This window comes from Mytilus trossulus, chromosome 4 (genome assembly GCF_036588685.1).
Source record: "Mytilus trossulus isolate FHL-02 chromosome 4, PNRI_Mtr1.1.1.hap1, whole genome shotgun sequence".
Lineage (NCBI taxonomy): Eukaryota > Metazoa > Mollusca > Bivalvia > Mytilida > Mytilidae > Mytilus > Mytilus trossulus.
This window is the reverse complement of record NC_086376.1, coordinates 55,140,632-55,197,576: the sequence shown is the minus strand read 5'-3', so window position 1 is coordinate 55,197,576 and position 56,945 is coordinate 55,140,632. Positions and strand designations below refer to the sequence as shown.

Below are 56,945 nucleotides of genomic sequence, written 5' to 3'. Positions count from 1 at the left end.
ATCAGATCTTATGCTGAAATAATGATTATCTCTACTTAGGAAGAAAATTCATACAAAGACAACATCTCAATGTAAGACAGTTACTTTTACCGATTTGGATACATTTGACGCTGAAAGCAGATCTAGAACACCAGTTGATTTGTTTCTGGTAAAACAGAATTGACTTGATGATACATAGTACTACAAAATATACATTATTCGACACAGATATTATATCTGACATTTCATCATTTTATTTTATTTAGTTTTCTATATTTGTACTTATAAAATTTGCTGGTTGTTTGTTTTCTTGAAACTCATATTTGTTTCTATAATGTTGTTAATATTTTTTATACTTTTGCTCAAACCTAATTTTACCCAAAATTTACGAAATACATGTTTTTGTATGATTGATGTTTAGTTATTGTTTGTTTACCACATCATCAATACTTTCAGCATTTGGCTTTCTATTGAGTTTTCATAAATAACTTTTAATTTCTTTTTTTACAACAAAAATCTACAATCCAGTACATCAAGCAACAAAACACAGCTGCTAATAAAACAATTCATGTATATACCAGGTACGAAAAATGCACATAAACATATGCATGGCCGGATGGGATAACTTCTAATAGTTTGATATTTGGTGTTAGAGTTATATAAATATATGTTTTGTGTGCTTAATGTCGAGAAGACCGCGGGACCGGCAACGTATCGGAAGTCACATTGTATCTAAAGTCGACGTCACACGGTGACGTCTCCTTATATTTGGTTAGTAACTAGTAAACGTCAAACTACAAAGCTGTTGTGTATTTTATCAGAGTTATATTATAAGATATCGTCCTCACATTTATATCATGTTTATAATTGATTTGATATTATTGTTGTAGCAGTATCAGACACACATCATGGTTATGTAATGTATGTTAATTTATATGTAGTTCTGTTCTTTCAAAATTTTCAATGTTTCAATTATTTTGATTTGATTTTGATTTTCCTTATTCCCTTTTTGGTGCTGAATGCGGCCAATATCAGACACATATTAATCGGTTATATACTGTACTTTAATATATATGTAGTTCAGTTCTTTCAAAATTTTCAATGTCTTAACTTTTTTGATTTTATTTTGATTTTCTTTATTCACTCTCTGGTCATGAAATTGGCTTTATCTTTACTATATTTGAAAAATTACGAGGACGTAACATTATGAGTTTTCAGCATAACCTATTTTTACCTTGAATTATGGTGATCAGGTTTTCACTGTAGTTAAATACCCAGGTTTCTTTTCTCAGTCCCTCACGTGTCTATGATCTCCAAGACATTCACATCTAGTTATGCTATATAATTATATCTGAATATCTGCTACGACCATGACAATTAATATCAGATTATGGCTGCATTAGCAATGAATCCATTTGATTTAGCGTATTATATTTATATTGACCCGACAGTTACCAAAAGTATATGAATTATTGTAATTTCGTTTAAGTTATCATATCAAAACTTAAAAATTTCGATTGAGATGTGTGTTTTTTTTTTATAACAAAATGAAAGAAGTCATCTGCAAACTTCAATGTATTTATGAGCAAAATAAAATCAAATCAAAATAACATCCTACAATTAATTTAAACAACGAAACTCAAGACTACACAATCGTATTTACTACAAATAGATAGTATAAGTAAACCAAAAGCAATAATTCAAGAGAAAAATAGATATCTTAACAGTTCGTTTCTCTCTAAAACCTTATTAAGCTCTGCGATTTTGAACAAGGGTAGCAGTATTTACATAAATGCTATCCATGCAATGTAACATTTAATAATATCTTCAAATCTACATTGTCAGAAATTCGCTGTATACCATCAAGGCAGTCATCTTTACAGAAAAATCCTCAATTCATTACATAGAAACTCTAATAAAGAGCACCTGTCGCTCACCTAGGTCTATAAGTATCTTTAATAATCCACACTCATACTTTGTAGATTAGAATAGAATAGAATTGATGACAATAATATTAATTTTTTTTTTTTTTTCTATTGCAAATATTTTTTTCTGTTGACAATTTATCTTGTTTAGTGGGTTTTTTTTCATTTCAGCAAAATTTTACTTGTTTGTAGATAAAAAAAAATCAATGGACATCAATTTAGACGTGTAAAAAATTCTATATATTTGAAAACTATTTTATTCTTAAAGAAGTACAATTAAGAATGAATCAAAAATGGCATGGAAGAATAATCTACTATGCCATGGTAGGCATACATAAAATGCAAAGTCGTAGAACCTTTACAAAAGATAACCGAATTGACAAACCAACAAACATAATAAATTAAGTGGTAGTGATCATATCAAATAAAGGCAACAGTAGCATACCGCTGTTCGAAACTCATAAAGCGATTGAGAAAAAAAACCAAATCCGGGTTACAAACTAAAACTGAGGGAAACACATCAAGCAATAAGTGGAGAACTACGACACAACAGAGACAAAACATTAAAATTTAACACACACAAAAACGAACGTTAATATACCTATGACCATCTTCCATCTTCCTGACTTGGATATTTTAAGAAAAGAAAATGGTGGGTTGAACCTGGTTTTGTGGCATGCAAAACCTCCCGCTTTTACGGCAATGTTAAATATAACATTAAAATGACAACATTACATGACAGGACCACAATTCAAATACAGGGAAGAACATATAGGACAGAGAAACACACGAATAATAACTAACAAAAGGTACCAGGTTTAAAATTTAATACGCCAGATGCGCATTTTGTCCACAAAAGAATACGTCAATCAAATAAAAAGTATACAAATCCAATCCAACAGGTTATTTACAAAGACTAGTCGTCACAAGCTAGAACAGGTCCTGAAAGAGAAAATGCCTATTCATTTGGATAAAATTCCCCTAGGTGTAAACATAAACATGAATTATGAATACAAAAATCAGGTATATGATAAAAAAAAATATTTGCTAGCAACCTGTGGATGACAAATGACCAGGTATAGAGCACAACAGGTGCCACATCTAAAAAAGGACATGCTTCCCCTTAATCTTAACCACCAATTTTTGATGCGTTCGTGTCTCTCAGTTTTTAGTTGTTCTATGTTGTGTTTTGTATACTGTTGTTGATCTATAAATTTGGTCCTTTTCTTTCATTTTTTTACCATGGCATTATCAGATTAATTTTCTACTTTTATGAGTTGGACGTCTCTTTTGGAATCTTTCGTTTCTCTTTTAGTACTGCAACTGACATCGAAAAAGACGCTTAGTTAACGAGTTTAATGGTCCGGAATAACACACGACTGCAAATTGTTTTAAATGATAGAATCATATCTATATTTTAATTTCCGTCGGGTCGTAAAAAGTTTCTATGCATGTCACATTTTTGTATTTTATCCCTTTAATGGGGTATCCCTCAATCTACGGTTTTGGGTAGTTACCTTCAATTTATAAAATATAATTTTTGGTTAAATTTCCCGCTATTTTCGTAAATATTTTCTATGCACATATCATCAATGATCATCGGGTTGATGAAGACATAAATATAATACCATTTCCAAGTAAAACTTTCAAACTTCAAGTTGGCTGTTTTTTTCAATAGAAATGTAATGCTTTTTTCTTTGAAAGCGAGAAAACATATGATTCAAAAACAGTATTTGACATTTGAGAGGACAAAACATAATATTATTGCGATACTGCATGCAAATTTTGTTGGACAAATTCCAAACAATGTTGTCAAAAAACTCAAAAAAACAAAACATCATTTGTACCTTTTTTAAATACGGAAATTTCCTATACGTCAATCAGCTCTACCATTTATTTTTTCCTTCACAATCAATTTGATAGTTTCGGTGTGATTATGTAGATTTTGTAGGAGAAGTTAATTTAGTTTTGAGTGATTTGAATATACATAGTAGTTGTTTCGTGTATTTTCTGTAAATAAGTTATATTTTTGTCAATAAAATTTTGACTTTTCATAAAAGTGAACTAAATCCTGCGCATATGAGGTTTTTCCGGAAATGACTATAGTTGATATTGTGTGAAAATACATTGTATGTCAATGTTTAACCTCAGAGCAATTAATATACATACAAGTGGTCGGGGAAAAGTACTATTGAAGTTTCGCAGAGATTTGGTGAGTGACAAGGTGATGCTAAAACCAACTTCTCTTGATATTCTGCTTTCCTTGGGCGAATCATCAGTGATGTTATGAGACTTGCACCAGAAAGCAAAATTGGTGCGTCTTTAAATTAGATTGATTGATTGATTGTTGGTTGCTTAACTTCCAGTGGCAAATATTCCATGCATCTTCAGGACAAGAACAAGTTAACAATACAAACAAAAGGTAGGTTTTGTCATAATAGAGGTCATTCGGGATCGATGATGGTCGGAAAAATTTAGACTGCCACTGGAAAATGATGGTATATTGGATTGGGACAGAATTTGCCATTGCAACAGGCCACCAACGGACCCCTCAAAGAGTTGTTGCAAGGGGTTTTTACGTGCAAAGAACGTGGCACTTCCTTTACACGAGACATCGGATTTAACGTCCCCATTCTGACTGGACGTGACTGCGAACTTAATACGTCCCGCACAGCCAAACGGACGTCCCACTTCGTTTTACTGCCGGTCGGGAGAAGACAGAGTGACCATATTTCGTTTTCCCTAGTCACCTTTTGGGAACTTTAAATTTAAACAACAGAAATCCATATATGTGATCAAACTGATCGACATGCATCTTCACAACCTGACACTTTTATACGATCTCGCGCTCAGTTTCTTCCTTGTAGTTTGGATATGAAAACAGGGTTTTTTGTGTAAGAGAAAAACCTTTACAAAAAACAGAAAACTACACAAAACTGAGTCCTCTAAACGTGTTGACAGTCTTTTAAGTTGTGCTTATTAATGTGAGTAATCATTTATCCATGCATAAGCAAGTACTTATTGAAGTCAACACCCGTGCAATTAAGTAAAACAGTTACTGAAAAATTAGAATTTGAACTTGCTGTCACTTCATTTATAACAATTGTTAGTAATGTGATTTGTTTTTCCATAAGAAAAAGCCATTCTCGTGTAGCACGACTTAATACATATACCGATCACTTTTACCCAAGATTGCACCTGATGCTTGCTAAACTACCAAACTCCAGAACTAACTAGATATTGTGACACCTGACAATTCAGACACAGTAAGGCCAAGGGATATGAAATATAGAGTTTAGCTCTGAACTCAATATAGGGGATGCCATATCTGCTGCAGGAAAATCAAAGTCTATTTTAAGACTTTCAGAATTACTACAAGGTGTGTCTGAAAATATCAAGGATACATTAAAAGAAGAACAACGACTTCAACCTGTCACCAGTGCTATTATAAGCTATGTCCTCGTTTTGGTATTTCTATAGAAACTATGCCCGCATAGCTTCTTAATATGATACAACACACCTATCAAGTCACAATTTATAAAAGTAAACCATTATAGGTCACGGTCCAGTTTTCAACACGGAGTCTATGCTCAAAAGTTCATTTGTTAGTTAATTGATGAAAAATAACACAACGGCGCTTCTGAACCGTATACGTCCCTTAAGATTGTCTGTACATTTGGGATTGGCAGTGCAGATATATCATGCAAATGTGTGTTTTGTGTTTCCTATTCAAAAGTTAGACTATATCTGACTAGTTTGACAGAATCATGACGGTATTTACGCTCCAGATAGCATTTGTACTCAAAAACTGTGTTTGCTTTGAACAAAATCTGCATGTCCTGCGCCGAACTTGTTCTTATAAGAAAAAGGAAGTGTCTTGTAATGATAATACGCGTACTGAATCCGCATATGATGACTAAGAGATTTATTCATGTCCCTATTCAATAAATACCTGAGCTATTGTGTGTCGCTTTTAAAAGTTATATAAGGATCATGACTGATTTTGAGTTACAACATTAGAAAATTGGCATTGCATTGTATGATTTTTCATCCTTCCCTTAACAAATTAATGAGTTAACTTTTTTTACCAGGATTAACCCACTAAAAAATGTTCATGCACCAAACTGATTTTGTTTACACTCATTTTTTTTTATAAACCTCGCATTCGCCTCGGGTGGCTTTAGTATATTTTGTGTTATAACTGCTCTGTTTTGACTTTGCAAATACACAATATGTATATAAGTAGATACTATTTTTTTTACAAAATACACAACCTTTAAGATGCAAAATTAAAAACACTGTTTTAGCGCTTGAATTTTGTTTTTTTCAAAGATAGAAAAAATATTGAAATAATTTGATAAACTGGTGTTTTATAGTTTAGAAAATAATTATGTAATATACTTTAGTGAAACACTATACACAATATGAAAGTTTATGGATGTGAAAAGGACAAGGCGACTTCTTCTTGTGCTATGTCTTAAATGGATAAAAATCAGAAGGTTCCAAATCAACGCTATTTTGTAATGGCAGCTCTTCATATAAGTAGTCAAATTTGTCGTTTTAACATCGTTTATAGCATATGCTTATGATTGAATTGTTTTTGTAGCATTCTATTGAATAAATATCAGAATATTTCTCTTGTTTGGCCTTGTAGTTGAAATATTGATATTTTTAGCTTTGACCTTTGACCTCAATTTCACAAAAATGTGACCACTCTGGATTCTTACGACCCAACTTTTCTTATTGTACACGTTTTCCTCTTTCCATCGATATATAATTTAGGTGTGTGTTCTTCCGGACCATTAAAGTCTTAAAAAATGACCTCTGGTTGCAGTACTATTTGTCATCGTTATAACTCACTTGCTTAATGACACAAGTTGATTTTTCATGAATGAGTAGTGACAAATTCAACCTGCAATGAAAAGCAAACTAAATGTACAGACAAATATCACGAGAATATCATATCAATTTTGAAATTATAAATTATTGACCTCGATCAAATTTAAACAGGTAGAGTAAACCCGACGACAAATAAAAGAGGCGCATGACATTTGCGCCGATTTTTAAAAAAATCATTTTTTCATTTGCGCCGATTTCATTTTATTATTTGCGCCGTTTTTATATTTGCTCCTAGTTAGATTTACAGGTGAGTTAATACTTGCAAATGTAATATACCATTAGTAAAATCTGGTTATAAAATTTGTTCACTAAGGTTTAAAAAATAAATTATTTTTGATTTCACACTAAAACGAGCCGTGAAGTCAATTCTTTAATCAAACACGGTCATACATATCGAACGGTCAGTATCGTGAAACATAAAAAAAACATATCTTACTGATGTACCATAAAATCGTGTAAAGCTAGAGTCACCACGGATTCAGCTGATGGTCTGACTACTGTCAAACAACAGAACAAGCATAACCATATGGCAGATGATCGAAAGACAGAGGCTAAAGAACTACGGGTACGGTCAAGGAAAAAGTCTTGAGATGTATCTAGTAGGCCTTCTACCACCTCCCCGTGGTGAGCAGGGGACAACAGTTATATACATGTTATGATTGACAATTCATAATATTTGTACAACTGACTAACGGAAGAGGTCTATAATGATAAATGAAAAATAACATGACTTGGATATTGAGTTGTCTCATTAGCACTCATAACACATCTTCTTATATCTATTAACCTGTAATTTACCTGTAAAAATATAGGCGCAAATGAAAGAAAAATTCGGCGCAAATGAAATGCAGATCGGCGCGAATACAAAACGCCTAAAAAGAGGAATGTTTTGGTTAGACACGACCGATTTCCTATACTGTGGATTATTCTTCATTCAACTAGGATATCAATTTTCGTGTAGAACCACATAATTAAATTTTCAACGAATGACAAATGTTCTGACAAAGGTTTGTATGCCGAGTTGGGCAAAACAACAAAATTAAATATCCACGAACATGTAAGTTTTCCGTAATCCACGAAAATAAACGAACCTACAGCATTCAGGTATGATATGTGTATATGTGTTGTCATAATAGTTATCATAGATTGCTTAAAAATTTTAAGATTTTATTTGGAATAGTGAATTTATTTAATATTTAATATGGAAAGAAAATTTGCGTAATATTTCACGAGGGTATCACCAGCCAAGTAGCATCTGACACGAATTATCATTGATATGTTCATATGTATGAATTAACTGTTTACAAAACTTTGAATTATTGAAATACTAAGGCTTTTCTACCTCAGGAATAGCTGTTTTTGGCAAAACATTTAGGAATTTTGGTCCTTAATGCTCTTAAACTTCGTACTTTATTTGTCCTTTGTAACTATTTGGTATTCGAGCGTCACTGATAAGTATTTTGTAGACTAAACGCGCGTATGACGTTCGTACACAATTTAAATCCTGGTATCTATGATGAGTTTATTCACTACACAAATAAGGGTCAAAAGGCGTACGTCTTTCCTAGGAAAATATGATGCTTGTTCAAACGTAAGCTCCACTATTTATATATATTAGTCTTAATCTCTTTGTACGAGAGTGTCCTCGTGACTGTAAGGGATGTATAATTTACACAGCAGTAATTAACATCGGAATGAAGACATCAAATCCGAATTCCCGTCAAGAGAGAGCGACACTCTTGCATTTGCAAGAATGCTTGTCAAAACTCTTTTTAAAAGGGATCCGTATGTGGCATATTGAAAGGCAAAATGTCTGCCCTTCTCCTAAATACCTTCAGTGAACAGTTGCAGTCCAAATTTCTCGGCTCTTATCCAGGTAAAAAATCTTTGTAAAACATATCTATTGTACTGAATTTTAATTTTCTCGTTCTGAAAATGCGTGCTTGAAATATTTGCCGTTGAGCAAGCAACAATCAATTCTATTGCAATTTGTTTTAACGGTAATTTTCATTGGACGTTGACAACTATTTTAAAGGGGAAAATTCACGATCTTTCAGTCCCTAACTAAGAAAACCACCATTTTGAATTCCAATTTATTTGGAGTATGTAATTTCTCATATAATAAACATAAAAGTCACATTTTGAGCATCTTAATGTTCTTTTTGTCAACGTTAAAACATATTCTGAAGCGTACGAAAGGGATATACAGTCTAAAGTTTTATATTTGATAAATCAAACCAAATCAAATATTTTATTGTCATAGAAACTTTACAGTTTGTGACCAACATATATTCACACAATAAACATATATACATTCATATCAAACGTACACAATAAAAACAGCATCAAAATTTATAACAACAAACAAGCTGTTAAGAGTCTCCTTCCCTCAGTTCTAATGACCTTTTCAAGAAGGCCGGATCCTAATTTATTTGTTTGTAAAGGCGTTGATGGATTTAGTAAATATTTTTTTTTCCTTCTTCAGTAAAATAATTAAAGTGATTATTTTCAGTACATATACATGTGTTGAAAAAAGGCATTTCTTTGAGTTAAAATAGCATGCAATAGCTTCGCGGACATTTATGTCATTTTACACCAAAATATTTGTTAAATGGAATTCATTTTAATATACTGCATAAGAATGGAGATATTTGTATTGTTTTTTGAGCTGGGCCTTCGTAAAACTTGATTTTAATGTCGCAATTAAACGTTTACATGTACCTTTCACCTCTATGCGTTGCTAGGTAAACTCAATTTGCGACAGTAAAAATTGACGATTAAGCTTAAAATACAATACAGTTATTTACCATAGTATAGTAATTGTTATACTAATTATCTGCGTTCCATGTTCTCGGTGAAACATATTCTCGAACTACGCTGTGAGACTACGCTTTGATCAATGATCCTGGCATGTAAACGAATTTTGATGCAATCAATGTAAGCATCCTGAGAGAACTTTGATTTGAATTTCAATCTTGAACATTGTACTCTTTGTAATTAACAGAAGAAAACCAGCATAGTCAACATCACAGGGGACCTAATCTTATAGAGGAAGGCTTCATTTGATTTTTTTATTGAGAAATGTTCTATTTATATGTTAATGAATACAATCTGTAAAATGTTTTCTTCTGTATCTGTTCTTAGAAATTGATATCGATGAATTTAAACAGAACCAGAAGGAATATTTACTTTGTTAATTCTAAGTTTAAATAGCATAGGAACTGGAAACAAAAGTTGTGTTTTGTTATTCTTTTTGGAAAATTGTTTTCTGTATTGTGAAGGCATCAAGTTAAATACGTACATGTTATAAATGAGTATTTAATTGTATTACTAGTAACTGTTTTACACTCATCTGAATGGTCTTTATACCAAATTACTATGAGTCATTTATCATATCCATTTTTATTTCAAAATCTTGAGAACTTGAAAGGTGAAATCAATTTAAAGCAAATAATCGACCAATGATAACTCGATATCAAAAATTATAACTTAATTCTAAGTCACTGTTGTCCGTTAAAAGAATTTACTATTATTGCAAGATGGTTAAACATTCAGGACGTTAGATAGTACTTTCAAAAAAACAAACTTGTTAACTGATTTTCAATCTGCATACTTACCAGATTTCTTATATATATACATATATACAACTCGTCTTAACATCAAGCCAACAATGTTAGATCTGTAAATTTGCTTTCGCAAATATTTGGTTCTTCCCTCGCCGGGATTCGAACCCATGCTACTGTGATATCGTGACACCGAATCGCCTGCACTGCAGCCGTCCTGCTAGACCACACGACCACCTGGGCTCTACAAAAATAAAGCTTTCAGTAGCCGTGTGTTACCTTTCCTCGTCAGTTTTAATCTAGCGGCGTACTATATATATAGACAAATGTATTTTGATTAGATATTCAACAGGGGGAATAATTGCATAATATTGAAGTGTGAGTTTTGTCTCTTGCTTGTTATAAGTGTCAAAATTGTTTTGTTTTGTATATGTTTCATATGTGTAAATGTGTTTCAGCGATGATCCTTTTGTACTGGATTTTATACTGAATAAAATTAGTTAGTTAGTTACTTACTTAAACATGTGAAATAAAACATATTGCAATATTCGTCACATCAACATTTCACGAAACGCGTCTGGCGTATAGAATTATAATCCTGGTATCTTTGATCAGTTTTTTTTCAAAACGGCAGGTGTCCTTGTGTTTTATTCCCCAGGAACATATGTTTTTTTTTATACGATTTCCTAGATTATCTGTTTGCTGTTTGCAATTTTTAACATGGTTTGAATGCATTTCATACTCTTGACATTTTAGTTAATTGCTAATGCCTATAACAGACGTACAGTCATGTAATATATTCATTAATCCTCGTCTGTATCTACACTAGTACAATTCAGAATAAAATGTATGAATACAATCATTCATGACTTATTTTCTGTCCTCCCGTCCTGACTACTGTATTATGTTTAGTTATCATTGTTTACTTATTTGTGTAACAACTACTATCTTTGACGCTAAGCATTTCGATCAAATGAATTTGAATAAAAAAATGGACGATCACGATCCTTCATAAACAGATATATTCCATTATATCATCGATATAATATAGAACTTAACCATGGCGTTGTCATTTTTTTTTTCGAGTTATGAGATTGAATGTCCCTTACATCGATCGTTGTCAATATAATGGAATTTAATCAATGCGAGTCCACTGTTATACAAGTAGCTATCTATAAAACCAGGTGTTATCCACCATGTTCTACATAAGAAATTACCTGTACCAAGTCAGGAATAGGACAGTTGTTATCAATTCGATTGATGTGTTTGAGCTTTGATTTTGCCATTTGATTATGGACTTTTCGTTTTGAATTTTCCTCAGAATTCGGTACTTTTGTTATTTTACTTTTTGATATCTTTCACCTCTCTATTTTTGTTGACGTTATAATCAATGAAATACGTTGTCAACTTAGCATTTGTCCTGTGTCAATAAGATATCAGATTCTTTATCACATCAAGTGGCAAATATATCATGCATATTCAGGATGAAAACAGGAATAACAAAACATCCAGGATTTAGGTTCTTTTTAGTGGGTTCGAAATTTCGAATGCTACTAGAAAATGAAGGTATGTTGAATAGGGCCAGGCATTTAGTCTTACAATACGCCACCATCCGTCAATGTGTTGTTAGAAGGTTATTTTAACGTGGAAAGAGAACGGCACTTTCCCTACTTGAGTCATCGGATTTAACATCCCCTATCAAAATACAAACAAGACGTGACTGCGTATTTATTAATCCCCAGTCACACTATCACGTTTCAAGAGCTACGTATTACTACGCTTTGAAAGCGAAACGAAACAGGGTATACGCAATGGAGCGTATCAAAACGCAGTAGAAACGTTAAAAAACGTAGTAATCCATTGTTTAACAAGTGAAACTGCGAGCTACTGCTCACTGCTGATACCCCCGCCGCAAGTGGATAATATTAATAGTGTAAAAATATGCAAGTGTTCGGTAAACAGGAAGTTGTCGAGTGATGAATCTGAAAACGCATCACACGGTATAGCTGACTTATATAAATCCTGAAACCAAATTTCAGAAATACTTGTATTTCCTGAGAAAATGTGACGAAAATTTTCAACTTGGCTATCATGTGTAAAATCATACAAGTGTTCGGTAAACAGGAAGTTGTCAAGTGATCAATCTGAAAACGCATCACACGGTATAACTGACTTAGATAAACCCCGGCTGAAACCAAATCTCAGAAATCCTTGTATTGTAGTTCCTGAGAAAAATGCGACGAAAAATATTCATGGGACGGACGGACTGACTGACGGACTGACGGACTGACGGACTGACGGACTGACGGACTGACGGAAGGACAGACAGAGGTAAAACAGTATACCCCTCTTTAAAAAAAAACCTTTTTTTAAAGCGGGGGTACAAAAGAAACATGCCCCGTATGTTTTGAAAATTTCACCTCAAACGTAGCAAAAAATTGAAACGGAATCGAAACCTAGTAAATACGTATCAAAGCTTAGCGGATCGTAACAAAACGTGCATACTACGTATCGAAACGTATCAATACGTGGTGGAAACGTGGGTCTACACGTACTTATACGTAGCGAAATGTGGATAGGAACGTAGCACAAACCTTGTAAAACCTAGCTTTCAAAATAACGGGACAATTTTCTTAAAAACATAGTTTAAACATACATGTAGCATTTTAAAGCGTAGTAAAACGTGACAGTGTGACTGAGGCTCAATTAAGGATGTCAACTCGGTGAATATTTACTAATCGATTACTCGTTGGATTTACCGAGCGATATTCGAGTACTCGCTCGGTGAAAAATTTACAAAATGGAGACACAATATTATACCCATTTTATGTATATTTGGACGTTGTCTTATGATTGTTAAACCCTCAAACATTATGATTACATGTAGTACCTAGGTCTAGATGAGAGTCCAAGGAAATGTATACCATAGTTAACAGGGGCGGATCCAGGAATTTATTAGGGGGTGGTCACCGTTTGAAATCTTAAATTAAAATTCATTTTTTTTATTGGTATCATGAAAATAGTTACAACGATAGAAGACAAAAGTTACACATTATTTATAAAATTGATTCCAATTTCATTTTTCTTGGATGCCTGCGTGCAAATATTTAAACTATAACATCAAGTTCGGTTTGCTTTTATACGTTCATTCATTGCTTTATCAATTCAGTATGACTTTTTTTGCATGATTTCTCATCATGGCCGAAATGCTAGTTAAGTCTTGTACTTGCATGTGCCATATCTGTTAATGGTTTGCATGATAATGTTCCCAAACTATCAACCTCAAACAGAGCACAGTATATTCAGTAAGCTCTTTCTTGTGAAGGTGAGTACACTAGCCCATCATAGCGGTTTAGCCAATTCAGCTAAAACAGTTTGTTCTTTCCTGCATATTTTTTATAGGAAAGTTATAGTTTATTCCAGGTTGGAAATGATTTCTTATTAAATTAAATGTCTCTTTGTTTGTTAATTCACGTGTTGATTGTTTTACAAAATCAATGTCGTTTGTACTTATATGTAAGTTGGGGGTTGTTTCTTTTATATGATCACTTTTATTCGTATCAATGCTAGGTCCATTTCAAGTCGTTTGTACTTCAAAGGGGGCTAATTTGTGGCGTGTCCTGAAGGAAAGAGGTATAAGTTACTAAAAAAGTGGAATGAACGAAACTTTTAGACAAACAGATGATGGAACGGGTGTATTCATTCAATATAGAATATTTAAGTGACTTTAAAACTTTAAAATTATTTTTGAATTTTGGCATCACAGTAAAAAAAATATCATTGGTCGAGAAAAGTTATTATACAAACTTTAAAAATTCAGATAAACGTAATGTAAAAAAAAAAGTATAAATTACCTGCTAAAAACATTTAAGATTGTGGACTGTCTTCATTTTTAAACCTTAACATCAAAGAAATCGACCATGTAACTAGCGATTGTTGATTACATGTTCATTGTTCATACATCCAAAAAGACATCAAATACCACATCAACAACAACAATTCAAGCAACAGGTTCAACAAGGTTCAAATGATCCATTAGTTCACTCTTACATGATCAAAAATCTCATCTTTGAAGTTCTTAAAAACGTAAAACCTCATTGACGTAATTTACAAATTTCTGCGGGAGACACGTTTCTGTTATAATCTGTAGTAAGAATCTCCAGACCAACAATTGTTTGAACAGGCAAAAAAAAAGAACCCGCCTGATTTGATGAAAATCCTAGTTATACTATCTGCTTTAATTCATCTGTATCCACACCAGAATATAACAATGATACATGTATGTGATTGCATATCGGAACAGAAAAAATCGTCAAATAGGACGAAAACAGGGATATTGACGTTGCGCACGATATTGGTGTCACTTTGGAAATATGGGTTAGATGGCGGGTTATTCAAATTCAAGCTCTTATCCTATACAATAAATAGCCATGTTATGCATATCATTCGAAAGGAAATAACACATAGTAATCAATAGCATAGATGAATTTGTGTTTTGTCTATTTTTTGATGAAACAAATTGCTCATTTCGATGTCTATAACGTCATTTTAAGGGTGTCCCGCTGTTACAATTTTGTTTTATGTGCGTCCTTGAAATCCCAGTGCGGTCTCATTAGTAAGTAGAATGGTTTAAAATTTTACAACTACATTGTATACATTTGACGCTAAATGAAGTAATAGACGTTTTTCACTGTAAGAGTAGGAAGATCGTCAGAAAAGTTTAAATAAAAAAGAGAAAAAATGTCCCAATTTGCTGCTCAACCCGTAAAAAAACTTTCTGTCTTCAATTTCATAATATATATAACATACGAAAATGGATTTCAATAATATCAGAAAAATTATACATGTAAGAAACTATCTGAAGACATCATTATGTAACTGCGGTCTTATTTTAAAAACATCGTAATTTTTCCCGTGTCCAATAAAATGTCCCGATGGACAAAATAACACAAAAAATAATTCAGAGGCTTTTTATCAAACGAAATTCTACTATATCTCAAATTTTTATCACCTGGTAACTGATATGAATGGAAAATACATTTAATTTCCTTTAAAATGATATGATATGTACTTTAGTTTGAGTTGCAGGTGGAAAATCCGAACCGATCTAAGATGTCCAATGAAATGTCCCCGTAACCGTAATTTGACGTTCGCGTTATAAAAACGTTAAACTGTATACGACTTTTTCTTGCATATTTGACATAACATAATTTCATGAAATGGTTTATAAAATAAAGTTCTCGTTTAATATGCCTTAAAATGTAGATCTACATTGTTTCAAGGATATAAGATGTCGAAATATTTAACTTGGATACTCCAAAAAGACAATGCTCCGGAGCTATAACAAAGAGAAATAAAGGCAACAGTAGTATACCGCTGTTCAAAACTCATAAATCCATGGACAAAAAACAAAATCGGGGCAACAAACCAAAACCGAGGGAAACGCATTAAATATAAGAAGAGAACAACGACACAACACCGAAACGCAACAGCACACAGAAACGGACCAAGCAACAGACAATACACCACGAGAATAACAAATATAACATCAAAACCAAATACATGAAAAACTTACTATTGACCGCACCCCCACTTTATAAAAGCAAGATACATTGAAAAAGGAAATGCAAACAAAAGTGAGATCTTCTTTATTATCCTCCTCAGCCAAAAAAAATAGGCAGTTAGTTTTCTCGTCTTAATTGTTTTACGTTGTCATTTCGGGGCCTTTTATAGCAGACTATGCGGTATGGGCTTTGCTTTTGAAGACCGTACAGTGACCTATATAGTTGTTAATTTCTGTGTCATTTTGGTCTCTTGTAGAAAGTTGTCTCAGTGGCAATCGTACCACATCTTTTTTTATATATATATTTCAATTATTTAACAAGACATCAAATTGTTATTTTGTGTAATTGTTGCATATATAATTCTTCGCAAAAATCAAAAATTGTTCAATGATATGTAATTAAAATTTTGTTCAAATTCAATGACATTTTGTATTTGCACCGGCTTGAAAAAATAAAACCATATACAGAAGCAACTTCGAAAATCTCTGTACTTTAAGCGGCATTTCACATGAGTAGAATATGAGGTCAACATTTGAAACTTTCCGTGGAACAACGTGAAAATCGTCGTTTTATTAGGAACGTCGTGTAACGCTAAGTGGCACCAAGACTGTGCGTAACGTCAGTACAAATTGTTATGTCATATATTTACGTTCAATAAATCTTCCATGTTGTTAATTAAAACACCTACGGATTATTTGTATTATCAAAAGTGCAAACGATTAAAATAACTAAACCTGAACATTCAAGAAATTGATATTTGAAATATTATGAAGTATTCAGATTGCAAAATAAACAAAAGCCACAACATATATTTTCCAGTGTCATAATTTCACAAATAACTCCTATGTAATATAATTTATTTTAGTGCACTACATTTGACGTGATGTGTGACACTGATAAAACAACATTACCTACTGTTTTGTCACGGTTCGGTAAAGCGAATCAATAGACAGGTAATGTTGATAAAAATTACATTACTTTTTCAACCGGAAGGAATATGTTCTAAGGTATACACGGAACTCCTTCCTGTTTTTCAAAAATTGACCGGTGTATCGGATGTAAATCTGTGATCTCTCTATGTTAAACTAATGCGGGTTATTATCAGTATATCGATCAACCTAAATTGCCTTCAGTCATTATAAAGACAGTAACGCTACCCAACACACATGGAATGAAATCGGCCATATTTTTCTATTATTGAAGAACAGTTATATTTATTAATGCTTGATAGGATGTAATTTTATGGATTTAAATGAATTCATATTTGTATCTTGGAATCTGACATTCATTAATATAATTATGTGGGTATTTAAAATGTTCTGATGTTTACCTAAAATGTCAACGTAGTTTATCTGGGTATTGGATATTGTGTTTATAAGGAAAATCAATATATAACAATTATGTAGTTGCATTCAAAAACAAAACAACTTTAATTCATGGATATGATTGTGGTCCGTGTAGTGATTACTTTACTTTTTACAGGTATGTATATGGTTACCGATGTTTGTGTATGTATCGACAAAGTACCCCCCTTTTTTTACGTAGTCGTCGAACTTCCTATAGTACATTTGTAGTATCAGATTGATGTATGAAATATTCGAACGTAGCACGTTCATGAAAATGTAATGCTGATTTTCTTATTAGAACAAACGTTATATAATTTTAGTTAACCTCAATTTATGATATCCTCTTTATATAAACTTCATTTTTATTTTTTTATTTACTGAAACTGGTAACGCTAGGCTAAGCTCTCAGCGCTAGCTGCCTTGGAACATGGAGACATTCCGTCGGATATGAAGTATGGATCCATAGTACTTTAATACGTACAATTACTCTTATCTTTTCTATCTTTGATTAGTGTAGTTGCATTTCTAAGCTACAATCGGTCACGAGAAATGCACGAAAGGTTAATCTATTTATACATCTTATACACATATCAACATGTGGGAAATCAGTGGTAAACTTCTTTTTACATTTTTTAGTGGGGTGCTAAGGGAGGAAATCCTAAATTTTCCATTACACCAAAAGTTTATCATCTCATCTTCACATTAGCAGCAGCAGCACCCCAGAATTGCGTTCCGATTAAACTGAAAAATATTTGGAAGCGTCGAGCCCCCCCCCCCCCCCCCCTAAAATATCTAATTTTCGCCCTAATACTCTTTTCACCAAAAACAATTAACTTAAAAGCATTTTGTGTTTGCCTTTTTTTATGTCTATGATTATAAATTGAATAAACACATCATAAAATATAATTCTTAACCAAACAAACTTGTTCCCCCATGAACAAGTTTTGAAATACGTACCTTCTTATATCGATTTTTCACGACTTATTAAATTTGAAGCAATTATTTTAAGTTGTCGAAAAAAATAAAAAGTTCATACTAGAGTGGTATGATAACTGAATTCGCGGAATTACTGCACCTTTTTGTATAATTTTTCACTTCCATAAAATGTTTAGGATTCTAGTATGACAATACCAACACTTATCAATCATTTATATTGATATAAATTGACCACAAAATTTGCAGTTTTTTTACAAATTTTCTGGGAACAAAACACCCGAGAGTATTATTATACGAGTAAAATAGTAAATTTTCATTAAGATGTCATCTTGTATCTACCTTTACAAGTTCAACACGTTATGTACAACTACCCTAGGCTAAATTATGACCAGCTTGCAAAGAAATTATGTATTGATATTTAAATACACGAAATAAAACAAGCAGTAAAACAAAATTATAATCCAACTATGAAGAATGTATTTCATGTATATTAAAAGTGATTAACAAAATCAGAAAAAAGCTTAAATTTTATAATCCGTTGTATTTTAAATTGGGATTTATTTTCATTAACCTTCTACCATGCATATGTGAATGGGTTATGGTTGCACATATAGACCATGTTCTAATCTTTAGCTGTACATTAGAGGTTGTACAGAGTTTATTCAAAGAAACAAATTTTATTCCACTGCATGCTTTTATTTGGAGGACTCTAGACATGTACTCAAAATCTAATTACGGTAACATTTGTGTCTCATGATGAAATGAAATACAAAAATCGTTTTTGGAAACCAGTTGTTGACATAACGTAGAATCTTGTGAATGTCAAGTATCTCCTCCAAAAAATATAATTAACCATGCATGTGTTGTGTATAAGCTGTATTTACTTTGTGTCATAACGGTAAATAATAAAACGCCCTCTTTTGCATAGTCTGAAAAAGTCTGTCAAACTTGAACACATTGAAACGTTCTCAGTTTAAGAGACGAATCTTTTTTGTACTTCGCTCTACGTTAACATAGACGGATCCAGGGGCCCCCTTTTGTTTAGGTGTAATACCACCATTGATTTTTCCCTATTAGTCTTTGTTAAATTTGCACTTTACAAAAAATTGTGCAGAATTTATCTTTGTTTCAAATAAAGAAATACTTGGCATGAGTAAAGTTTTATCCTGTTCAGTTCTATAGAAAAAGTTTCACATAACATTTCATTGCATATAAGAAAATAACCATCATTGGAAGTTAACCAATCAAATTTCTCCCCTTATTCTATCCGTGTACAAGGTTTAGTCACCATGTAACCTCAAGATTACAAAATTTTCTATAGAAATCACAAATAAAAAATAATATTGTTTTGAAATACCCAAGACTTATGTTTATGACACAGAAATAGTTTTACTGCAATAAAATGTAGAATTGATTACCTACAACGGTCAAATTCAAGGGAATATTTTTTTAGACCTACTTTCGTATGCAACCGGATGTGCCGTACCATGATTTGGTGGTATTACACCTTTATAAAAAAGTGTTGATTATATAGAGAATCACTGAAGCATGACTGGACCCCTCTTTAAGGTCAGTCAGCGCCCAATCCCCCCTCCCCGTTCATAAAGTTCTGGATCCGCCACTGATTACAGACTACATTGGGTTGTTAGTTTTATGTACTATTTGTCGATGGACGCAAATGGAAACCAACGTCAACGCTTGAAAAGAAATCGGCCAACTCCTGCCTAACATTTCTGTTGCTAACATCTTGCACTGCTGATATGCATCAATGCGAAGTGAAACTAATTTTAGTTCGTCATCTGACACGATTACGGCATTGTGTATGCTCCTTGTCCCTTCTGTATAATATCTAATTACTCTTTAAAATGCTTCAAATATTAGCATACATGACACATGTAGTCTTTCATCTGTGTCATGCATGGATGTTACAGTTTTCTCTTTTTTGGGGGTCCCCCGAAATCTCTTTTTACCCCCAGAATCATGTTAATTTGTTTTAATTTAGGTATAGATGCTTTTAATCGATTTATTAAGTAGATAACTAAATAGCTTGACAGATTGCATGAACAATTGACTTTTGCTGAAGACCTTTACTTTACTAATATTGGTTTGAATGATCAGTTGTTGTCATTTGGTTCTGTTTATGTCTCATAGAAATATATATTACAACGTACATTCCTACTTTCATTTATATATATTTTTTATGGTTTTTATACGACCGCAAACAAAAACAAAAATGGTCGTATATTGGTATCACGTTGGCGTCGTCGTCGTCGTCGCCCGAAAACTTTTGGTTTTCACACTATAACTTTAGTATAAGTCAATAGAAATCTATGTAATTTTAACACAATGTTTATGACCAGAAAAGAAAGGTTGGATTGATTTTGTGAGTTTTGGTCCCAACAGTTTAGGAATAAGGGTCCAATAAGGCCCAAATAAGCATTATTCTTGGTTTTTCGCACTACATGTATAACTTAAGTTTAAGTAAATCGAAATCTATGAAATTTTAACACAAGGTTTATGACCACAAATGGACGGTTGGAATTGATTTTGGGAGTTGAGGTCCCAACAGTTTAGGAATTAGGGGCCAAAAAGGGCCCAAATAAGCATTTTTCTTGGTCTTCGCACCATAACATTAGTAAAAAAGTAAATAGAATTCTATGAAATTTAAACACAAGGTTTATGACCATAAAAGGAAGGTTGGGGTTGATTTCGGGAGTTTGGTCCCAACGAGTTACGGGCCAAAAGGGGCCAAAATTAAACTTTGTTTGATTTTATCAAAAATTGAACTAATGGTGTTCTCTTATAAACCGAATCTAACCGTGTATTTAGATTCTTAATTTTTGGTCCCGTCTTCAAATTGAACCACATTAAGGTCCAAAGGGTCCAAAATTAAACTTAGTTTGATTTTAACAAAATTGAATTCTTGGGGTTCTTTGATATGCTGAATCTAAACATTTTCTTTGATTTTTTATTATGGGCCCAGTTTTCAAGTTGGTCCAAATCGGGGTCCAAAATTAAACTGTGTAATTTCAACAAAATTCAATATGTGGGGTTTCTTCAGTATGCTGAATTTAATCATGTATTTAAATTTTTGATATTTAAAACCGGTTATCATTAATACCGGCTTGGCATATTATACACTGGTTAAATACGTACACTACCAATAATTTACCCATACATTTTTGGTACATTTCTACCCTCGTGCATATCAGTACTGTAAGGAAAGACTGAAAACTTATAATGTTATACTTTCAATGAAATCAGTACTGATTTTTTCAGTACTGTTTCAGTACTGATTTTGACAGTACTGTTTTAGTACTGATTTTGTCAGTACTGTTTTAGTACTGATTTTGTCAGTACTGTTTCAGTACTGATTTTGACAGTACTGTTTCAGTACTGATTTTGTCAGTACTGTTTCAGTACTGATTTTGACAGTACTGTTTTAGTACTGATTTTGACAGTACTGTTTTAGTACTGATTTTGACAGTACTGTTTCAGTACTAATTTTGTCAGTACTGTTTCAGTACTGATGTTGACAGTACTGTTTCAGTACTGATTTCGTAAGTAGTGTTTCGTTACTAATTTCTTCAGTACTGTTTCATTATAACACTTTTTAAATCAGACTGTATAGTGATGCCTAGTTGTTTTGTATATTTGGGGTGGGTTAATTGTTCTCTTTGACACTTACCCCATTTCCATTCATTTTCTATATGTGACATGTTAATGTTTTCGTTATGTTTTTTTCTTATTTCTCTGAAATTTGATGTCCCGAAGTGGTTCAGCTTTAGATCCAGCTCTTCGACAGTTACATTAGCTTTTTTTTTTTTAAATATTCTGGCTTTATGTCATATTTATTGTCAGAATTGCATCTTGTGTGGTCTACAAGGTTTATTTTTTTAATACTTATTAATACTTCTATTTGACAATACCATATTACATGTATTTATATCTTGCTTGAGTCAAATCAGAACATATTGAACATTGGAACTCGATATATTACTTTTGAGAAGATGGGTGGATGGATTGATGTTATGTGATCCAGTGGCAAGTTAAGTGCAGGAAGAGGACATGATACTCAGATATAAATACAATGTACTTAACATATTTTGTACAGAACTAGACCAATAATGCACTGAGCTCCTTTTTAACATGCTAGTTCACCACAAGGAGAGAATCTGCTATAAGACATGTCCCCCTACATGAACAGGTACCTTCAGACTGAACAGTGTATGTTTTTCTCCTTTTACTGTGAGCTGAGCGAATATTCAGAATACGACCACTTTTTTTAGTCTAACTTCTCATAAATAAATTTCCAATCATATGCTCATTGTAAGATTTTTAATGGTTAAATACATTTATTGACAGATTTCTTTTTTTTTTTGGTATACCTTAATCATGCTGCAATTTCATTCACTTGTAATGAGTGTATTGTGAATAGTAACTTAGATACATGTATGCATAACTCTTGTACTCTTTCTTATAAAACTGCAGAGCGTATTTTACGAAAAGAATATATGAAATTTGGTGTTACAATATTTAGGCATCCCGTTAACGGGGAGTTGAAAGGGTAAGAACTACATTACTCAGTATAGCATGTTCACATGAGGACTGATGACTTTCAGAAACTCTTGGTTTGTAGTTCCTCAGAAATCTCTGATTGATTTGAATCTTACAGACATACAAACAAAGGTACATTTTGTAAAATAAGCGTCAAAATTTAAAGAAAGATTTCCAACAGACTGATTAATGTCTGACGGAGGTCATTTGGTACATAACTAACCTTTTTGATTTTTGAACATATATGGTTTGCTTTTCAAAATTAATTTTTATTGACTGAATAAAACAAGCTGAAGAACTCAAATTTTTGTTCTATCTTCTTATCAACTGCAATAACTTCCATCGAAACACAATAAACAGTAATCTTAAGAATGAACAGCATTAAAAAGTAAAAAAATGTGTTTTTCTCTCTCTCAATTTAATGTTTTTTTTAAATAACTGTTTCATAATTCTGCTTCAATGTTATTTTCCATTGCTCTTCCTATGCATGTGATATATATCTTTGCCAACTTGTTTCTGGAAAGGAAAAAGTGGATTATAACATTTATCATTTTGTTAAAGTCCAATAATAAGATTAAACATAGGTCAACCATGACATAATGTGAATCAGTGTACATGCATTGCTAAAGGTGGTATAACGTTAATTATACAAGGTTTATATTATACAGGGAGAAAAATGAAAGAATAAAAAAGGAACAATGTTTGATTTACCTACTTGAAAACTGGCCTTGAAGTCATTAAACTTTCGAGTCAGTTATTTACTCAAACTCCAAAATCAACAAATCAACCTATCAAAATGCTGGATTTCAATTTTCGACCACGATTTTTTTTCTCCGGGCACTGAGAAAATTTTGTATGATCTTATACGATTTGGAGAAGAATTTTAGCGTCCCAAGTCTGGGTTCATGGCAAATGTCTATGTTTTCAATAAGGGCTGCACTTTTAACATTTTTAATTTGTTTTGTTATAAATTAGGTCGTTAATTTTTCTGAATGAAATTGTTTCATATATTGTTTATTTCATGGTCTTTTGTAGCCGACAATACGGTATGGGTTTTCTCATTGTTGAAGTCCGCACAGTTGTATATTATTGTTCACATTCACATCGTCTCAAATTTGGTGGATAGTTGTCTCGGTGGCAATCTTACAACTTTTTATCATTTTATACATATGCAATAGTTTAAAAATTAAATAAAAGTATTCTTTTTGTGAATTTTTTCATTATTAGTACCAGTGGAAATTCTCATTATAATAATGTACTATCTTTTAAATCTGTTATTCGGTTACAGAGAAGGAGATCTTTGTTTATATTTCCTTTAGGTTCCTAAGTTCAACTATGTCCTGCTGTAACACTCTGACATCTTTGGATCGGCAAAAAAACACATATGTATTAATATAATCTGATTATTCGAGCACAATATCAATGCAATCTGTGAAACAGTTAAATGAGAAGTTGTGTGTACGGATATGTACTTCCCGTAGACTTCTTTGTTAACTTTAAAGTTTAATGATATCTTTCAATTGTTGAAGAATTGTATTTCTACTCTTTTTTTTTTGAACTTGCTCGTTGTTGGTTTGTTGTCATATGAACACACTACAACATTTCATGATATTGAAATAAAATTATAGGAATAACTGCAAATACTTACTTTAAAAAAATCATAATTGAGTGTAAAACTATATATATACCTACCTTTCAAATTATATCAATGTTCTACTGTCACCTTTCATACCAGTTCTATCTCTATCTCATATTTTATCTGTTCATGACAATTTTTAGTCGTTGATCTAAAACTTTATTTTCCTCATAGACTTAGTCTTTGTGTTCTGGTGGGATCCATTTTTAGATACCTATAACAAAAGATCATACTGCATCAAATACTTTGCATGCATTTATAAAAAGTTGTTTTTCCCAACATGCATGTTATGGTATTAATTATGGACGTAACTATTTGAAAATAGTCCTTTGAAAAAATACATCATGAGATACAGATTGTACCGATGATTTACAAAATTCTGTAAAGTGGTTCAGGAGTTATTGATAACACTTACGTGGGACATAAGGACAAGATATGTTCCATATGTGAACACATTCTCACTAAGAAAATGTCACCAGAAGTGCAAGTCAGTCAGTACAACGGATAATGTTTATGTGATACAGTAAAAACAGTAAAACCATTGGTAGTAAAATTGTGCGGGATGTTTAATTTTCAACAAATGTAAGATTGGTCGCCTTTAATCGGATGCCTCATATAGCATGTATAGAAAGAGAATGCCATGATCTCTGCAGGTTAATAACTATTGCAACAACTCTTTGAGAGGCCTTCGGTGGCCTTTTGTCTGAATATGCAGCAGGGCAAATTCCTGTCCACCTTCAATATGCGTTCGTTGTCCAGTGGCAGTTCAAGTTCAATGACCTTCTTTCACCCCCAGATGACATCTTTTGCAGGACTTACCTATTGTACTTATTAAACAATTGTTTTGAACATGCATGTAATATTTGCTACTGGACATTAGACTAATATGTTATTATTATGAGGAATCTCAGTAGGATCATTTAAACTATGGGGATTATCCTCTTAAAATATAAATATTATTGCTCAATAATTATGTGTCGGATTACTAGTTTTCGTGTGTCGGTCCAATGGGTCGTCGGACTAATAGGGCGTCAGGCTATTGGGGTGTCGGACCAATATGGTGTCCGAACAGAAAGATTTAAAAGGCAAAAAAAAAAAAAAAAAAAAATTTGCAACTTATAAAAGGGTCTGGTCTGGAAGTGGTTTCTTCATTTCTGCATTCTGTAATATTCTATATCATTTTTCACTTTTTATTATTAATTTTGCCTGTTATTCTCTTTTCTTCATAATCAAGCACCACACTATTATCGATTCTTCATTGCTTCTGTCTACTTTATAACAACAATGGGAATAATATGAAAGACATCTTCGCTAGCCAAGGGTTACGATCTAGCGGGAGTGGATCGTAACCCTTGGCTAGCGAAGATGTATGAAAGACAGCCAAATAGGACATTTGAAAATTGTCTGTTTTCTGTTTCTTGGTTTATTCTTGCTTGTCGTTGAAGGCAAACTTTGTCTTTCTGTCTCTTTAGTTTGTGTGTATTATTATAAATTAAACGAATGTAACACAAATTTGCCATCTTTAAACAAATTTGTTGAACATTACGTCTGTTATTTAATCTCTTTTTAACAGAAGGAAAAAACTAAGATTAAATATAATCAACAGAAGTATAAACCAGATGCTCCGCAGGGCGTAGCTTTATACGACCGCAGAGGTTGAACCCTGAACGGTTGGGGCAAGTATGGACACAACATTCAAGCTGGATTCCACTCTAAATTTGGATTGTGATTAAATAGTTGACACAGCATAGGTTTCTGACACAGAATGAATGTATTCAAATGAACTTAAAATTTTTGTTTTCTCTTAGAGCAATTCACTATGCTGTTGAATATTAATCCTCTCAAAAAAATGTTTGAAGAAATTTTCTTTTTATTTATGAAATTTCAAATGAGAAAAATTGAACCCAATTTTTTATTCACATCCCCCTTTCCCTTATTCCAAAACTAATTTCAATTAAAATATTCTAATGGAGTTTGCAACAATTACTACTCATTTAAATACATCATAAAATATTAAGATGTAAAAAAACTGCTTGTTATCACTGAATGGTAAAGATTATTTAAATTTACCAGTTGGTAGTAAAAAGTGAATATACATTGTATATTGTATATAACAAAGATTTAAGTTGATTCTGGACAAAGAAAGATAACTCCAATTAAAAAAAATTCTTGCAGATATTTCTTGCTTACTATACTGGACAAAGAAAGATAACTCATAATTAAAAAAAAAATTTGCTATTTCACAATATTGTGAAATTAGATATTTCTTGCCATTGCACAATACTGTGCAATTGAAAAGACTTGCTATTGCACAATACTTAATATAATAATTTTAGATCCTGATTTGGACCAACTTGAAAACTGGGCCCATAATCAAAAATCTAAGTACATGTTTAGATTCAGCATATCAAAGAGGCCCAAGAATTTAATTTTTGTTAAAATCAAACTTAGTTTAATTTTGGACCCTTTGCACTTTAATTTAGACCAATTTTAAAACTGGGCCAAAAATTAAGAATCTACATACACAGTTAGATTTGGCATATCAAAGAACCCCAATTATTCAATTTTTGATGAAATCAAACAATGTTTAATTTTGGACCTCGATTTGGGCCAACTTGAAAACTGGGCCAATAATCAAAAATCTAAGTACATTTTTAGATTCAGCATATCAAAGAACCCCAAGGTTTCAATTTTTGTTAAAATCAAACTAGGTTTAATTTTGGACCCTTTGGACCTTAAAGTAGACCAATTTGAAAACGGGACCAAAAATTAAGAATCTACATACACAGTTAGATTCGGCATATTAAAGAACCCCAATTATTCAATTTTGATGAAATCAAACAAAGTTTAATTTTGGACCCTTTGGGCCCCTTTTTCCTTAACTGTTGGGACCAAAACTCCCAAAATCAATACCAACCTTCCTTTTATAGTCATAAACCTTATGTTTAAATTTCATAGATTTCTATTTACTTATACTAACGCTATGGTGCGAAAACCAAGAAAAATGCTTATTTGGGTCCCTTTTTGGCCCCTAATTCCTAAACTGTTGGGACCGAAACTCCCAAAATCAATATCAACCTTCCTTTTGTGGTCATAAACATTGTGTTTAAATTTCATTGATTTCTATTCACTTCACAACTAAAGTTATTGTGCGAAAACCAAGAATAATGCTTATTTGGGCCCTTTTTTGGCCCCTAATTCCTAAACTGTTGAAACCAAAACTCCCAAAATCAATCCCAACCTTTCTTTTGTGGTCATAAACCTTGTGTCAAAATTTCATAGATTTCTATTAACTTAAACTAAAGTTATAGTGCGTAAACCAAGAAAATGCTTATTTGGGCCCTTTTTGGCCCCTAATTCCTAAAATGTTGGGACCAAAACTCCCAAAATCAATACCAGCCTTCCTTTTATGGTCATAAACCTTGTGTTAAAATTTCATAGATTTCTATTCACTTTTACTAAAGTTAGAGTGCGAAAACTAAAAGTATTCGGACGACGACGACGACGACGACGACGACGACGACGCCAACGTGATAGCAATATACGACGAAATTTTTTTCAAAATTTGCGGTCGTATAAAAAAACTATGAACTAAGTCTTTGAAGTTAGATGCATGATTTTTGTTATTAGTTGTTAGTGGCTTTGAACTAGCTTTCAGTAACTGCAAGTACTCTCAGATCTGTATTTAGTGACTTTTTTTTGTTGAGTAACGGTAACGTCCATTACGTTTTGGTTACTGAGATGTATTTCTATTTGCATTCATCTGTTATTTAAAGTTAAATAAACCTTTTTCAACTGCATTTTATAGTTTGTTGTTATGTAGTACTGTTACAACTCCAGGTTTAGGGGGAAGACCCTAGCATGTTTAACCTCAACACATTCTGTATATGTTCCTGTCCGAAGTCAGGAGCCTGTAATTCAGTGGTTGTTGTTTGTTGGTGTGTTACATATTCATTGTTCGTTCATTTTTGTACATGAATAAGAACGTTAGTTTTCTTGTTTGAATTCGTTGAAATTTGTCATTTGGTGCCTTTTTTAGCTGACTATGCGATATGGCATTGCTCATTATTGATGGCTGTATGGTGACCTAACTTTGTTAATTTCTGGTCATCTGATCTGTTGTTGAGAGTTGTGATTATTCCGCTCATTTTGGGTGCCATGATTGGCAAATAAAATATATGTTGTTGCTGTTGTTGTTGTGTCGTTAGCAATAATACTGCATCTTTTTTTATAAACAAATATATATATATCTATATATATGTAAATCGAATGTTCTGTTCCCTTATGAACCACATAAATTTGAACTAAATTCTTGAAGGGAAAGACATTGTTTTTGTATAAATGTCAACAGAATATAGAATGTTGTGTCAACAGAATTCTGTATTCTGTTGACACAATATACAGAATGTTGATTCCAGCAAAATATATGATAAGACAGGATGCTCACGGAATAAAACTTGTGATGGAAGAAGACATACATTTGACTTGTAAAACATACATGAATAATAGCAATCCGTAGATGATTCGAAAAGGATCCGCCATCTCTGACTTGTCGTAACAATCGTCTCTTTCTGTAACTTTAAGAATTTCTGCAAGTGGCTGGTAAACCGATATTTTCTCTGCTGTATTTCTGTATCTTATCCTTCCCGGCTGATCTACTGTTGTCTCAAATTTTGCCGTTGATGTTATTATCGTAATCACAAAAGCGCGTCAATATGGAGCATACAATTGCCAATTGTAAAACGTTTATGTGATTGGATTTACACATGACGTCATTCATTGTTTACAAACGTTATTTTTGCACTCGCACTGACATTTCAACAGTTCAACAGTTCAAACTTCTTCTGGATTGAATACCACAATGGGATTGAAGGTAGATCAAGGTATAGTAGTACATTGAATATTTTAAAACTGAAAAAAGTGTAGCATAGCTAATTCAAAACATATTACGTAAGTTAAAAAAGCAGAAAAAGTGTTACACAGTGGCGGACCCCTGGGGTTCCGGGGGTGGGAACACCAAATTATTTTGGACGTTCAATGCATTATTCTGTATAATACTACTAAAATATTTAATTTCCCCCATTTTTTCGCCATAATTATGAAATCTTTAGGCGACTGAGTTGGAACCCCCCTTTTTCCTTTTATCCCGAGTGTTTGGAACCACAGGCACTTGTTTCTATCCATACGAAGTGCCTGTGTTTGGAACCCTCTTTTAAAACAATGGGTGGATCCGCCTCTGGTTACAGAACTTTCTGTAAATGTCAAAATAGGTATAAAATCGCGGGTTGTTTTGGATATACATATTACTTCTTTGCCAAACCTTATTAAATAAATTATAGTATTAATATTTGTCAAATTGATATTTGTGAAATGATCAGCCTGACTTTCTAAACATATGATTGGATAAAGGGAGGTGCGGTACACCCCTCGGCGTAAGAAGGGGGAGGGGCCCGAAGGTTGGACCCCTTTTTAACGATAAATGCATAAATTTGGAAAGGGAAATCTATTTTGAAACCCTATCTCCAGATTCGGAACCCCCTTTTTAAAATGTGTTTGACGTTGCGCACGATATTGGTGTCACTTTGGAAATATGGGTTAGATGGCGGGTAATTCAAATTCAAGCGCTTATCCTATACAATAAATAGCCATGTTATGCATATCATTCGAAAGGAAATAAACCATAGAAATCAATAACATAGATGAATTTGTGCTTTGTCTATTTTTTTATGAAAAAAAAATGCTCATTTCGATGCCTGTAACGTCATTTTAAGGGTGTCCCTTACTTTCTGTTTAGTGGAATAGTGAAATAGAAGTCAATACGTTCTTGTTCAATCCTGTGTCGCTTTGAAGGTTTCCTGATTGTCATGACAACCTCAGCCTAAGCAATGTGTATTACTGTAATTTGAATTTCAAAATGACCGAGTGCCGTTTTTTCAACGCACTGGTCAACTCCACCATAGCAAATCACATGACTTTGACAATCAGTAAATACCGGCCAGCGAAAAATGTCTTTATAAGTAAAGAATTGTCGTATAAAAATTTAATACTCGGGAAATGGCAAAGTTCACGAAGTCTAGTCTGATTAATCATTTTACAAAAAAAAAAAAAAAAAGTCCGAGCAAAAAGGGGGGGGGGGGGGGCGGAGCGTACGCCCTCTACGCCCCCCTCTGAATCCGCCACTGAAAATCATTCAACAGTCTCCTTATTTTTATATTGTAAATAAAAATGTCTGACTGTGAAATATTTAAATTTCTATTTTATTTTGGTACTGGCTATGGTTACATTGAAATGTAACAGTCGTAAAAAAGTTAGTGTTACAATGAAGTTTATGCTATATCGCCGGAATGCAGACCTAGAGTTGACTAAGGAACTACATAGAATACTTACAAGTGCAATAATGATATTAATTTATGTCTACGGTTACATTGTGTTATTGTTACGTAAATACACTCAAATGAAAAATTATTTTTTACAATATTTTATACATTTTTTTAATTTTAATTTGATTGTCAGTGTACACACAACCAGTATGTTGTTTAAGTCCGATGTATTTTTGGCCCGGTGTAACCACTCTCAGTGAAGGATCCAGAAATTTACATAAAAAGGAGGGGCGGGTCCCCTGCCCCCCTAAACCCACTTCTGACTCTAGGCAGCCCTCACAAACGAGTAATTGGGGTGGATGGGTTGGGTGGCTCAGTGTTGTATTAATATATAAGAAGATGTGGTATAACTGCCAATGAGAAAAGTCTCCTGTTCATATAAGTCGTAATATGTAGAAGTAAACCATTATAGGTCAAAGTACGGTCTTCAACACCGTGCCTGCATGAGCTCTCACCGAACAACAAGGTGTAAAGGGTCCCAATAGTTATCAAAAGTACCAGGATTATAATTTTATACGCCAGACGCGCGTTTCGTCTACATAAGACTCATCAGTGACGCTCAGATCAAAAAAGTTAAAAAGCCAAACAAATACAAAGTTGAAGAGCATTTAGGACCCAAAATTCCAAAAAGTTGTGCCAAATACGGCTAAGGTAATCTACTCCTGGGGTAAGAAAATCCTTAGTTTTTCGAAAAATTCAAAGTTTTGTAAACAGAAAATTTATAAAAAAGTGACTAATGTAAAACCATTCAAACTTGAAAACCAACTACTGAATACCAAACTCCTGACTTAAGACAATAACCTTTTTTGTATTGTTACAATCTCAAAAACGTGTCCGATAATTTAAGAATGTGTCCGGTTAAAAACGCCAGAATATTATAAAACTCATATACCCCAAATGATACTCTGTAAAGTAAAAACGCAATTCAATATTAATGGTGTGGGATACGATAGAACCCGTATTGTTCGGTTGGATTGTAAAGGTAGCAATACACAGTTAGAAGTTTAGTTTCGCATTATGGCCCCTGTGAATTTTTTAAATATGAAAGTTTTTGTACAATAAAATTGATTTTTAGGTAATTGAAGAATAATATAGCCTTATTAGTGGGTTTATATGAACATTTAGATTGATTTTAACATGTTTTATAGGCCATTTCAATGATTGACAGTCCGTATTTTCCTATCCGTACCGTTCATAGGTCCATAAATTATTGTAGTGTTTATCAACAAAGTTTTTGCGCTCGATCTTTTCAATTCAATTTTATGGAAAAACGAGCAGGAAGACATATGATTTTTTTTGGACCACTTGATAGATATAAACCTATGGATTCAGGAAAGGTATCACTGTAATTCATTGAAATTTTCCTTTAGACCAAATTTTGGAGACTTTTGTGACATGTTTACCCCCTTTTTTGCTATATTTTGTATCTAAGAAATGCAGATTGTTGCCATGGTTACACCCAAAAGGGATTATATTTCACCCTTATGACCATTAGAAATCAAATCTATGGAAGATTCTCTTTCTACAAGTATATACATGCATAACACACATGCAAAGCCTTCTTTGTTAGACAGGAGGGGAAAGGGGGTGTTTAAAAATTATGAGTGTCAATTTTAAGTTTTTTTCCTAACTGTGTATTGCTACCAAATGATTAGAAAAAAAAGTCGAAGCAGGTGCCAAAAAAAAATCTGGAGGAAAGGTTTAGTAATCCGTACAGACAAATGTCCAAGGTATGCTACACTGTGCACGCTTTAAGTTTTTCCTGCTTGCAGACACAGACTATAGGTCTGGTTTATAAAAAAAAAATGCACAATAAAAAGTTATTTTTATTTGAAGCGCTTTAATTTATGATTTTCTTTATCAATATGATTATTATTATTATAAAGTTCAGACAGAGGTACTTCACAATTTAGAAAACTAATACATTCAAATTATACTGTATTTTCTTCCTGGTGCTTGACCACGTTTACTGAATGTCATTGATAAACATTAGTTTGTTCAGCAAAGGTAATTCATAACAAGCATAACTGCAGGCTAAGTTTACAACACCTAATTAACTATTGATTACTTAATGTCCAGTGGCAAATATGTCATGCGTATTTAGAAAAAAAACCATTAACATTTCATTTAATAAGTTTTGTTAAGTTTAAATCATCGTTTATAAATAGTAAGTAAATTCTATTGTTTTAATATTATCCGGTGATGCCTATAAATGTTTTTTACAAAATGTATGTCTATGAGGGTACTGCTCGACCGGCGTCCCGCAGAAGTGGTTTCGCCAGTACAATTTGACATGTTTATCAAATCATTGACGTCACATTGACGCGTTTTTGAGGAATCGGACACATTTCTGTGTGCTACCATAGATAGATGTACAACATCTCTGGCTAGGTGCTATATATATGACTATGTACGATAATTTTCAATTAAATTAAATTTCCACTTCAATCTATTAAACATTAATGTACTTTTGTATAAAGTAGTAATTATATTTAAATGTCTTTCGTCGTTGTTTCACGGATCTTATTATAAAGAGCACATAAATAGACCGATGGTTAAAGCTACACGTGTATGAAATACTTGCCACTGGCAAACACCAATACTTTGATGATGATGAATTAAATTATCATATTTTCCTTCTTTTTTTTTTTAGAAACAAATTTCAACTTTGATTGATTATAATATTATATATACATGTTGTATCAGAAGTCCAGTCCATTAGTGATTACTGGACTTGTGGTAGTATATAAAGTAATAAGTACATTTTGATGTCATACCATTCCCATCCATAATTGTGCATTCTTTTTATTTTTACATAACACAGAAATGAGGAAAGTTTTAACATAAGATAATTTATTGTAGCCTAGACCTGTTGGTGACCTTCTGCTGTTGTTTTTTATTATGTCGGGTTGTTGTCTCTTTGACACATTCCCCATATCCATTCTCAATTTTATTATTTATAAATTCATTACATTTTTTTCCCTCAGAATGATTAACAGCAATGGAGACAGGAGCAGACATGGGAATGTTCGATGTAAAAATTGAAGACCTATAAACAAAATGATGTATCTAGACAATATGGCACTCATCAGAAAAAAAACCAACATTTGATCATGAACCATTGAATCCTGAGTTTCGTACAAGTACCAAAACATTAAAGGTGGATGCTTATAATGAGCTCATATTAGAACTAAAGTGTCCTCTTGGATTGCCACTGTACATGTAAAAAGACACATCATATCCGGGACTGAATTGAGGAAAAGAGCCAGGAAACTGACATTCAAAAAAGCATTCCAAAGAAAAGATGGCATAGGGGGAGAGCAATGAAACATGATACATGCAAAATTAATTGTTTCTTTGATTGTTTTATTTATGAGCTTTAAAGGGTCATAAAATAACCAAGGGGCGTAAAAATGACAGAGATTTTTGCCACAAACTTCACATGTTGGTATGACATTGAATGTTTTATTATATATTAAAAAATGGTTATGATAAATAAAAGAAATTCCAGTTATGATTAAAAATAAGGTAATCGAGACATTGTTTTGTGTTGATTATAATGCATTGCCTAACATAGTAACATATAACTGCATTAATTACAACATATTTTAAGCAATAGCAAAATACCAAAAAATGAACAGTATTGAAGATTCTAGTCTTGTTTGATATATATATAAATTATGCGCTATTATACAATTGATACTGTAAAATATCAGCCTCGAACCACAGTGTGAATCTTCCTGATGTCGAGTGCGTATTATTTTTATAATCACTGAAAGACAGTCACAATCAAAATCAAGAAGTAAGCAAAGAATCACAAAACGAAAGGGCATTTACAACAACACATTGAAAAATACATATATATAAACAACACGAACTCCATTCAAAACCGCGAGTGAATTCAGGTGCTCCTAATGCGTATTATTTTTATAAACACTGAAAGACATTCACAACCAAAATCAAGAAGTAAGCAAAGAATCACAAAACAAAAGGGCATTTACAACAACACTTTGAAAAATACATAAAAGACAACACGGACTCCATTAAAAACCGGGGGTGAATTCAGGTGCTCCTAATGGGTAAAATCCGATACACTGCTTATCTTGCTTCATTTCTGTTGTTTTCTCCTTCGCTTCAATAGTATTTCGATACACGAGAGTAAGCTTGATAATTTTCCTTGGTCATGTTCACGTCATTAAAAAAAAGTTGCGCAGCAGGGTGATATAGTCTAAGAGAAAAACGTAACCAGCTAAAAAAGGATAATAATAATATTGTTATCAAACCTATATTTGGATACCAATTGTACTGAGATGCACATTGTAAAAACTTCTCTAATGATAAACACTTAATCAGAGATATCTACAAAAGATACAAAATATGCCACAAATTATTATATAGCATACTATACTTACCGAGTTTAAAAGTTTTCAGTTCCAAATATTTTTTGAAACAATTAACATTCAAGTTAAAAAGATTAACAACACCAAATCTACTGAAACAGTACTGAAAAAAACAATACCGAAATAGTACTGTCAACATCAGTACTGAAACAGTACTGACAAAATCAGTACTGAAACAGTACTGTCAAAATCAGTACTGAAACAGTACTGAAACAGTACTGTCAAAATCAGTACTGAAAAAGTACTGATAAAATCAGTACTGAAACAGTACTGTCAAAATTAGTACTGAAACAGTACTGTCAAAATCAGTACTGAAACAGTACTGTCAAAATCAGTACTAAAACAGTACTGTCAAAATCAGTACTGAAACAGTACTGACAAAATCAGTACTGATTTCATTGAAAGTATAACATTATAAGTTTTCAGTCTTTCCTAACAGTACTGATATGCACGAGGGTAGAAATGTACCAAAAAAGTATGGGTAAATTATTGGTAGTGTAGGCAATTACTTTCGATTTAAACTGTATGTACTTATAGCAATGTATAGTAGCTAAGGTAATTTGAAAATTACTACATGTTATAAATTGTTATACTAGTATGTATAATAAGCAAAGAAATCCGGTGAATGTTTCCCAACCACCCCAACCGAACAATCTGAAAATCCAATTCTATTAGCGGAGGGGGCATTAAAGTTTATAATACCCTTATCAGTCTGTACGGCAATACGTACGTCCGTACGTCCCGAAGTTGGTTTCCGTTCTCTAACTTTAATTTGCCTCATCCAAATGTTATGAAACTTTTTCACAATGCTAATTATCACAAAACACAGGTCAAGTTTTAATTTTGGTGGCATCATTTATACCATTCTAGAGTGATGCACCTTTACAAAGGGAAAGATTGCTGGAATTTCTCGTTTACGTTCTCTAACTTTATATATAAAAGAAGATGTGGTATGATTGCCAATGAGACAACTATCCACAAAAGACCAGTTTGTCTCAACCAAATGTTTTGAAACTTATACACAATGTTTATTACCACAAAACCCAGATCCAGTTTATATTTTGATGGCGTCATTTTTACCAAATGTTTTGACATGTTTTACCATAAAACTCAGATCAAGTATAATTTTGGACAGATTCACTTTTACGGTTCTTGAGTTATGACTCTTTATAAAGTTAAATGCTAGTGAGGGCATCATCTCTGTCCCATAGACACATTCCCAATTCATTTGTTTAATGTGTAAATCACAAATTTTTCTGCATTTATTCAAGGCATCTACAACATTGAGTACGCAACTAAAATAAAACGAATTTATAGAGAAAAGCGCAAACTTAAATAACGTTTCCCAACTTATATGATCATGAAAAATGTAAAATGTCGACCAATCAAAAACAAAAATCGAAACAGTGCCAGTTAAGTGTTGACTTGAAACAATATAACAACATCAACTATATGTCAGTAGACAAAAAAATGACGGTTGAACGTAAAACCATGCAAGTAACTCGTGCATGTCGCAAAGCATGCTAATTTTAGTTTTCAATTGTATATTTTCCAATTCTGATTACTTAAAAATTTGTTTGTATTCATATTATTTTAATTCCTATCTTTAAAGATTTATTAAAACATGTTTAAGTATTTAGAATCTAACAGAGACATGTTTTTGAGAACAGATAGTCGACATGATCAAATTCACCTATGCCAACTCGAAACAAAGAAAAACACAACCTAGACCTCAAGTCGCAAATGCAACAGTTTCTCGAAAACGCCAAGTAGTGTCTTTTCAAATGGACATAACCATAGGATTCCCGTATCTAACCTTTCTAGAGAATATATATCACATCCGGGTTTGATGGGAATTAATGTTGCCAAAAGCCGTAATGTGTGCAGTCATGCAGTTCATGCAGTTCATCAAGTATATGACTTTTGATATATTACAATTCATTTTGAGAGCGGTTAGTATACCATCTAAGTATAAAAAGAAGATGTGGTATGATTGCCAATGAGACAACTGTCCACAAGAGACCAAATTAAAACAGAAATTAACAACTATAGGTCACCGTACGGCCTTCAACAATGAGCAAAGCCCATACCAACAGTCAGCTATAAAAGGCCCCGTGTTGATCATAATTTATATAAGTCAGTTATAAAAGGCCTCGTGTTGATCATATATAAAAACTTGTAGAATAATATACAACACATACTCCATAATTTAATCAATTTTTGTGTTAATACTTTAATTACATGAGAATGAATATTGTTTGACGAAACAGATTAACTTTACTTACACACACTCTGAGTGTTCTGTTTTTGTTTCTCTCTCTTTATTGATGTGTACGTTTATATTTGTAATGTCCTCCCATGTCCATGTACACTCATTTTACTTGATTAAATAACGCTTATGAAATTAACATAGCTGCTTATAAATGTTGCTACTTTTAAAGTCGTGTGATGATCACTTACATATATTTTAAATTGCAACAAACAGAACACACACATCAACATGTAACGAAACCGCGAAACACAAAAGTAGCAAAACGAAACTACAGACGGGTTGCCATGCATCGCTATTTATTTCACATTGAATACGGTTCTGTTCCTTATGAATGTTCATTCGACAATGAATAATTGCTTTGTTTAGAGATACTTTATTAATTTTTACCTATTTTCATATAGGTTGTTTTATTATTGTGCATGGATAAAATCTATAGGTCTTGCTTGGTATCTTCCCTGCTGGGGTTCGTGTTGTTTATTCTTTAGTTTTCTATGTTGTGTCATGTGTACTATTGTTTTTCTGTTTGTCTTTTTCATTTTTAGCCATGGCGTTGTCAGTTTGTTTTAGATTTACGAGTTTGACTGTCCCTTTGGTATCTTTCGTCCCTCTTTTATAGTAAGCAAAACTCTAGTGCCTCCGTTTCTCTCCATCAATTCGATGGAGGTACGGAATAGAACGAGTTGTGAAGAATGTAAATACTTGCTACAATTCCCTTTCGTTTATTTATTTCTTTCTTACATATTTATATGTTTACTGATACTGCCAGTCTAACTGATTGCCCTTTGAGAAATCTTCCTGCAGATGCCAGTGTAATGATAGTCTCCTTATTATAGCAGTAAAATTGTTAAAGGGGCAAAATTGAAAAAAAAACATAATAAGAAGGAACATGTAGCAAGTCTGAAGAATATACTATATTATTCATTTGTGTGTTAAACAGGAAATTTAGTTGCAAGTCTTCTCTGTTCAAAGGTTGAATAGGATTTTACTTTGAATCTCAATTAACTTAACATCGTACATAGTTAAATTGAAGAAAAATAGACTGGCAATGAAATAAATACTGAGAAGTGCCTACATTCTAACAAACGTGGAATTTGATTGGAATTGAGTATTTTTACAAAGTTACTCGTAAACTCTTGTGACATCAGAAGAACCAATCTCCGACATTAGACAAACTAATGAAAAAAGAAAAAGAACCATCACAAGAAACATATAAATGTAAATAAGACAACTTAATCCATTATTCCGACTGGGAAAATATTTGTATCAGAAACACATAAAACATGTACTTAACTTCCGATAATGCGAAGCACCTTAAAGGCAAATGTCGCAATGTAATTACATGGGATATTGCTGATCTTAACATAAACAAATCAGAAAGTAGTATTTTATTCCGAAGTGCTAAATTACTAGACAAATATTGTTCTTTTGAAGATAAGTGTATCGGTAACAATTTGGGATAGATATAATGCATTGAATGTCGTGCGGATAAATGTTTTGATATATTCATGGTTATGTTTAAGGTTGCATTGTCGAATCGAACATGAAGGCTTTAAATATATGTATCACCATTTGTTAAGTGTCAAGAAATAAACAATGACATTTTGCTTGCAAATTTTTAAAATGCTAAAGAAATCTTTACAGATTTCTATATATATATATCGGGTTCGATAAAATTATTGTATTGTTTAAATATATTATATGTACTGTATATAGAACAAACAATCATGCAGTCCTGTACCAGGAAAGTAACATGCGTAAATGACCGTTTGCGTTTTTGCTTCCTTGTGCAATAATGGTGAGTCAGCGACCGTAAAAAAGAGCAATTTCGCTAAAGAAACCGTATGACAGACGAATAGATTATTCAATTCAATCTAACTTGTTGTAAGCTCGGAAGGATGTTTGACACGGCTTCATGTCGGGAACCGTATTTTTTCCAATTAAATTAACTGTATAACTGAAATCACTGTTCAGTCTTATTCTTGTTTTCATTATTGTCTGCTGTCTCCGTAAAGATGAAATTGACAACAGTTGAATCTTTGACTGACACAAATTTATTGACTAGCCATTAAACCAAATTAGATTTTATAATTGGCATCTGTTTTTGAAAATGTAATTACCATTTAACGTTAACAGGACTTCAGGTTGTATGGATGAATTTGCGATGTAAAGCTTATCAGCGTTGTAAGAGACACGATTAGTGCTAAGTAGATACATGTATCAGGACATGTTGTAAGAACTTTAATGACATGAAATGATATATTTGACTTCCGCACGATTCCAACGTTGTTTTGTCTTGGTTCATACTTTGCATCATAGTCATCATAGATCTGGTATGATAATAACAAAGATATATACTTTGTTATCATGGTTATGTATACACCCAGTCTACAACGTATTACCATGCATGCTGGGAACTGTTTAATATAATGTTCTGGAAAAAAATCTGTTACTAAGTAAAACTACCATGTGCATGCGATTGAAAACGGAGAAGGTTGCGTGCTATGTAAAATGGTTAAACCTCATTGTCTATCGTTATACGTTAAAATGAGTTTTTTTTTTCTAGAATTTAATTTTGTTAAAATAATAACATTTTTTCTACTCTTTTGGATCAAGAACACGACATATTTTATCGAAATCTGCAACGACTGTCAGGTTTCTAGTCAAATGTTCCATCAAAATGCTTATTCTAAAATGATTTACATTATCCCGATTGACGTGAATCTTAAGATATCTGGTCAATGTTCAAACTTTCCACTTTAGATGGAAACATAACTTAATTATGTAAATAGTTAAATAAATCTTTTTTACGAGTCTTTCCAATTGCAGGTGTTTTAAACAAAGGCTCAGTATATTTTAATTATTCGCGCAATGTATTATATTACATTCCTACAGAGTTATTCTTGTTTTAAACGTAAAATAAATTTTGTAACATTTAAAAAAAAAGCAGAACAACATTGATTTTCTTTATTAGCACAAAGTTTGATGTTTAATTGATGATGTTGAGTCACATGTACAAACACCCTTTGAACCAGTACTAAAAAATACTTTAGGAAGAGATCCAATTATATTAATGTATAAGTACAAACAGAGGATGTGTATCTTGAAACCAAAATGACAAAGTGACACTATTAAAAAAATATCAATGAAACGTATTGACCTTCCTGCAACTTAAACTGCCTTCATTATTTTTAATTATTAGTACTGAAATATAAGTTTTGATACATTATTATATAACTGATCATTGATTAAACACCACTGGCATTGAGGGATTAAAACGAGTACTAAACTGCTTTAACATAGGATTAGGTTTTTGGTGTATAAATGGAGCTATTGATTAATGTCTTCTTTCTGTTTCTGATTCCAGTATGTCATACATGGGCACAACCTCGTCTAAACACTGTTTCGACCACCATTACACAAACATCCGGGTATTCAGCTGTTCTCAATTGCCAGGTCTACGAATTGGGCGATGCAAAGGTAAAGTAAATTATTTGAATGTTTTATGAATCTGTAGTTACAGAATTTTTTAACTATGGAAATTAAGATAAATGTTAATGTCTGATTATTGAGACGAAACGATATTGATAAAATCGGTAAATTTTTCTGTTAATACCTTGCACTATACATTGCTACAGCAATCTTTGGGACCACATAGATGTGTTGATCATTCTTGTGCTTACAGGAAACTTATTTGGACGTTTAGAAAACTAAAAGGCTGACCCAAACCATAAGACATTAGTTCTTCGTAATTGTCTAAGTATTTTACAACCAAGAAACTGCCACTGTTTCATGAACTGCAATTCAGCAAATATTCTATTGTTATGCGTTTACTTTTCTACATTGGTTAGAGGTATAGGGGGAGGGTTGAGATCTCACAAACATGTTTAACCCCGCCGCATTTTTGCGCCTGTCCCAAGTCAGGAGCCTCTGGCCTTTTTAGTCTTCTATTTTTTAAATTTTAGTTTCTTGTGTACAATTCGAAATTAGTATGGCGTTCATTATCACTGAACTAGTATATATTTGTTTAGTGGCCAGCTGAAGGACGCCTCCGGGTGCGGGAATTTCTCGCTACATTGAAGACCTGTTGGTGACCTTCTGCTGTTGTTTTTTATTTGGTCGTGTTGTTGTCTCTTTGACACATTCCCCATTTCCATTCTCAATTTTATAACATCATAACATGAAATATGTATAAAGACACTAACTCATAAGGTTTCCAACTTGGGACAGCTTCAGATGGAAATATCTCCCACAAAAAAAACACCTGCGAGTGGGCAACATTAACCAAGAGGAAGATATAATGTTCCACCTTTATGAAAATTATTTTCATAGGCACAAATGACATTTCGCCAATTTGGTGTTCCAGTATTATAACTAAATATCTTGCAGTTACTATGGCCTATTAAGGGTTGTTCTTTAGTATGTGTATCTTAGAATTGTTCATCAACTCTTCATGGTTTTATTATTTTTTTTGCAAAATTACAACTTCAGTAATAAGGCTTTTGCTGATCAGTGTTTTAGCTAGAAAAAGATGACATTCTATTGAAAGGGGTACCTTAATGCGATAACTTTTATTTAATTTTGATTTATTTTTTTATAATTTTCCTTAAAAAGAAGCACCCTGTATCAACATGACTTCCTCCTTGAAGAGACAGAAAAAACTTCCTTATTAAAGCATCATTATATTTCAAGTGCATTTCAAGCGAACCAAACTTAACTTCACGTTACAACTATAGTATCATCGAATTAGCATGATATACGTTTTCACACTCTAGACTACCTTAAATAAGACTCATGTAAACGGCATCATAATTATTCTTGGCACTTCACATCAATTTATAAACGCAATATCTTGAAAAATACTTCAAACAAACATTTGCAACATACGGTATGTATTTTCTTTTATTTTAGTTTATAAAAAAGTACCCTTTTACAGTTAATATATTATAATATGAGTAGGTAAAACGTTTTAACTGTATTCTTACTCCCCAATATTTAACTCATCTGGAACAAAGGGTCCGTGTGAGCTTTTGTTGTCGCTTGTGGAAGGTCGTCTGTCGGTCCTCGTTGGAAAGAATACCAAAGGAACATTTTTAGTTTTAGGGCAGAGCAGCGAAAGGTGTATGAAAATAATTATCATGATTACAGCTAGGAAAGAACTTATACAGCACGACATACAATTTTATAATCTCAAACAGCATTTGTTTAGGGAAATAAGACATGTGCTAGGAGTGTGAAACTAAGCTATTAAGATGTTAAAAACATGAAGATTCCAGACATAAAATGTTTTGTATTTCAATAAGAAATTACCATAAAAATTATCTTATGCATTGATGAATTTGCAAATTCTTTTGGTGAAACATTCCATCGACATTGGACTAGATATTAGTTTCATTTATTGTAGTTTTATTTCTTAAGAATTTCCTGGTACCGTTCTTAAAGTACCATATTAAGAAATCGTTCATTTCGGAATGATTCGATCATTTGAAGGATAAAGGCATTTTTACTTATCTCCGTATTATTTGTCAACAATCTTCTATTTACAGGTTATATGGCTTGGTCCATCGGGAATGCCGTTAACGTTAGGCCGAAGGCGAATTACGACGGATAAGAGGATTTCTTTGGAACAACCATATAGTGTTGATTGGAATTTACATATACGCCATGTCAAGCCGAGCGATGCTGGCGAGTACATATGCAAAGTAGATACATCGCCTCCGCAAACAAAAAGAGTCAACCTGAAAATTAAGGGTAAACAAATTAGTGTTTATGATTTCAAAAGATGAAATTGCATTGCCTTCAGTCAACAAACTTTGTAGAAATATATTAAATTCTTAAAAGTACAGCTTATAATTGCTTAGTATGATTTTTCATCATTAGGAAAGTTTTTAATTTGCATGAGAAGTCCAGATTTGAGCTATAGAGCATAGGGTAGTTTGAAAATTGTTAAACATTGATAACGTTTTACAGTCTTATTTTCTTTATATAATTAATACATGTAGTTAATATACAAAGTAGATGACGTACAATTACCTGCTGTCATACTATATCAATAGCTATGGAACAACAATATGTTTCAATGAGTAAACCCATACAAAACAACTAACGGAGGTTCTGCTAGAAGCGTACGAAATAGTCATTCTTATCATATACGTTTGCGGTCATGAAGGCATTAATTGTAAATCGTAAAAAAATGTCTAAGGGACAGGGGAAGATCCAACCATTCATAAAAAGGGGATTCCAAACAAGAATAAAAGTGATGGGCTTCCAAATATGTGCAACAATTCAAATGCATTGATCGTCCAAATACAAAGGGGTTCCAACCACCGGATCCCTCCTCCTGAATCAGCCACTGGGGCAAGAGTTGTCCAAGATTTTTTTTTTAAATTCATACTTTAAACTGGAGTTCTACGGTTAGCATGTTGACTGAAATTGTTTACATAAAAGAGGGACGAAAAATACCAAAGGGACAGTCAAACTCGTAAATCTAAAACAAACTGACAACGCCATGGCTAAAGTGCATATGTTCAAACTATATGTTCAAATTATATGTATATGTAAATACAAGTAATCTGCCAAAAATCAACTCATACTGAGGGAAGTTGCAACACTATAATAATTAACAATGTCCAGAAGCAAATTATTTTCACCAAGTCGTTCGTGTTACAACATTCCAGACGTATCTGCTATAATACCTAATTGACTTTAACTTCAGATATCAATTTCGTATTTTCAACAGTTTTATATCTTAAAGCCATGCAATTATATGAACATTTAATCTGTTATTCAGTTCGTTTAGAAAGAGAGAGCTTATTTCCAGCCATACAATGTGAAAATTACAAACCAAGCGTCAATTTGTATAAGGTTTGCCTGAAATAAGAGCCTTGCATAGTTTCGTACATTATTTCCACTTCATATGCAGTCGATTTTTATGGGAGAACAATAATATACATATCTACTCAGTGTTTACCAAAATGGAGAATAAATACACCAATCTTTATGCACAAATCCCAAATAAGTGCATTTTTTAGTACAATTGTACATGCCGTATTTCTTAACATACAACGATGAGTTACTTTGAATCAAAACCCAAGAGTAAACAAATTAGACTTGGAATACCGTTAATGTAATCTACTCTGAGTTCATGATAAAACAACTATATTACAAGATTGATGACTTCTTAAGCCTCAATTTATAATGCAGATTTTAAAGTCCAAATGTTTCTCAATAATAGAGTATCAATATACTTATTCATGACACATAATAAATCATATAATGGACAGAGATAAATTGTTGTTTCAGATTTATTATTCCATTTTTTTCATTCAGCATGCACTTTTTTTTTTTATATTAACGAAACCAATCATGTATCCCTGTGTGAAAGCTAGTTAATATAATTATTTCATCTAATATCTATCATAAGTTAAACAGCAATCCAAAGAAATCCCGTATTACGAATACATAGTATTTATATTGAACCACAAGGGTGTCATCTGTCTGACAGCAATATTTGTTTCCATCAAATTGGGGATCAGAATATTTGTATTCCTCTCCGTAGTGGAGGGGGCTTCAAGTTTTACCCTTGTCCGTACGTCCAAACGTTGGTTTCAGTTTTGTAACTTTACCCAATGCTTATAACCACGCAATACAGATCAAGTTGAAAAGTTGGTGATGTCACTTTTACCATTCTAGAGTGATGTCCCTTTACAAATTGGGAAAAATGTTGATTTTATCGTTTCTGTTCTCTAGCAAGTAAGCCTCAACTAAATGTTTTGCAACTTATACACAATGCTCATTAGCAAAATCAACAAATTTCAATGATGTCACTTTCACCGTCTTAGAGTTATGCCCCTTTACAATTCGAAAAATTGCTGATTTTTTTCCCGTTCTGTGACTTAAGTTTGCCTCAACCAAAACTTTTGAAACTTATATACAATGCTTTAATATTACCACAAAATACAGATCAAGTTTGATGGTGTCACTTAAACTTTCTTTAAACTTTCTAGTGTTATGCTTCTTTACAAAGGGAAAAAAAATTGCTGAAGTTTTCGTTTCTGTTCTCTAACTTAAGTTTGCCTCAATTTTAGTACTACAAAAAACTCAGACCAATTATATCACATTCGGTTGCGTAACTTTTACCGTTCTTCAGTTTTGTACCTTTATAACTTTATAAAATATGTAATCAGGGGCTTCATCTGTGTCCCATGGAAACATTCCCCATTTAATTTAGGAATCAACCACAACCCACCCCTTGAAGATACATGGTCGTTCCGTAATGCACTGTTACGTTATATGTACCACCACTGAGGATTTTCAAACTAAAATGTATTTCTTACTGTTTCAATGTACGGCGTTTGTATCTTGGCTTGCAATTATGTGACTAGATTTAAATATTTTATAGGTAAATCACTTCCTAAGGAATGAGGGATTTCTGGGAACGTTTTACAGATAAAAGTTATATTTCTAATTTAACTCCTGCTTAATGATTATTCTTTGTCTGTGAATTTCTAGATAACGAATTGTTTAATCGTACAAAAATTAAGGTTATTACTCTTTAAAGCGAAAATTATATTACATGCGTTCTAATAAGGTTAATTTATGTTGCTTTGTATGATTTCTTATATTTTGTTTTTCCTCATTATTGGCACCATCTTACTTGGTGAAAATTATTCTAGAAATGTGTACCGTGCGATTTCAAACACGTTTTTTTCCCATTTTTTCCCCAATAGTTAAGCTTCAAGATTTAACAACAACATTTCGTCTAGATTGATAGAACAGACACCCATTATGAACGACTGGAAAGCTACGACGGATTCAGGTTTCAAGTAAAATTGAAACAAAATGGTTGAACTTGGCATTTTAAAAGTGACAACAATTACCAAGTTTCTGTGATATACTAGTAGATGTTTTTATCAAACTTAACAATTACTCAATGTTCTCCACAGCTGGAGCAATGTACGATAAAATCATGTTTGTCGATTTTGCTTGGGTGATCTTTTGATTGCCTAAGTGATAATAGAATGCATCTTTTCATCAGCGATCGGAAGGCTCAATATTTAAATTGGGCTTTTCATCTTGGTGACACTAATCATTATTCAGGATCGATGTACATAGTAAGAAACGACAGGTCACTCTACTCAAATGCATAAATGACGGAGATAAATTTATTTCTAGCATCTGCAATCAATATTTTCTCGTTATTCAGTTATATACTCTTTCAATCCTCAATTTTGATATCTGTCATATTAGAAACGCTACACGTGTTAAATTCCCCTGAGCAGTATATTCATGTCTGTAAAAGTTCATCTTTTGAACAACTTTCACGAAAAGCGCAATGATGCAAACATTTAAATTTGCATATCGTGTATTTCTATACAACTTTATAGACTCTTTTTACAATGAAGCCGGTAAAGAGCATGTTACTGATTTCTAATAAATTACTCCATACAAGATTTTTTTCAAAGCCCAAACTAGCTACAAGTGTATATTGAATCCTCGTTTACTTTTATGCAATTAAAAGAATGTCTGATAGCTTTGTCGGTCAGTCGATTGAGGAATATCGCTTTAATAGGAATAATATATGAATTAATGATGGTGAGTGCATCACGTTACGGTATCAACCTCGATCCATAGACGTGTTCACCAATTTATTGTTAGTGGTCCTATCGTTTCTCAAAGTCATACGACAAAAGAAACAGCAAAACCAAAAGATAATACTATTTCGAATATTATTTTTGTTTGTAATAAACACTCACATACTCTTATTAATATGGTCAAAGGTGCATCAAAACCATCCGAACATTAACAGAGGTCACCATTAAAGAAACAGTATATATTTAATGAATTACTAGACAAAAAGCCAATCTGATTAAAGCCATGGAAGAGACATCCAAAATAACGGAAAGTGTGGTATGGTTTTAATGAAATTGGACAAAAGTCCGTCTTGTTATGGTCAGATGTCAATTTCCCTTGGTGGCCACTGAAGCTCTATTAGACATATCTATATTCATATTGAGTAATGTAATTAACCGTATAAAAGTATGTTGTGCCAATATTAAATAATTTAATATCTACTTGTAAATTATTGATTAGAATCGACTAAGTTTTGTCAATACCAAGTGGCATATTAGGATTGTGATGTAGTAATTGTATGGGTGGTAAACAAATGCATATGTCCATGAATAAATCGTTTCTATCCGGATTTGACATCAAAGTCGTTTGATTGGGAAAAAAATGAAAAAAATATAAAAAAATAAACCACATTTTACATCGAGTTAGGACGTTAGTTTATGTAATTTGTGTAAGACAAAATAAAAAAAAAGTGCGCTTATCCGCATTTTGTGGAAGAGTTTTGCGATTAAAATTTTTGCAGAGTTGGGAGTATTTTGAAGATACGTTATCCATATGTACTTTCTACATCTTTAAATATATACTAATGAAATGATTTCAACTTATTTATCTTTAACGGATTTAACGGCTTTCTTTCTGTTGTGGTTCCTTTGATGTTTTGACGGAGTATTCTTGATTGCAGGCCTTGTGTCTGGATAGTACTGAATGTTCCGCAGTCTGATACTTGTAACATAGACGGAATTAAACCTTCCCAATGTTGTTCTTATCCGTGTTTATCCACCCTAACTAGATCAATGACTGCAGCAATGTAAAGGTAACTTAAGGTCATAAAAATACTGAACTCTGAGGAAAATTCAGAAAGTCCCTAATATATCGAAATCAAAAGCACGATAGACAGAGAGATTCATTTCTCTAATTCTTTGTCAATTTATCCATTTCTGCACCCAATGTATAAAAAAATTTAATCAACATTTGGTTCTTTTGATCTCAGTTCTTCATTGGTTAAAAATCCGATAACGAAGTCGTATTTTCTTGCTTTCCTCTGAATTTACTTTTGTGACGGCTTGAAAACAGGTAGATTGGCCCCTCTGTAAAATATCCTGTATATGACTTCGGAATTCAATTAACGGTCGGGAAACAGACTAGAAAAAGGCGACCAGGACTGATGACGTCACATAAAAATAACACATAGTTTTGCAGTTAATTTGAAAAGAAGGAATAAGTTTGCCTGCATATTGTTAGAAACCCATTAGAGAAACAGATTCTATCACCAAAGCTCGTGTAATATGTGTGCACTCTCCACAGTTAAATTTTAAATATTTAAAACTCGGCGAGCCCCGCGTTTTTAAATTTGAAAATTTAACTGTCTCGAGTGGATAAATATCGTACCACATTCCATGTATATAGAATCTGTCCTTAGTAAAAGCTGCATATTCATATCAGTATTTAATATGTTTCAGTTGCACCTACAATTAACCATGCACTTTCAACAAAGAATCCCCTTTCGGTAGCAGAAGGAGAAAATGTTACACTTTTCTGCAAAGTATCAGCATTACCTGCCGCAAGTGTCATGTGGTTTTATTATCACCCTCAAAGACCGAATAATAAAGAGCGTAAGTCTAATGTAATTTGTTTAATAAACATACAGCTGTTCCAATCCGATAATAATCTTAAAAAGGCATAAACGCACGAATCTCTTAATTATATTTGTTTCCAAATTAACTAGAATTGCTACGAAACGTCATTGTGGCATCAGAAATACATATACAAGTACATATTATAGCGGGTGGCAAATACACAAGCACACAAAAAGGAAACAAGAAACTATTTAAAAAGTTTTGCAGGAAATACTATTGGTATCGGATTGATCACACAAAATACATTAATCACTCACATTTGCATAAGAATATATTATACTACATTTGCATAAAAAAACTTTATACTCAAATTTGCATAAAATACCGTATACTCACATTTGCCTAAAATACCTTATACTCACATTGACATAAAATTTCTTAAACCATGTCTATCAAACACAGAAATGGTAAGACAATAAGCATTATCAAAGTCACTGGTTGGTGATCTTTATATATATGAGGTTTTCGCATTGATATACCATCATGACCAGTATAGGCATTAGACAGTCGTACTCGGCTTTGCATCTTGAATTATAATTTTTGTTTAACTAAATAAGTAAATGTGCCCTAGTATCCTTAATCAATAATAATTATTTTCAGAGCCTAATTTTCCTGCCTCTGTTACTGGAGAAACAGTAACAATCCACGAAATATCTAAAGAACAAGCTGGTATTTATGAATGTCTTGCATTCAATGGTGTTCCTCCAACAGCAGTCAAAAACATTACAGTTAATGTTGAATGTAAGTATTTGGTATAACTACCTTTTTTGTGTTTCAAAAATATTTAAAAAACACACACATTATATATAATACATTTTTGTACATAAAATATTTTACTAATAGCCATTTTAGTAAAGTTATGCGCTGCCTTGTAACACAGAGTTCCCGGGTTCGAGTCCCGACGGAGACAAGCAATTTTGTAATGATATTTTTTTATATCCGGTTACATTTGCGCCCACCTAAAAAACGAGGGAGTTTAGAGGTGAATTTTAGCTAGGGTAGTTTGTGTGAGAGTCATAATGGTTAGATGATTCTTGAGGTGGGGGAAGTATGACGGGATTGCTTCCCTTAGAACGTGTGGTAGTTACTTTGGCAGCTGTAAATGGTTGAGCTAAGGAAGTACTTTTTTTTAGCTCAGTCGGTTAACGCGCTGCTTTGATACACAGAGCCCCGGGTTCGAGTCCCGATGGAGACCAGCAATTTGGAATGAAATTCATGCTCTTCAGTTACATTATTAACACATTCCAACGATAATTCACTGTTATAATTTTCTAGTAATATATCGACAAAGATTTTCTCCAAATGTTGTTGTTAGCTTTAAATCCATAGTAAATGCCTCTTATATTTAGAGGATATCAGTTATTGAATCTAGAAGATGGATAAATCAGTTCGGAAGTTGATAAGTTCGACTACAAGTGAAAATAGAGGCCTTTATTGAAGTTCTTGGACCCCCACGTATGAGTTATTGTCCGTGCTTGTACATAGGTAGAGGGCACATGCATTCTCCCAAACAAAAAATAACGCTGTTTATATTTCGTGTATCCGATGCACGTTCTTGACTTGCCTTCACCACGAACGCTCTAACCTATACAGTTTAAGGCCAGTGATGTACAAATACATAAAACATTAGAAGATTTAACTTATAATTCTTTTTAAATTGCCTTTATTCCTATGTGAATTGTATCTTGTAAATGTTTTGTCACAGGCAAGACTTTAAACGAAATATTGCTTTGTCTATTCTGTATGACCAAAAGAAACTTAATAAGATTTGCAAAATTCATTTAACTTTGCCTGATGCAGTTAGAACCTTAGTTGCTTGATTATGTTTTAATTAATTATCAGGAATTAAAATTGTACACACTGCAATCAAAGCCCTTTCATGTATTTTTGTGTCTGATATCAAGTTTACTTACAAATATGGCAATTTAATAAATGATTCTGACTATGAATTCCATAATTCAAGCATTGAAGCTTGATATTATCCAAATCAATCATGTAATGTAAGTAAAGCAGCTAAAGCAAAATAACTTCTATGGCGTTTGGTTTGTGGTGAAGAGAAACATACACAGCATCTTTATATTTTTATAATTAATGTTCGGTGCATTTTTTTATGAACACAGAACATTATAACATCCGACTGTGTTTCCAATTAATGAGTTGTATGCGTTGAAAATTTGAAATACATCTATTCAAATTAAAAATCTTTCAAATAACCAGTTAATATGACACACATGAAAATATGCAGAAAACGTTCATTATCACTGAACTAGTATATATTTAGGGGCCAGCTGAAGTACGCCTTCGGGTACGGGAATTTCTCGCTACATTGAAGACCTATTGGTGACCTTCTGCTGTTGTTTTTTCTATGGTAGGGTTGTTGTCTCTTTGAAATATTCCCCAGTCCCATTCTCAATTTTTTAAACAGAATATTTGGACATATACATCATATGTTTTTAAACAAATCAATGTCTGTCTAAGATATACAAATATGGTCACCTTAGAACAAGTGGAGAAGTTTATACACATTAAAGTAGCATTTAAGCAATACTTGTTGCAAGTCAAAATATTTATTATCTGCTCCTGCTTATGTTGAGCATTATCCTAAATGTGCGCTGTGGCAATGTTAAAGTCCACAATTCCTCTAAAGTCCATAATGCCGCGTAAGTCTACATCACGGTCTACTTATTTTGCAGTACTGTTCTGTCCAATAATTTGTTGTCCAGGATATGTGTTAAATATTTGTCAGTGCACGATTAGCATCAAATAATCATGAAATAAATCCATCCAAAAAAAAAGTATTTAAATTTACCATTCTTACACTTTTAGATTAGTAAGTTTAAAGTACGTATCAGTATGTTTTTGTGAATACTTTGATAAGATAATGAATTATGGATAATCTAAGGGACGACATCAAAAGATCGATGTAGGGTTAAAAAAAACTTAAATCAAATAGGTGGGGTTGGGGTAAAAATTCGGCAAGTTTTGTATATCTAAAATCGATTTTTACATATATTCCTATTGGTAAATCATTTTTTCCCAAATTAAGTTAAGAGGGGTAGGTGGGGATCAGTGAAAAAAATATGTGAATTAATTTTTTCATCCTACATTGAACTTTTTATGTCGTCCCTAATTTTAAAATCGATTTTGTATTTCTTTGGAAAAAAAATCTTTATTATTTAATATTTCAGTTAAGCCGATAGTATCTTCAACCAATAAAAAAATTCAACAATTAAGAGGTAAAGATATTTATCTGGATTGTAATATCAAGGCATATCCGCCTGAAATAGCAATATGGAAAAAGGGAAATATGGAGATAAAAGAAGGAGAAAGAGATTGGAAATACAATCCAACGTTATTCAAAAACAGTGACTCAGAATTCATTTTAAGTTTACAAATATATTCGTTAGAAGCAGATGATTTCGGAAATTATACATGTGTAGCCAGCAATCAACACGGAACAACTTCTGGACAAGTTTTAGTTGAAGGTAGGATAAACAAATATACCGAACTGCGAAGAAAATTCTAAACGGAAAGGCCCAAATTGAATTGTCAATTTAAAAACTCAAACACATCAAACGAATGTATAACAACTGTCATATTTTATTCTTGACTTGGTATAGGCATTTTTATGTACAAAACGGTGTATTAAACTGGTGTTATAGCTAGCTTAACATCTTACTTATATGACAGTCGCATACAATTTCTTTATATTGATAACGATGTGTGAATAAAACAAACCCAGACACAATAGCCAATAATGTAAAAAAAAAATGGTGTACAGCAGTCAACATCGGGTTATAATCTTATTCACTTTATAACAAAGAATTACAAAAAGGTATGGGCTTAATCGATACTATGTTTAACTGGCGTTTAGAGGGTTTTTTGTTTTCTTAATACATTTCTGAATACATATTGAGTAGATAATAAATATCGGTGTTTTATGCATGAGCAACACGACGGGTGCCACATGTGGAGCTAGATCTGCTTACTTTTCCAGAGCACATGCATGAGATCATCCCAGTTTTTGATGGGGTTCGTGTTGCTAAGTCTAGTTTTCCATGTTGTGTCTTGTGTATACTATTATTTGTCTGCTTGTCTTGTTCTTTTTTAGCCATGGTGTTGTCAGTTAATTTTCGATCTATGAGTTTGAATGTCTATTTAGTATATTTTGCCTTTCTAATGTAAAACAGATAATAGCAGGCGTTTTGTGTTTTTACTTGTATCCATTATTATATAAATAAGAAGATATGGTATGAGTGCCAATGAGACAACTCGCTATCAAAGTCTAAAAAGATGCACGTGTAATAAACACATGAAAGCGTTCTCACAGGCTTACAACCCATTTATATTATAAAATATAAGGGTTGAAAGGCATACAAAATGTTTTATAAGATTAATAAAGTGCATTTGTACTTAACTATGAAAATCATTGCGTTCTATCATATTTTTTTCTTCTTTTTAAGAATTGGTAATTAAGCCGTCAACAACCACTTCAACTACCACTACAACGAGTACTACAATTGTCACCACCCAAACATCAACATCAACGATACCAATGACATCATCAGTTTCAAATAAGACATTATCGTCTATTCGGACAACACCAAACCAAATTAAAACCACTACAACACAGAAAGGTGTGATTATCGATGATGGCGATTCTTCGAAGGGCGATAAAGATCCCGGATATAATGTGCTTACAACACCGGCTGTTTATCCAATTTCTCCTGCAGAACAAGGTAAACAAATTGTTTTTGAATCAAAACAGTTGCTTCCGTGCGGACATGTCTGTCTCTTAAGCCATTAAATTTTTTAACTAACATTATGCTTTACCTTCATTAGGAAAAAAATATACATAGTGGTCCAAATAATTAACAGATTTTTTTTCAATAGTAGACAAATTCTTGAACAATCTTCCTGCATATTTGGAAGGGCAATTACATACGTGCCGGAAAAGAAAAAAATACGCATCCCTCCATTTTATTCCTTATTCATTAAAGAATATCTGTTTTCTCTTAATTGAGAGGTAACATTTCATATAAGTACATGTTATACAACTACATTCAAGTTATATCGAGAAATTCATGGAATAGGCGCTTTTAATCAGTCATTTTTGACAAAAAACTTCGATTCAAAGAAGATTTGTCCTGATGTATCAGGATAAAAATATAGACTAACAGAAACTTTTATATTGAAAGAGGTTTTTTTATTGCTCTTTAATTATCAAGTGCGAACTAACCATGACGGATTATAATTCATACATTGTAAGATTTTAAAAAAGCTCCGATGATTGCGATTGATTAACAACCGTCCTTTGGACCCTATTGAAAGGCGTATTGCTAAGTTTGAGAAACGAGCAATGAAATAAACTACAGTCTTTGAGATAAAAGAGGGACGAAAGATACCAAAAGGACAGTCAAACTCATAAATCTAAAACAAACTGACAACGTCATCGACTAAAAATGTAAAAAGACAAACAGACAAACAATAGTAAACATGACACAACATAGAAAACTAAAGAATAAACAACACGAACGCCACAAAAAACTAGGGGTGATCTCAGGTTCTCCGGAAGGGTAAGCAGATCCTGCTCCACACGTGGCACCCGTCGTGTTGCTTATGTGATAACAAGTCCGGTAACTAGTCTAATTCGGTAGGTCACATTCATGTAAATAAGTAAATGAAGAATTGCTGTAGAAATTTCTGTTTCATCGACTATATTGATGATATGCAATACCACCTAAATAGTACGGACAATCTTCTTTTTACCGATTGTTCTTTTTTTAACTGGTAATTTAATATCCGGTATGTTTTCAAAATAATATATACCAAATTCAAAGAAGATGTCAAAAACAGGTCTTAACACAGTGTTTTCTACTTTCAGATCCAGGAAACAGAGGAAATTGTTTAACTTGGAAATTGTCGGGACTTGCAGCTCTAGTGTTATCCCTAATCATAATGTGACTTGATCTATGATGAATTTGTCTCTTTTGCACAAGTGCTACAAACTTTTCTAGTCAGTTGATAAGATATCGTACATTTACGGAACATTGCATGCCTAAGTCTTAAGTTCTGTGTAAGTTAAAAAAAAATATGTATCGAGTCATAGCGTCAGTATTATTGAGAACACATGTTTTTTTTTTTTAATTTATTATGTTTTGTCATTCTAACGTCCGATGTACATGTAAATAATGAAAAAAGATATGAAAATTATCAGTTTTACTGAAGTGTAAATGGGTTTTATTTCTATCGAAATCCAAGTAAAAGAGTGCATTTCTATTTATTTTCAAGCGTAGGCTTTATTAGTCATATTTGTTAAAAGGAGTTTTGTCATATTTTTTAAATAGCATTTTGTCATAACTATGATGTTTATATTAACCTGGAATAAAAGTTGTTTTTACATTAAGTGTAAGATAGTAGTCGACGAATTTTGTAGGATTTTCTTAAGAAATAGAAGTGAAAGTGACATGTCTTAGTCGATATATGATAACTTAATTATATAAAAATGACTAAACTACATGTAGGTGGTAAAATGACCCTTGAAGCAGTACATATTACATGATAACGCTTCCTATTTTAGATTTGGAAACCGGACTTAATGTCAGATATGAAATTATTTACATAAAAGGTAAATAGATCAAACCATAAATAAAAGTATGTAACATTTGGTAGATATACTCGAATTTATGTACTTAAAACAGGGATGACATAAACAATACTCATTTATTTCATTTTAATTTGTACAAAGTATGAATAAATTTGTTTATATTGTTTAAGATACGTTTTCAGTAACTTGTTCTATAATCATTATCACAAATAAATATCTTTTATGTCAAACAAGAACTGTCTCGAATTTAAGGTTTATGGGTAAACTTTTTAAGTCACATGACTTCTTGTTTATAACTAATTTATTTATTCAATTGCAAAAGCAATAAAAACATAGTAAAGACAATTTGATTAAGGTATACAATTTCTCTGTTTTCTATGAGATGTGTATGATGCTGTGTCCACATGTACATTTAATTTGAATTTGATTCATTATAACTAATTCAAATAAGTTTAACAATCGAAACGTTTCACGTCCGAACGTAAATTCTTATTGCAATTGCAATGCGTATTCTAATTGCAATGTGCGTCGAATTTGCTAAATAGTGTCCGAACGACGTTAAGTTTTGTTTCGCATTCTCAATTAATAAATTAGAATTTAATTCGAATTACTGATAAAGAAAGTGTCCACATTAATATAGTTTAATTCTACTTAACTAATTCGTATTAACGAAAACGCATTTCTAATGCAAATTGGATAATGCGAATAAGCCAATTCGAATTTGATTCGAATCAAATAAAAGAATACTGTGCGAACACGATTAGCGAATTCGATTCGCATTCGATTCGAATTCAATTTGAATTAAAAGTACGTGTGAACGAGGCAGATTTTATTATTTTGAATTGTTGCTTATGTATTGATTAAGAATTGTATTTCAGTGTCTTGAGTTAGTAAAACTTACAAAACGCGTGAACGAGCAAATAATCGATGTGCTATTATAAATGTTTTCTTTTGTGCCAAAGAATGATAATAATCAAACAATGTATGTTTATATGTAAAGATGTGAATGTGTATCATGTAAATATATGGTTTACTGCATTTTAAATGTTACATGAATAAACTGTCGCCAAGTATGACGGTTTTGTTTTTTTACCTTATTATACGGCCGTCAAAATTTTGACGGCACGTATGATATACAAATGTCCGGTGTCTGTCGGACTGTTCAGCGTCCACATGTCGCACCGTAACTTGAGAATAACAGGGACATGATTCATTTGTAAAATGTTAGTTCGTGTGGTAATTTAAATTAAAAAAAAATATTCTAAATGATTTACATTGAGAAAAATTGAGAAATAAAATGAGGAATGTGTCAAAGAGAAAACAGCCCGACCAAAGAGCAAAAACCGCCGAAGTTCACTAAAGGGTCTTAAACACAGCGTGAAAATCCTGCGCCTTGTA

At 32.6% G+C, this 56,945-nt stretch overlaps 1 protein-coding gene and 1 long non-coding RNA gene across 2 annotated transcripts; one reads left to right on the top strand and one right to left on the bottom strand.

Annotated features, from left to right (window-relative positions):
• The first annotated feature begins 16,875 nt into the window (after positions 1-16,875).
• On the top strand, positions 16,876-56,620 carry LOC134715550 (lachesin-like). The gene is made up of 8 exons (XM_063577790.1): positions 16,876-17,412; positions 40,822-40,934; positions 43,001-43,205; positions 48,764-48,916; positions 49,541-49,681; positions 52,129-52,425; positions 53,404-53,679; positions 54,825-56,620. Exons 1-8 carry the CDS (start codon positions 17,367-17,369, stop codon positions 54,902-54,904), a joined length of 1,311 nt encoding a protein of 436 aa, XP_063433860.1. The 5' UTR covers positions 16,876-17,366; the 3' UTR covers positions 54,905-56,620.
• LOC134715547 (uncharacterized) lies at positions 22,147-29,125 on the bottom strand. Its single transcript, XR_010106746.1, has 3 exons — positions 28,904-29,125; positions 24,462-24,619; positions 22,147-23,285 (listed from the first exon to the last, which is right to left on the bottom strand). It is a non-coding gene; the product is annotated as an uncharacterized LOC134715547 (long non-coding RNA).
• Positions 56,621-56,945: the final 325 nt, after the last annotated feature.

Coding starts and splice junctions, on each gene's coding strand:
- LOC134715550 (XM_063577790.1), top strand. CDS start 17,367: ATGGATATGATTGTGGTCCGTGTAGTGATTACTTTACTTTTTACAG. Junction 17,413..40,821: donor GATTACTTTACTTTTTACAG/GTATGTATATGG, acceptor TTCTGATTCCAG/TATGTCATACATGGGCACAA. Junction 52,426..53,403: donor TGGACAAGTTTTAGTTGAAG/GTAGGATAAACA, acceptor CTTCTTTTTAAG/AATTGGTAATTAAGCCGTCA.